Source organism: Nycticebus coucang, chromosome X, assembly GCF_027406575.1.
Source record: "Nycticebus coucang isolate mNycCou1 chromosome X, mNycCou1.pri, whole genome shotgun sequence".
In the NCBI taxonomy this organism is placed as follows: domain Eukaryota; kingdom Metazoa; phylum Chordata; class Mammalia; order Primates; family Lorisidae; genus Nycticebus; species Nycticebus coucang.
Genome location: NC_069804.1, coordinates 152115592 through 152187680, shown reverse-complemented (window position 1 = coordinate 152187680; position 72089 = coordinate 152115592). Strand labels below are relative to the sequence as shown.

At 36.6% G+C, this 72089-nt stretch overlaps 2 pseudogenes; both read left to right on the top strand.

The window, feature by feature from the left end:
* Positions 1-18828: 18828 nt before the first annotated feature.
* Positions 18829-20128, top strand: LOC128578404 (suppressor of cytokine signaling 4-like; annotated as a pseudogene).
* Positions 20129-24052: 3924 nt separating this feature from the next.
* On the top strand, positions 24053-51036 carry LOC128577044 (CDAN1-interacting nuclease 1-like; annotated as a pseudogene).
* Positions 51037-72089: the final 21053 nt, after the last annotated feature.

Sequence of the window (72089 nt, the reverse complement as noted above, 5' to 3'; positions counted from 1 at the left end):
CAATTTCATTTAATTCTGCTCTAATTTTGGTTATTTCTTTTCTTCTGCTGGGTTTGGGGTTAGAATGTTCTTCCTTTTCCAGTTGTCTGAGATGACCCATTAAGTTGTTGACGTCTTCTCTTTCTATTCTCTTGAGAAAGTCTAGCTACACTATAAAATTCCATCTTAGTATACAACTTTTGCAGTATCGCACTGGTTTTGATCATTCATGTCTTCATTGTCACTTTGTTTCAAAAATTTGGTGATTTCCATCTTAATCTCATCTTTGATCCAAGTGTCATTCAGCATAAGGTTTTATAGTTTCCATTACTTTATTTTGTGTATGAAGTTCCTGTTACTGTTGAGTTCAACTTTTATTATGTGGTGGTATGAGAAAATACACAGAATAATTTCTATTCTTGTCAATTTGCAGAGGTTAGGCTTGTGACCTAAGATGTGATCAATTTTGGAGGATATTCCATGGGCTGATGAGAAGAATGTGTATTGAGTTTTATTAGGATGAAATGATCTGTAGATGTCAGTTACATCCATATTTGTAAGGTCAAGATTAAGTTCAGTATTTCTTTGTTTATTTTTTTCTTAGAGGATCTATCCAACATTGTGAAAGGGGTATTAAAATCTCCAACTTTTATAGTGCAGGAAGATATCAAATTGTTCATATCTGTTAGGGTTTCCTATGTAAATTGAGGAGTATTCTGATAGGGCACATAAATGTTAATAATTGAAATCTCTTCATATTGCATGTTTCCCTTGATAAATATAAAGTAACCATCTTTATCTTTCCTTACTTTTATTGGTTTAAAGCCTATTGTATCTATAAATAAAATTGCAAACCCTGTTTTTTTCTGACTTCCATTTGCCTGAATTATAAATACCAATCCCTTCACCCTCCTTCTATTTTTATTCTTTAAGGTAAGATGAGATTCCTGTATTCAACAGGTATCTGGCCTGAGTTTTTCTATCCAATCAGCCAACCTGTGCCACTTTAGAGAACAGTTTAAGCCATTCACATTAATTGAGAGTATTGATAAGCATTGAAGTGTTTTAGTTGTCATGTATTTCAAGTGACCAGTGGATGTTCTTAATCCTTTCACCGTGTGGATGTTAGGTCTTGTTCAAGGCTTCCAGGTGAGTTTACTTTGGTGGTAGGCTTTTAAGCTAATCTTTATGGTGGTAGGCTTTTAAGCTAATCTTTATGGGGCGGCGCCTGTGGCTCAAGGAGTAGGGCTCTGGTCCCATATGCCAGAGGTGGTGGGTTCAAACCTAGCCCCAGCCAAAACACACACACACACAAAAAAAAAGAAAAAGCTAATCTTTATGGAGGATGAGTATGAGAATATCCTTGAAAAGTGGTTTAGTTATGGAAAATTTCATCAACATGTGTATGTTGGTAAGGTCGTTGATTTCTCCATCATAAATGAAACTCAGTTTAGCTGGATACAGGATCCTGGGCTGTAAGTTCTTTTGTTTTAGGAGATTGAAGACCAATAACCATCCTCTTGTGGCTTGAAAAGTTTCAGCTGAGGGCGGCGCCTGTGGCTCATTCGGTAAGGTGCCGGCCCCATATACTGAGGGTGACGGGTTCAAACCCGGCCCTGGCTGAACTGCAACCAAAAAATTGCTGGGCGTTGTGGTGGGCGCCTGTAATCCCAGCTGTTTGGGAGGCTGAGGCAAGAGAATCGCTTAAGCCCAGGAGTTGGAGGTTGCTGTGAGCTGTGTGATGCCACGGCACTCTACTGAGGATGATTAAAGTGAGACTCTGTCTCTACAAAAAAAAAAAAAAAAAGAAAGAAAAGTTTCAGCTGAGAAATCTGTGGTCATTCTAATATTCTTCCCCTTTTAGCTTATACTTTTCTTAGGTCTGGCTGCTTGCAGAATTTTCTCTTTCATATTAACTATGGCAAAGTTAATTACACAGGCCACACCACCATGGCACCATCCAACACCACATCTACAGTCCAGAACTCCACCATGGAATAGCTAGCAACTCGATGCTCCCCTCCCCAACCCATGTTAATCATTACACATAGACCTGGGTGGAAGGGATGCCCATAGCCATGACACTAATGGCACTGCTAGCAGCACTTGCTACAGCAATGGGGAGATCTTACAGAGTAATCCTCCCATAATACTTAACTCTGTGCAGAAGTATTCACCCAGCTTCCTGCTGAGCTTCCAATAGCAGCCTAGGAAAAAACACACCCCTCCCCCTGTACTGGCTTGCATTGTGACAAACCCAGGGGAATGAGACAACACAGAACAGCTGCATTAGAAGATCTTGGTGAATCTTCCCTTCCCCTTCCATATAACTCTTCTCGTGTAGGACACAAAAGTGCCATCTAGGGACTTCTCATTCTCCTTGTAAATATATTTCTCAGCAAAGAACACCAGGTGGACTAGCTTAACATTCCTGAAGGATCACACTATACTTACAGAAATGAGCTCCAAAAGGAGTATGTCAAAATGGCAGAAATAGAATTCAGAATATCAATAGCAAATAAGATGAATGTAATCGAAGAGAAAGTTGGAATCTAACATTTTGGATTTAATTTTAGGAGTTGAATGAAACAAATAAAACAGTCACTAAAGAGATAAGAAAACCTAAGAAAGTTATTACATAAAGAAATGAAATAGCCATTTAGAAAACTTTAAAATTTCTAGCAGAAAGTTCAACAACAGGCTAGACCAAACAAATGAAAGAATTTCAGAGCTTAAAGACAAAGGCTTTTGAATTAATCCAGCATGTCAAATATGCAAGAAAAAAAATGAATAAAGAAGAGTGAACTAAAAAATAATCACTGAAAGAAATATGAAACTTTGGAAAATGAGACAATGCATGAGTTTTTGGTATTGCTGAAGGAGGAAAAAAAAAAAGATGAACCTATTCAAGGGAATTATGAAGAAAAAATCTTTGATATTACCAGAGATTCAGATATCTAGATACAGGACTGTCATCAAACAGTCATTGACCTGGCCAAAGTCGAAGTGAGGGAAAAAGTTCTACAAGCTACAAGACAAAAGCAACAAAATTACAGAGAAAATTTATCAGACTAATAGCAGATTTCTCAGCTAATACCTTACAAGTTAGCCCTAATTTTAGTCACTTTAAACAGAACCCCTGCCAGTCAAGAATTTTCTATCCTGCCAAATTAAGTTCTAAATTAAGTTCATTAATAAATGATAGATAATTAAAGATTTTTCCAGACAAGCACACATTAAGGGAATTTTGTAATTATTAGAACTTTCCTAAAAGAAATGCTAAAAAGTGCAATGTACATGGGATAGTACAACAAATATATGTCAGCAGAAAAACAACTGAAAGTTCAAGCGCACAGTTGTTACAGAACAACATCACAAGAGGGATAAGAAAACAACAAAGTGTATTTCACCTGATAAGCAGAACAATATCCCACATATTTATGCTAACACTTCATATGGATAATGCTAACATTCTACTTAAAAGATATAGACTATCAATGAAAGAAAAATCAGTGCCCAAGTAGATGTTGTCTTCAAGAAACCCATCTAACTGGCAAAGATGAACATAGACTTAAGGTATAGAAATGGAAAAAAAAAAAATGTTCCTTGTGAATGGAAACTGAAAGTGGCCTGTATAGCCATTTTCATATCAGATAAAATTGACTATAATTCAACAATAATAGAAAAAGACATGCATGGCCATTATATAATGATAAAGGGGGCAATTTAGCAAGAAGAGAAAACAATCCCAAATATTCATGCACCTAACAAAGAAGCTCCCAGATTCATAAAGCAAATTCTACTAGAACTAATTAAAGAAATGAACAGTAGCATTGTGATTGTTGGGTGCTTCATGTGATTGCATGATACAAAACTGGGTGTATCATGCAAGCCAAAATTCAACAAATAAATGCTGAACAAAAATGAAACTCTAGAACTAATGGTACTAACAGACATTTGTAGAACACTCTGCCTGAAAATTACAGAATATACATTCTTCTCATCAGCACATGGGACATTTTGCAAGATTGATCATATCCTAGGCTACAACAATGATCTTTACAAATTCAAAAAATAAAAATTATACAATTTATCTTCTCATATCACAGTAAAATAAAATCAGAAATCAATTCCAAGAAGAACTCTAAAATTCACACAAAATCATGGAAATTAAAGAAAAAACTTGCTGCTGAATAATCCTTGGATCAATGATATAATTAAAATGGAAATTTTTTGAACTGAATGGCAAAGGGGAAACAAGCTTTCAAAATTCATGGAATAGAGCAAAGGAAGTGCTAATTGGAAAATTCATAGCCTTAAATGTTTATATCAAAAAAACTCAAAAATATCACAAATTATAAACCTAATGTCCTATCTCAAGGAACTGGAAAAAGAAGACAAAACCAAACACAAAGCAAACTGAAGAAAAGAAATAAAAAACTTCAGAGCAAACCTAAAGTGATTCTTTGAAAAGTTAAGCAAAACCAATAGACCACTAGCCAAATAAACTAGAAACAGAAAAGAAAGGGCTCAAATAAGCTCAATAAAAAGACAAAGACAACATTATGACTGATACCACAGAAATAAAAAATTTCATCTTTGAATACTACAAAAGCTTCTATGCACAAATACAATAACACTTAGAGGAAATGGATAAATTCCTGGACAAATATAACATTCCAAGCTTGAATCAGGAAAAAATAGAAATCCTGAACAGATGAATAATGAGCAGAAATTGAGGCAATTATAAACAGTATCCTAACATAAAAAAACCCACTGGATTAGATGGGTTATCAAGGAAATTTTACCAAACCTACGAAAAAGAACTGGCACTAATCCTACAGAAATTATTCCATAATATTGAGAAGGAGGGGATCCTTCCAAACTCATTTTATAAACCCTGTATTGTGTTGATATCAAAGTCGGGAAAGTACACCACAAAATAGAAAACTATAGACCAATATCCATTATGATTATTGATGCGAAAGTCCTTAACTAAATATTAGCAAAATAACTTAAAAAGAATATACAAAAGATAATTTACCATGATCAAATGGGTTTCTTCCCAGGGACAGAAGGATGGCTGAACATATGCAGACCAATAAATTTGATTCACCACATAAGCAGAAATAATAACATAGACCATGCAATTATATGAATAGGTGCAGAAAAAAATTGGATAAAATCTGGCAAACTTTCATGATAATAACCCTCAACAAACTACCTATAGAAGGAACATAACTCAAAATTAAAAATCCATATAATTAAATCTATGCCAAACCCATGGCTAAATTCATCCTGAACAGGAAAATTGAAATCATTTTTCTTAAGAACTGGAACAAGAAAATGGCAAATAATATCACCACTCCTATTAAACATAGTACTGGAAGTCCAAGCCAGAGCAATCAGGGAAGAGGAAGAAATGAAGGGCATCCACATTGGGAAAGGGGAGTACAAATGATCCTTGTTTCCTGATGATATGATTCTTTATCTAGATGTCTCTACCAAAAGACTCCTGGAATTGTTAAATAAAGTTATCAAAGTCTCAGGTTATAAAACCCATGTACACAATTCAGAAGCATTTATGTATACTAATTACAGGCAAACTGTGAGTCCACTCAAGAACTTAGTAGCATTTACAATAGGTATGAAGTAAAGAAAATACTTAGGAATATATTTCACCAAGGAGGTGAAAGACCTCTAAAGGAGAACTTCAAAGACGATGTAGATAACACAAAAGGAAAAATATTCCATGTCCATAGATTGGTTGAATCGACATCTTTAAGAAGTCCATTCTACCCAAATGGATTTAAATATTCAACACAATTCCCATCAAAATACCAACATCTTATTTCACAGATGTAGAAAAAAATACTTAATTTCTTTTAGAAGCAAAAATTTCATAAATAGACTAAGGTAATTTTAAATGAAAATTAAAAAAACTGAAGACTTCACATCACCTGACTTCAAATTATACTATACTAAAAGGCTATGGTAACCAAATCAGCTTGGTACTGGTATGAAAGTATAGACCTAGATCAATGGAACAGAATAAAGAACCCAGAAGTAAAACCATAGAGCTATGACTAACTGATCTCCAATAAAGTGGGCAAAAATATACATTAGGGAAAGATTTTATTCAATAAATGGGAAAATTGTATAGAAATATACAAAAGAATGAAACAGGAGCCTTATGTCTCATTATATACATTTTTTTTATTGTTTGGGATGCACTGAAGGTATAAAGAATTGGCTTACACTGATCGTGGTTGTTAGGTAAAGTTCCCCTTGCAATGGTGTCCTGCTCCCAAGAAGTGTGTCATATACCATGACACCCATCTCCCTTCCTCCTCATTTCTCCCCAATTCCTCATTACTCTACCTCAACCCTTGTATTAGATCATCTACTACCTTCTTTTTAGAACCGAGTACATGGGATTCTTTCTTCTCCATTCTTCTGATACTTTACTAAGAAGAATATGTTCCACCTCCATCCAGGTTAATACAAAAGATGTTAAATTAAAGTCTCCATCTTTTTTAGTGGCTGAAGATTAATCCATAGTATACATATACCACAGCTTGCTAATCCATTCCTGTGATTGTGGCCATTTGGGGCATTTAACTAGAAACAGAAAATAAAGGCTCAAATATGCTGAATAAAAAGACAAAGACATTACAACTGATAGCACAGAAGTACATTTACATTTTGGTGATTGTAAATTGAGCTGCCATAACAGTCTAGTCTAGTGCAAATGTCCTAATGATAAAATCATTTTTTTTCATTTGGGTAGATACCTAGTAATGGGATTGCAGGATCAAAGGGAAGGTCTAATTTGAATTCTTTAAGGATTCTCTATACTTCCTTCCAAAATGGTTGTATTAGTTTTCAGTCTCACCAGCAGTGTAAAAGTGTTATGTTCTCTCCATATCCACACCAGCATCTGCATCATATACAATAATTAACTTAAGGTGGATGAATGACTTAAATGTAAGGCATAAAACCATAAAAAAATCTAGAAAAAATGTAGGAAAAACTTTTGTAGACATAAGCCTAGTCAAAGAATTCATACATAAAACCTAAAAGACAAATACAGAAGCAATAAAAATAAATAACTGAGAATTAATTAAATTTTAAAGTTACTGTACATCAAAGGAAATAATCAACAGAGTAAACAGGCAACCTATAGAATGGGAGAAAATATTCACAAACCATATATCTGATAAAGGGCTGAGTTCCAGAATCTATAAAGAACTTAAACAATTAATAAAACCATATTTAAAAACCTCATCAAGGGGAGGAGACAAGATGGCTGACTGAAGCCAGCTTTCCACAGAGGCTCCGATCCAGTAGGAGAGTTAAAGAACAAAAATTCAGCAAGTAATCTGGTGGATTTGAGCTGCACTAAGAGAGAAGGTTGAAGAACGCATGTCAACCCAGCTGAGGTGAGCTGCGACCACAACGATACAAACAAAAGGTATAAAATCCATCACCAAGCGGACGGGAGTCCCCTCCCCCATGAGAACAGCTCAGAGTGCCCCACAAACAATCGGGCAGAGTTCAAAGGTCCTCCCACTACACTCCACGGGAGAGACCCTCTAAAAACTGGACCTATCTCCCCTACTAGGTTGCCACAGTGTCCTAGTACCAGGCATAAAACTGTATAAACTGTATATAGTCTCTACCTGGAATTCTGAGCTCCCACGCTCCCCTTTACTCACACTGAGGTCTGGAGGCCAGTCCCAGTCAGCAGAGAGAGGACCACACTGGAGTGGAGGTTCCCTGAGGCACAGTGTGACAGCCGTCTTTGGTGGCAATACGGCCAGGCATAAAACTGTCTAAAGCTGTGTGTGTTCTGTGCCCGCAACCCCAGGCTCCCAGCGCTCTCTGCACTCCCCTCTGCTCTCGCTCCAAGGTCTGGAGGCCTATCCCCGAGGGGTCCAGAATCTTGGGTGATTGCTCGAGAGGTGTAGACAGTGCTGGGCTGCAGCCAGTCGGTGCAGACTCTGGGGTACAGGAGCAGAGAGAGGATGGTTGGCCGGAGGGGAGCTACACCGGAGCAGCGGTTGCCTGAGCCATAAAACAGCAGCCCTCTTTTCCTAGCAATACGGCTCACTACTGAATATTCTGAAGCCACACCCCCTGTCTCCCTGGGCAACCAGAGACTCTGAGTAAAGGATATGAGGCTACTCCAACTTGCAAACTGGGGAAAATCCCAGGGCGGGGCTGACCCAGAGGTCCGCTTTACTAAACCTAAGACACACCTGGTCCTCAGGGGATGGTCAGCCTATAGACAATACAAGAGCAAAGACAAGCTGATTTGGAACTCAATTCAGCTTCTCTTCTGCAGGGGAACCGCAGAGTTGTTCTGTTCTGTTCTGTCAGTAACATTAATCAGGGGTGAGACTGGACCTGAGTGAAAACCCCCCAACCTTCATCAAGTGCCCGAGGTTGTCAGGCCTCACCTCCTCCTGCTAGAGAGAGGCAGAGCACAACAGCCTGGCAGACTTCCTTGTGATTCAGGCAGGTGCAAACTCCTGGAGTACCGATTCACTACAGGCAACTGGGTCAGCCAACTACAGGGCTATCAGTGACTGGGTGTGACAGTGATGCAAGGTGGGGAAGGAGGCATCAACCTTCCCAGACTGATCTACTGGCTGAGTGGCACCTCCTGACTCCACGCAGCACTGGAGCAAGCCACACCAGAGTAGTCACCAGACCCCTGTGATCCAGTTCCCAGAGACCTCTTAAACTCTCACCCAAGACAGGGGCAGATTGAGACAATTGATTTGGACTTTTTCAACTGAATGAATCGCCTGAGGAAAAATCAGGTGGTGCCCTGGGTGCACGGTGGTATGAAGGTTTGATTTTTCTTTTCCAATTGTTTGCCGGTGGGGGGTGGGGTGACTTAATTGCTGAGACTTCAATCCAGAGTATCTGTTTCACTAGGGTTGAACAGAAAACAGCTGAACACAAGACAGAACCACTTAGCCCCACCACATCAGACAGGGCCCCAGTTTCTCAGGCCACAACACTGTACAGGCCCTCAACAAACCCCCAGGGAAAAAATCAGAGGGAGTAAAACAACGATGGGGCAGAATCAGCAGAAAAACTCTGGTAACATGAATAACCAGAATAGATCAACCCCCCCAAGTAAAGATATGGCAGATGCAATTGAAGATCCCATTCATAAACAACTGGCTGAGATGTCAGAAATCGAATTCAGAATTTGGATTGCAGACAAGATTAACAAAGTGGAATAAGGAATTCCAGGAGAAACTCAAAAGTTGTCTCAAGAATTTAACGAATTTAAAGACAAAAGCACCAAAGACTTAGACACACTGAAGCAAGAATTTGCAGCCCTCAAAGATATGAAAAATACAGTAGAATCCCTCAGCAACAGAATGGAGCAAGCAGAAGAAAGGATTTCTGACATTTAAGATAAAGCCTTTGAACACTCCCAAACTCTCAAAGAGGAAGAGAAATGGAGAGCAAAAACAGATCATTCTCTTAGAGAGCTCTGGGATAATTTGAAGAAGGCGAATATCCGAATCATAGGAGTTCCAGAAACAGATGAAGTGGCCTCACTGGGCACAGAGACCCTTCTGCATAAAATTATGAAAGAGAATTTTCCAGACATGCCTAGCGATTCTGAAATTCAGATAGCGGACAGCTTCAGAACCCCAGTACGACTCAACCCAAGTAAGACATCCCCCAGGCATATCATAATTAACTTCACTAAAGTTAATATGAAGGACAAAATCCTCAAAGCTGCCAGGAGAAAGAAAACCATTACCTTCAAAGGGAAGAATATTAGAATGACTGCTGATCTCTCTGCTGAAACTTTTCAAGCCAGAAGAGGGTGGTCACCGACTTTTAATCTCCTAAAGCAAAATAACTTTCAACCCCGGATCTTGTATCCAGCTAAACTGAGTTTCATTTATGATGGAGAAATTAAATACTTTAATGACATTTATATGTTGAAGAAATTTGCCATAACCAAACCAGCTCTTCAGGATATTCTCAGACCTATCCTCCATAATGACCAATCCAATCCTATACCACAAAAGAAAACTCACTCAGAAACTTCAGATCAAACTCCAATTTCCACACTGGCAAAAGGATTGAAAATGCCCACTGGACTTTTGAAAAACTCGATAGCCAAAACTTCACCAAACTTATCAATATTCTCCATTAATGTAAACAGCTTAAACTGTCCTCTAAAGAGGCATAGGTTAGCTGACTGGATACAAAAGCTCAGGCCAGATATGTGTTGCATACAAGAGTCACATCTTAACTTAAAAGACAAATACAAACTCAGGGTGAAAGGATGGCCATCCACATTTCAGGCAAATGGTAATCAGAAAAAAGCAGGTGTTGCAATTTTATTTGCAGATACAATAGGCTTTAAACCAACAAAAGTAAGGAAGGACAATAATGGTCACTTCATATTTGTTAAGGGTAATACTCACTATGATGAGATTTCAATTATTAATATCTATGCACCCAACCAGAATGCACCTCAATTTATAAGAGAAACTCTAACAGACATGAGCAACTTGATTTCCTCCAGCTCCAAAATAGTAGGAGATTTCAACACTCCTTTGGCAGTGTTGAAATGATCCTCCAACAAGAAGCTGAGCAAAGAAATCTTAGATTTAAACCTAGCCATCCAACATTTGGATTTAGCAGACATCTACAGAACATTTCATCCCAATAAAACTGAATACACATACTCATCAGCCCATGGAACTTACTCCAAAATCGATCACATCTTAGGTCACAAGTCTAACCTCAGTAAATTTAAAGGAATAGAAATTATTCCATGCATCTCCTCAGACCACCATGGAATAAAACTTGAGCTGAGTAACAACAGGAATCTGCATGCTCATACAAAAACATGGAAGTTAAATAACCTTATGCTGAATGATAGCTGGGTCGGAGATGAGATTAAGAAAGAAATCGCCAACTTTTTGGAACAAAACGACAATGAAGACACAAACTATCAGAACCTCTGGTACACCGCAAAGGCAGTTCTAAGAGGGAAATTTATAGCACTGCAAGCCTTCCTCAAGAGAACAGAAAGAGAGGAAGTTAACAACTTAATGGGACATCTCAAGCAACTGGAAAAGGAAGAACATTCCAACCCCAAACTCAGTAGAAGAAAAGAAATAACCAAAATTAGAGCAGAATTAAATGAAATTGAAAACAAAAGAATAATACAACAGATCAATAAATCAAAAACCTGGTTTTTTGAAAAGGTCAATAAAATAGATAAACCTTTGGCCAACATAATCAGAAAAAAAAGAGTATAATCTCCAATATCATCAATCAGAAACAACAAACACGAAATAACAACAGACTCATCAGAAATCCAAAAAATCCTTAATGAATATTACAAGAAACTTTATTCTCAGAAATATGAAAATCTGAAGGAAATTGACCGATACGTGGAAGCACGTCACCTTCCAAGACTTAGCCAGAATCAAGTGGAAATGTTGAACAGGCCCATATCAAGTTCGGAAATAGCATCAACCATACAAAACCTCCCTAAAAAGAAAAGCCCGGGACCAGACCGTTTCACGTCAGAATTCTACCAAACTTTTAAAGAGGAATTAGTACCTATATTACTCAACCTGTTCCAAAAGGTAGAAAAAGAAGGAAGACTACCTAACACGTTCTATGAAGCAAACATCACTCTGATCCCCAAACCAGGAAAAGACCCAACAAGAAAAGAAAATTATAGACCAATATCACTAATGAATATAGATGCAAAAATATTCAACAAGATCCTAACAAACAGAATCCAGCAACACATCAAACAAATTATACATCATGACCAAGTTGGTTTTATCCCAGGGTCTCAAGGCTGTTTCAATATACATGAATCTATAAATGTAATCCAGCACATAAACAAATTAAAAAACAAAGACCTTATGATTCTCTCAATCGATGCAGAAAAAGCTTTTGATAATATCCAGCATCCCTTCAGGATCAGAACACTTAAGAAAATCGGTATAGAAGGGACATTTCTTAAACTGATAGAGACCATCTACAGCAAACCCACAGCCAATATCATATTGAATGGAGTTAAATTGGACTCATTTCCACTCAGATCAGGAACCAGACAAGGCTGCCCATTGTCTCCATTGCTGTTTAACATTGTAATGGAAGTTTTAGCCACCACAATTAGGGAAGAAAAGGCGATCAAGGGTATCCATATAGAGTCAGAAGAGATCAAACTTTTGCTCTTCGCAGATGATATGATTGTATATCTGGAAAACACTAGGGACTCTACTACAAAACTCTTAGAAGTGATCAAGGAATACAGCAGCATCTCAGGTTACAAAATCAACATTCATAAATCGGTAGCCTTTATATATACCAACAATAGCCAAGTTGAAAAAACAGTTAAGGACTCTATCCCCTTCACAGTAGTGCCACAGAAGATGAAATATTTGGGAATTAATCTAACAAAGGACGTGAAAGATCTCTATAAAGAGAACTATGAAACTCTAAGAAAAGAAACAGCTGAAAATATTAACAAATGGAAAAACATACCATGCTCATGGCTGGGAAGAATCAACATTGTTAAAATGTCCATACTACCCAAAGCAATATATAATTTCAATGCAATCCTTATTAAAGCTCCACTGTCATACTTTAAAGATCTTGAAAAAACAATACTTCATTTTATATGGAATCAGAAAAAACCTCGAATAGCCAAGACATTACTCAGAAATAAAAACAAAGCAGGAGGAATTACGCTACCAGACCTCAGACTATACTACACATCGATAGTGATCAAAACAGCATGGTATTGGCACAAAAACAGAGAAGTAGATGTCTGGAAGAGAATAGAGAACCAAGAGATGAACCCAGCTACTTACCGTTATTTAATCTTTGACAAGCCCATTAAAAACATTCAATGGGGAAAAGATTCCCTGTTTAACAAATGGTGCTGGGTGAACTGGCTGGCAACATGTAGAAGACTGAAACTGGACCCACACCTTTCACCATTAACTAAGATAGACTCTCACTGGATCAAAGATTTGAACTTAAGACATGAAACTATAAAGATATTAGAGGAGAGTGTAGGGAAAACCCTTGAAGAAATCGGTCTGGGCGAGTATTTTATGAGGAGGACCCACCCGGGCAATTGAAGCAGCTTCAAAAATACACTACTGGGACTTGATCAAACTAAAAAGCTTCTGCACAGCCAAGAACACAGTAAGGAAAGCAAGCAAACAGCCCTCAGAATGGGAGAAGTTATTTGCAGGTTATGTCTCCGACAAAGGTTTAGTAACCAGAATCCACAGAGAACTCAAACGCATTAGCAAGAATAGAACAAGGGATCCCATCACAGGCTGGGCAAGGGATTTGAAGAGAAACTTCTCTGAAGAAGACAGGCACGTGGCCTTCAGACATATGAAAAAATGCTCATCATCTTTAATCACCAGAGAAATGCAAATCAAAACTACTTTGAGATACCATCTAACTCCAGTGAGACTAGCCTATATCACAAAATCCCAAGACCAGAGATGTTGGCGTGGATGTGGAGAAAAGGGAACACTTTTGCAGTGCTGGTGGGAATGCAAATTAATACATTCCTTTTGGAAAGAGATATGGAGAACACTTAGAGATCTAAAAATAGATCTGCCATTCAATCCTGTAATCCCTCTATTTGGCATATACCCAGAAGACCAAAAATCACATCATTACAAAGATATTTGTACCAGAATGTTTACTGCAGCCCAATTCATAATTGCTAAGTCATGGAAGAAGCCCAATTGCCCATCGATCCACGAATGGATTAATAAATTGTGGTATATGTACACCATGGAATATTATGCAGGCTTAAAGAAAGATGGAGACTTTACCTCTTACACGTTTACATGGATGGAGCTGGAACATATTCTTCTTAGTAAAGTATCTCAAGAATGGAAGAAAAATTACCCAATGTACTCAGCACTACTATGAAACTAATTTAGGGTTTTCACATGAAAGCTATAACCCAGTTACAACCTAAGAATAGGGGGGAGGGGGAAAGAGAGGGCAGGGATGGGGGAGGTGGGCAGAGGGAAGGGGATTGGTGGGATTACACCAGCGGTGCATCTTACAAGGGTATATGTGAAACTTGATAAACAGTCTGTGAAGCTAGTGAATGCTGCCCCATGAATATATCAATGTACACAGCTATGATTTAATAAAAAATAAATAAATAAAAACCTCATCAAAGTGGGAAAAACCATAAACAGAATCTTTTTAAAGAAAGTAGACAAACTAGACTTCCCATTTGATCCTGCAATACTATTACTAGGCATCTATCCAGAAGAAAAAAGTCATTTTATCATAAGGACATTTGGACTGAAGTGTTTATTGCTGCTCAACTTATAATTGACAAATTGTGGAAACAACCTAAATGCCCAGCAGTAGAGGAATGGATTAACAAGCTGTGGTATATGTATAACATAAAATACTATTCAGCCACTAAAAAACATGGTGACTTAACATCTTTTTACCTGAATGGAGTTGAACATGTTCTTAGGAAAGCATCACAATGGAAAAGCAAGAATCCAATGCACTCAATTCTGATATGAGGGAAATTGATGCTAGTACATGGCAGGGAGTGAGGAAAAGGGGTAGCAGAAAGAAGGAAGGAGGGAGGGCCCTGGGAGGGTCATGGTGTATAACACATCTCTTGGAGGCAGCACACAATTATAAGAGGAACTTTACCTAACAAATATAAGCTGTATAACCTGGTTCTTTGTACCATCAATGAATCTCCAACAACAATAATAAGAAAAAATATAGACAAATGGCAAAAATAAAAAGAGAGAGAGAGATAAAATGCTCAACATTACTAATCATCAGAGAAATGCAAATTAAAACCACACCGAGACATCACCTTAGCACTGTCAGAATGGCCATTACTAAAAAGTCAAAAAGAGAAAAAACAAAAACAGTCTGGCATAAACATAGAGAAAAACATACACTAATATGCTATTAGTAGGATTACAAACTGGCACAACCTCTGTGGAAAGCAGAATAAAGATTCTTCAAAGAACTGAAAGTAGGCCTAAGATTCAATCCTGCAATCCCACTTTTCGGTATCTTCCCAGAGAAAAATAAATTGTTTTTATCAGAAAGACAACTGCACTTTAACATTTATTGCATCGTAGTTCACAATTGTAAAGATATGGAATTAACCTAATTGACTCTCAATTCATGACTTGTAAAGTGATATATCTCACACCATGGAGTGATACTCAGTTATAAAAAGGAATAAAATAATGTCATTCACAGCAACTTGAATTGAATTGGAGACTATTATCTGAAATGTAGTATCTCAGCAATGTAACAACAAACACTATATGTTCTCATTAATAATTAGAAGCTAAATGATGGGTACACTTGGGCACAAAAGATATGTAAAGGACATTGGATACTAACCGAGGTTGTGAGGAAGGCACTGAGAGATATCAACTTTCCTTTTGGGTACAGTGGACACTAGCCTGGTGGTGGGCACACTGAAACCCTGACTTCTGCATTGTACAGTGTATTCATGTAACAAAAGCATTTGAATTCATCAGTATTTTGAAACACGAGTAATAACAAAAGATCAGTCAAGAGGTCAGTGAAAATAGTAAGGATGGAAGACATTTGTAAAAAGAAAAAAGTTATTTCAATTTTTGAACAGGAAGATTCATCTGCCAATCCTAAGCAAGGATTTCTATCCCATATGAGATGGAAAGAATCATAACAATGCTAGTCACCAGAAGTTGAAGGCTACAGTTCTCGGCCCACAGCAGTATTTACAGGTTCAGAGCCACCAAAGAAAACTCAACACTCAAGGCAATGGTCGGAATAAATCTTTACTTTCAGAAAGGAGAAGGAAGAAGCCAGTTTAGTGCCTGTATTTTACACCAGTCTCTAATAGCCAGCCAGTTCCTCCTGATAGGTGTTAGAGGTTATTGGACTCTCGTGCTGCAGTTAAAGATCCCATTTCCATCACAAGTTGTACAGATATACTTCTGGGGCTATGCAGGTGAAATATGAGGCTTAATTAAATTGAAAAGTTACTGTACATCAAAGTAAATGATCAACAGAGTAAACAGGCAACCTATAGAATGAAAGATAACACTAAGTATGATGGGCATACGTAAGTAATACAGGGAATTTCACTGAGTACCCAGAATAAGGGGATGGCTACTTCTAATAATGAAGGATCTGGGGCCAAATAACAGCTTGGTACCCAGATCCCACACAAGGGAATGTTCTAGGTTCAGGCAACTAACAGGGCAATCCTGGAGAGGGGTAGTAGGCTGCCCAGTGGCTGCTTCCAGAATAACTGCATTGTCAAATAAAAAATGCTCAGGCATGTGAATATAAGCTGCAGGTAAGAATCCAATGATGAAGTAGGAATTTACGGGTGCGAACCAAAGCAGGATAATTGATGGTAGGAAGTCCTGGGGAAAACTACTTAGAATGAGGTCAAGAACACAGGTTGAAGTGATTGTAAATTTTGCAGTGTGGTTATAGACTACTCTAAGAATATTTATAAGAGAAGGTTGACCTTCTGAAGTTTCTCACAGTATATAACCATAATGTATTTGGTATGCTTCAAATGTGTTCATTAATATTTTATGCAGCTGATTTTTTTATTATTAGGTTATCTTACCAAAATTATTTTAAGTATCTTCTTATTACCCCCAAATATTTATTCATGTAAACAGGTATGTGATTCTTAAGGTTTCTCCTTTAATTAATATTACTTTCTTATTTCCTGTTTATGTTATCAAGAATTAAATGTTAATAGATTATCTCTGATTTAATCTACGGAGATTACAAATGGTATTCTGGAGGAAACGAAACTGACTTCCATTTTACTTACTATACTTCTGTTGAATACCTCATTAGTGCTTTAATTCATGCAAAAGAAGTTAAAATGTGCTAAAAGTGAAAATTCCTAAATGGGAAAGTACTGTGCTTCCAGTTCACTTTGGCAACAAAGTACAATAATTAGTGTGGTGGGGGAAGGAATGTTGTAAGGAAGTTGGTAGATGAGTTGGTAGATCAGTTGAGTCACCATGTGGCCTTCTAATAGAGAGGAACATTAGAAGCAAAGAGACCCGGACATATATGATCTTATCCCTTCTTTGAGAAATAAATGAATTAAGATGGAGAGGGTATTACTATAATGCTCAGTTTCACAATCTGACATTGTACAGCTCTAAAATCACTTATTGAGCCACTAAAATGTAGTCTTGGCTTATAAATGCAACTATACTATCACTTCTTGTGATCCTATAACATCATGTGTGCTTATGAATGAAAGTTAAAATGAAGATTTACAATGATTACTGTTTTATCCCTGACATTATCTATTGTATTGTTAGCTGCCTTGGCAACAAAACCTCCTCTTAAAAGGATATCATAATGACTGATGACATGTAAATGACCCCATTTTTAAGTGTGAAAAACAAAACCCCTTCCTTTTACTGTCTTACTTCAGCATTTATAATATTAATTTTTCATGGCTATTAGGGATAAGGATTATGCACATAAAGATAGAAACTAGTGAATCTAATACCCCCAAATATTTAATTTCTCTTACAACAAAAGGAGAGTTTCAGGTTAATTTACTTGTAGATGTTCCATACACATAGGGTCATTATATTTTATTTTTAAATTTGTTAATCATTTACTCCTTATTTTAAACAAACCAGTTAAATTTCAGTGTTATAATGCAATGAATTTGATAGTATTCTATGCTTCATCACCACTTCAGAGTTTACAGCTAGGACTGGCTTCAGGGTTCACAGCTGTGACTAATGGGACTACTACCAGGGACATGGACAGGCATTTCTGGGTCCTTGGTGGCCAGAAAGGAGAGCAGGGCTAGAACCAGATCACAGAGCTGCTTCAGGATCCACAGTTGGTCATTTGACATTACCCAGTCAAAAGAGAAAAAAAAAATAAACAAAGGGAATAAAGAAAGCCTATGACATTTTTAGGACATAGTCAATATCACTAATTATATGCATTCTGAGAGTCCTAAAGGAGGAAAGGAGCAAAATGCTCATTTAAAGAATTATTGAATGGAAATTTCCCAAATCTTGAGAGAGATATGAACATCCAAGTATGTGGAGCTCAAAAATTTAGAAAGAGTTTAAAACCAAGGAAGAGTTTACTAAGATAATTTATAATCAATAATCAGAATCAATTCAGAAATCAATGAAAAAGATATTTTTTAAATACTTAACAATAATTTATCGAATATTTCAAAATAGCTAGAAAAGAGGATTTCAAATGTTCACAACACAAAGAAATTACATGTTTGAAGTGACATATAGGCCACTTATCCTTATTTCATTATTATACATAGCATCCATGTACCAGAGTATTACATGTACACTATAAATGCATAGGGTGCCAAAATAATGTATACACATTTTTAAGACGGGAAAATTGTATTATAATTGTAACACTCACTATATACTGACACTTGTTTTCTTTTACATTGTATCTTGTACCTCTTATAATTGCAGAAGTCAAATGTGACTTAGTATTACAATTTTAATACAGTTTTTTCCTTTCTTAAAATTTGTATACAAAGGGCAGGGTTGCAGTGAGGCCTCTGCCTTGGTTGGACCCGCACAAGGTGCTGGGATCTCGGGGCCTCCCTTCTCTACCTCCGCAAGCTCCCAAAGTGACTGCGATGTTGATGACTGTCCCAGGGAAGCTGCTCTCCGGGAGATAACATCCAGAAAGCGCCCTGAAGAAACTTCCTGCCGGAAAAACCGAAAAAGAAGTATTTATAACACTGGAATTTGTAAATAATTTGTCAAAATGGCAGAAAATAATGAAAATAATAGTGAAAATATAGATGTCAGGCGCAAAACCAGTAGAAGTGCTGACAGAAAGGACGGCTATCAGTGAAGTAGAAAGACAGTGTCTCTGTCAAAAAGAGAGAGAGCTAGTCAGGTCCGGAGATGGAGAGCGCTGTGGAGAAAAGGGAGGTTTTATTAAGGAGCCAAGAAAGGAAGCACAGCTGTTCGTCCACAGGGTTGGATTTAGATCATTCCTGTGGTGATAGATTTTTAGGCCCTCTTAAACAGAAACTGCAAGATTCTGCGGGGCAGTGTTTTCCAATTAAGAACTGTAGTGGCAGGCACTCTCTTCGGGGTTCCATCTAAGAGAAAAATTCCTATCAGGGAACTCTTGTTAGATGAGCATCCTTTCCCACCTGGATCAGATTTAGCCTGTAGGTGGCATTTTATTAAATGACACACTGCTACTATAAATCCCAAATCAGATGAATGGGTAAGCACAGACTTTGTCTCAGGGTGAACTGAGAGATGGGGAGCTAGAACCAAGGAGAAACGTGGAAGAGCATGCAGACTGTTTCTCACAGACCAGTGTTCATGCCTGTGTGGCAACCACCAACACTGCCTGGTGTGGAGGTCCCCTGCCTGGCTCAGTGATGAACCTGGTTCCAAATAACAGTGTAGAAGACAGTGATATGGATTCAGATGACGAAGTCATAACACTTTGCCCAAGTCCCAGGAAAGAAACAAACCCAAATGGAAACTAGGTGATGAAATCCTGTAGTTGGAAACACCTCCTAAGTACCATGCCCAGATTGAGTGCCTCCACTGTCTTGTACCAGACCTCCTTCAGATCAATAACAATCCCTGTTACTGGGGAGATCTGGGTAAATATACAGCTGAAGCTCTGCTAGAATGAAAACCAGAGGGTATCTTTTTCCTTCAAGACTTAGCACAGGAAGGCTATTTGTTCTTCATTAGTTTTAGATGCTATAATTGTTCTCTCCGTGCTACAATTGAATCACAACTTTAGCTTTGAACCTTTTGTCTTCCATTCTCCTGATATTAGTGGGCTCCCAGAACATTATAAGGACTGGAGCACCTTACGTTCTTTGAACAACATCTGTGCACCCCCTTAATTCATACTTTCCCCCTTTTCCTGCAGCCATATGTGCAGAACAGTTATCTGTAACTGTACAACTTACGATGGCATCGATGCTCTTCCAATTCCTTCTTTTATGAAATTAAAACTGAAGGAATATAATTATAAATAAAAAATTAGAGTACTCAGGATTGATACATCACCAGAACAGCAATGCTAGGATAAAGGAAGGAACATGACAATGATTGTATACATTTTTCATTTAGTATTTTTCTTATTATACCATTTTGAATTTTTCTACAAAGGAGTGGAGTCTAAAATAAACCTCTGCCCTAAATTTTACCTCAAGATCAGTTTTTCTTTTTTTTTGTTTAGACAGAGCCTTAAGCTGTCGCCCTGGGTAGAGGGCAGTGGCATCTCAGCTCACAGTAACCTCCAGCTCCTGGGCTCAAGCAATTCTCCTGCCTCCGCCCCCAAGTAGCTGGGGCTACAGGCACCTGCCACAACCCCTGGCTATTTTTTGGTTGCAGCTATCATTGTTGTTTGGCAGGCCCAGGCTGGATTCGAACAGCCAGCTCAGGTGTATGTGGCTGACGCCTTAGCTGCTTGAGCCACAGGTGCTGAACCCAAGATCAGTTTTTTAAAAGATACACAAATTGTCTAAAGTTACACCCTACAGGGTTTTTGTTGTTGTTAGTTTTTTTTTTTTCTTATTTTCTCTATACATATACATTTGTTTATTTGGTTCCCTATTTTTGCCTTCACAAAATTAAAAAGGCTTAAAATTTAATAACAATACCAATGTTTAATATAAGGACTAGAAACAAAAACCTTGTAAAGAACAAATGAAGATAAATACATTCAGAAAAGAAATCAGACGATTGCTGCAATGAAATATTGAGCAATAATAATAATAATGCAAAAAAAGTAACATTCACATTGTCAGATAAAAGTATGTCTGTCATAGAATGCTTTGACTCTGCGGTTCAGTATGGAGTCATCAGTTAACTTCTTCGCCTTTTTTTTTCCCAAAGTCTCAAAAAGTCTCTTCTTCTTCTTCTTTTTTTTTTCTTTTCTTTCTTTCTTTCTTTTTTTTTTTTTTGAGACTTTGGAAAAAGAGAATTTTAAAAGCAGCAAGAGAAAAGGAAATGATCATATAAAGGGAGCCCTTATGAGGCTATGGGCAAATTTATCAGCAGATAATCTTACAGGTCAGAAGACAGTAGGGTATTATATACAAATAAAAAAAAAAAACCTGCCAATCAAGAATACATTACCTGCCCAACTGACCTTTAGGTAAAAGGACAGTTATAGATACCCATACATAACAAATGCTGAGAAAGTTCACATTACTAGACCTTACTTACAAGAAATGCTGAAAGAAGTTCTTCAAGCTGAAATGAAAGGTACTACTTAGTAAAAAAATTATTTGAAATTACAAAACTTACTAAAAGGTAATAATGTAGTTGAATTTATAATATGATAAATGTTAATACAGTGCAGTACAGATCAAATGTACCTAATAAACATATATAGAACATTCAGTCTGACAGCAACAGAATGCATATTCTTCTAAAGCACACATTTCAACTTTTCAAAAGTATATGTTTGACCACAAAATAATTCTTGGGAAATTTTAGAAGATGGAAATTATATGAAGTATCAACTCCAGATGCAACATTATAAAACTGTAAACAGAAAGAAGACTACAAAATTCATTAGTATGTGGAAATCAAACAACTTTTTTGAACAACCAGTAGTGAAAGAATAAATCGAAAAGGGAAATCAAAAGTATTTTATAAGAAATTAAAATGCAAAATAACATTTTGTATTTCCATTTTAATTTCCTATAAATAAAAATGTTATTTTGCATTTCCACTTTAATTTCTTATAAAATAAGACAACAACAGCAGTCCTAAGGGTGAGGTTTATAGCAATAAACACGTATGCAGGGGAAAAAAAATCTCACATGAAATAGCTAATATTACACCTTAGAAAATAAAAAGTTACTAAATCCAAAATCAGTAGAACATAGCACACAACAAGATTAGACGACATGTAAATAGACACTAGAAAAAAATAGGAAAATAAATGAAAATAAGATTTTTTTATAAAGATAGACAAAATGCATAAACTGAGCTGAACTAAGAAAAAATGGGATTTATATAAAATGATAAATGAATGAGAAAATATTAAAACTAATATCACACAAACTTGAAGTATCAGGAGACATCATTATGAATGATTATGCCCAAATAAATTGGATACACTATAAGAAATGAATAAACTACAAACAAAGAATGAATCATGAATAAGTAGAAAATATTAATAAACATAATAAGTGAAAAGATTGAATCTGTTATCAAAATTCTCCCTAGAAAGAAAAGCTCAGGGCAAGATGGCTTCACTGGAATATTCTTCCAGAATTACTCATGTAGAAATTTCAAACAAGGACAATATCCCAAAAATATCACAAATCAATATTCCTGTGAACATAAATGCAAAATTTATCAACCAAATAATACCAAATTGAATTTAACAGCACAATGAAAAAATTATACAGCATGTTCAAGTGGGATTTTTTCCTAGGATGCAACAATAGTTCAACATACGCAAATCATTTAATATGAAAAACCACATTAAAAAATGAAAGAATGAATTATATCATCATCTCGACTGACACAGAAAAAGCATTTGACTAAAATGAACATCTGTTCATGAAACAAATTCTCAACAAATTCGATATAGAATGAATATACCACAACATAAAGAAGGCAATATATGACGAGCTCCCAACTAACATCGTACTCACTGTTGAAAAGCTGACAGCTCTTCCTCTACCATGATGAATAAGACAGAATGTTAACTTTCACCACTTTTTTTTTTTTTTTTTTGAGTCAGGTACAATGCTATCATGTCATAGCTCACAGCAACCTCAAACTTTTGGGCTCAAGCGATCCTCTTGTTTCAGCCTCCCAAGTAGCTGGGACTACAGGCACCCACCACAATGCCTGGATATTTTTAGAGATGGGATCTCACTCTTGCTCAGGCTGGTTTCAAACTTCTAAGCTTGAGGGATCCACTCACCTCAGCCTACCAGAGTGGTAGGATTACAGGCATAAGCCACTGCACCCAGCCACTTCTATTCTATATATCACTGGAAAGCCTAGAAGAAGAAATTAAGCAAGAAAAAGAAATAAAAGGTGTCCAACGTCAGAAAAGAAGATGTAAGATTGTTTGTGTTTACTGCTGATGTGATCTTGTACATAAAAAACACTAAAGGTGTTAATGGAAACATTTTTAAAACAATTAAGTGAATTCAGTAAAATTGCAGGATTCCAAATCAGCATACAAAAATCAGTTACATTTCTATATATTAACAATAAGATAAAATGAAAAGGAATTACAAAACAATCCCCTTCATAATACAAATGTCACTTTGAAAATTTTGAGACATACTGTGATATAGTTCACTATTTTACTTCCAAGAAATACAGTTCTTGGTTCACCTAGGCAAGTTTCAACTTGCTCCTCTTAGGCTTATTAAGTGTTGCTGGGAGGGCTTCATTGGTTTCTACCTGCATGGCACTCAGTTGGCATCAGCTATAGAGCTTGAAAGAGAGCACTTTCTCTTGGTGATGATTTCCTATGATTTTAAAAGTGGGTTAAATGAAACTCAAAGCCTTGAGGGTTTAGAATGAGCCTTCAGGAACCTTATCCTTCCAGCATAACAACTTTTCTGTGGTTTCAAAAATTCAGAAGAGACAGAACTTCCCTGAAAGAGAAGGAGAGGAGTTGTTTATCTAGAGTTTCATGAGGAGGGAGGAAGGATGGGGGAGGAGACAAGGGGTTTGGTAAGCACCTACCTAAGGGGCACAATATGGGAGAATATGACACACCTCCTGGGTGAAGGGCTCAACTACAATTTGAACTTTAACAAATGCACACAATGTAACCTAACCATGAGTACCCTTGTATTAATCTGAAAAACAAAGATAGGGAGAGGAGTGGTCATAGAGAAACCACAGGGATTGAGAAAAACATTGCTGCTGTGGAAAAATGGCTCAGAAAAACAATTTAGTAACATTTAAAGGCACTGTAGTGGCACTATAGATTAGATGGCTGGCAGTGTCCCAAATCCTACATGATTATCTTCGAGTCAGGAAACTTTCGTCACAATGGGTTCCTCACACTTTGGCAGATGAGCACAAGTGCATCCATGTTGAATGGTGTGAAAGAATATTGGTTAGATTCAAGGAAGGTAATTCTAGTTGTATTTCTGACATAACTCCTGATGATGAAACCTGGTTTTACCAGTTTGATCCAGGGAATAAGTGTCAGTTTACAGTGAGGATTTCTTTTTCTTTTCTTTTTTTATCTTTCTTTCTTTTTTTTTTTTTGCACAATGAAAATTCACCAACGAAAGTGAAGCACCCCCAAAGTGCAAAGTGTCAGAAAGAAAATTATGGTCACTTTCTCCTCCAGAAGTGGTCGTGTTGCACCTACTCTTCTGGAGTAAAGTAGTACAGGACAGTATGCCTACCAAAAGTATTTGGAAAGATTTCTTTTCTTTCTTTCTTTTTTTTTTTTTTTTTTTTTTTTTTGCAGTTTTTGCAGTTTTTGGCCAGGGCTGGGTTTGAACCAGCCACCTCCAGCATATGGGGCCGGTGCTCTACTCCATTGAGCCACAGGCACCACCTAACCAAAAGTATCTGGAAAGCTTCAAGAATGACAAAAAAGAACAGGACTGCAGGGACCACTTTGCAACGTGACAATTTGTCTGCCCACACAGCCAAGATTGTTTTATTTTACTTTATTTATTTATTTGCAGTTTTTTGGCCGGGGCTGGGTTTGAACCCGCCACCTCTGGCATATGGGGCCGGTGCCCTACCCCTTTGAGCCACAGGTGCCGCCAAGATTATTAACTATTCGGTTCCTGGAGTCCATAGAGACTAAACTTATAACTCATCCACCATACGGTCCTGATCTGGCTCCATGTGATTATTTTTTGTTCCCTACAGTGAAAGATCACATGCATGGAAGAAAATTCTCCAGCCCTAAAGAAGCAGTTCAAGCCTATGACAGTGAACTTAAAGAACTTGAAGAATATGAGTGGAAAGAGTGTTTTCAACAATGGTTTACAAGAATGAAAATGTGCATAGAATGTTGTGGTGATTATTTTGGAAAAATATAGTAATAAAAATGATTTTATGATTCTAAATTTTTGTGTATGTCAAATCTTTTGTAGTGCTCTCCATAATAATCAGAAATAATAAAATATCTTGTTACAAATCTAACCAAGGTTAGAATATTTCCATGCTGAAAAAATTGATGAATAAGAATGAAGGATGGAAAACTAAAATAAAAATATATACTTTGTACATATGTTGCAAGAATTAATATTGTAAAAATATCTATACAACTTGAAGGAATTACAGATTCAATGTTGTCCCTATCATAATTTTAATGGCATTTTGCATAGAAACAGAATAAAATTATAAATACCACATGAAATCACAAAATATGCCCATAGCCAAAGAAATCTTGAGCTTAAGAGGAGCAAATATGGAGGCATCCATATTTTCTATACATATAAAATTACATGACAAATCTATAATAATTACATACATATTATATTATAACAATTACATACATAATATTACATACATATAAAATTACATGACAAATCTATAATAATTAAAACAATATGGTACTGGCAAAAACCTAGACATATAGATCAATGGAACAGAATAGAGAGCCCAGAAATAAACCCACACATATATGGTAAACTAATCTGCAATAAAGAAGGTTAGATCATACAATGGAGAAATTATCGTCTCTTCAACAACTATTTTTTTTTTTTCTTTTTGGAAACTAGGATGTCTACAAGCAAAAGAATGAAATTGTGCCTTTGTCTATATTCTACACAACAATCAACTCAAAGTGGTTTAAAGCTATTAATTTAAGAGTCAAAATGTTAGAAGAAAACATAAAGTAAAAGCTCCTAGATCTTGATGTTCACAATTATTTTGGTAGGTGTAATACTAATTACAAGAAAAATAAAAATAGGTGGGATTACATCAAAGTAAAATAAATTCTACAGGGTAAGGGCAATAATCAACAAAATGAAAGGCAACCTGTGGAATGGGAATAAAATATTTGGAAATTATATACATGTATATAAAGAGTTAATATTCCAAATATATGCACTCTCACAATTTATGGACTCTTACAACTCAATAGTGAGAAACAAATAACAGAACTTAAAAATTGGCAAAGGCTATGAAAATATTTTTTTTCCAAGAAGATACATAAATGGCCAACAGATATATGAAAAGGTGCTTAACATCACTAATCATCAGAAAAATGCAAATCAATACCAAAATGAAATATCACCTCACACTATTTAGAAAAGCTATTATCAAAAGTGAGAAGATAACAAGTGCTGACAAGTATGTGATAAAGAAGGAACTCCTGATACTTTTTCTGGAAATTAAGTCTAGTTATTTTGGAAAACATTATTGAGGGTCCTATAAAAAATGAAAACAGAAGTACCATACTATCCAACAGTCCAATTTCCTGGTATCCATCAAAAAGAAATGAAGTAACTACCTCAAAGAAATCCCTACACCATTATGTTTATTGCACCTATGGAAACAACTTAAGTGTCTGTCCATGAATAATATGATAATGAAAATGTGACACACGTATATATAAACTGTACATATGTGTATGAGTATATATACATAGATGTGTGTATGTGTGTGCACAGGTTGTCCATAAAGTTAGTGTGCAATTTAAAATGGTTATTTAATTTATTATTTATTACTTTTTTATTAAATTACAGCTGTGTATATTAATGCAATCGTGGGGTACAATGTGCTGGTTTTATATACAATTTGAAATGTTTTCATCAAACTGGTTAACATAGCCTTCATGGCACTTCTTAGTTATTGTGTTAAGACACTTATATTCTACACGTAGTAAATTTCACATGTACCCTTGTAAGATGCACTGCAGGTGTGGTCCCACCAACTACTTTCCCTCTACCCATCCTTCCCTCTCCCCTCCCATCCCTCTCCTCTTTCCCCTTCTTAGGCTATAATTGGGTTATAGCTTTCATAAGGAAGCTATAAATTGGTTTCATAGTAAGACTGAGTACATTGGATACTTTTTCTTCCATTCTTCAGATACTTTGCTAAGAAAAATATGTCTCAGCTCCATCCATGTAAACATGTAAGAGGTAAAGTTTCCATCTTTCTTTAAGGCTGCATAATATTCCATGGTGTACATATACCACAATTTATTGATCCATTCATGGGTAGATGGGCACTTGGTCTTCTTCCATGACTTAGCAATTATGAACTGGGCTGAAATAAAATTCTGGTACAAATATCTTTGTTATGATGTGATTTTTGGTCTTCTGGGTATATACCTAGTAGAGGAATTATAGGATTGAATGGCAGATCTCTAAGTGTTCTCCAAACATCTTTCCAAAAGGAATATATTAATTTGCATTCCCAACAGCAGTGTAGAAGTGTTCCCTTTTCTCCACATCCACGCCAACATCTGTGTGGTCTTGGGATTTTGTGATATGGGTTAATATTCCTGGAGTTAGATGATATCTCAAAGTAGTTTTGATTTGCATTTCTCTGATGATTAAAGATGATGAGCATTTTTTTATATGTCTGTAGACCGTGCACCTGTCTTCTTCAGAGAAGTTTCTCTTCAAGTCCCTTGCCCAGCCTGAGATTGGATCACTTGTTATTTTCTTGCTAATACATTTGAGTTCTCTGTGGATTCTGGTTATTAAACTTTTGTCAGAGACATAACCTGCAAATATCTTCTCACATTCCGAGGGCTGTCTGCTTGCTTTACTTACTGTGTTCTGTGCAGAAGCTTTTAAGTTTGATCAGGTCCCAGTAGTGTATTTTTGATGTTGCTTCAATTGCCCGAGGTGTCCTCCTCATAAAATATTATCTCAGGTTGATTTCTTCAAGAGTTTATGGTTGGCTATTTTAAATTGCACAGGAACTTTATGGACACCCCCTTGTGTGCATATATGTGTGTATATATATGTACACCCTGTATATATACACATATATATGTGTGTGTGTACATATATATAATTTATATATACTATAGAATCTCTATAGTTGATCACCTTCATATATTGATGATCTCCTGAAGTTGACTTAATTTTCATACACTGGAGATGCACCACATGTACAAATCAGTACAGTAAACCTAGTTCCTTATGTCGACCAGTTTGTTACTTTCCTTTGGTTGGTCAATTTACAGAAGTTCTACTGTGTGTGTGTTTAAAATAATGTATTAAATTATATATAATGTTTTTGCCCTTAAAAAAAGGAATATTCTGCTATTTTAGACAACATAGATGAATCAGGAGGACATTATACTTAGTGAAGTAAGCCAGACACAGACAAGCAAATAATTCATAACCTCACTTGTTTGACAAATCTAAAACTGTCAAATTCATGGAAACAGAGCAGAAACATGTTTATCAGGGGCTCAAAGCTTGGGAAGTAGAGATATTGGTCAAAGGGTATAAACTCTCCGTTTTAAGATGAAAAAAGATTGGATACGTAACATATACCATGACAACTATGGGTAATAATGTGTATTGTATAATTAAAATTTATTAAGTATGTAGTTTTTAAGTTTTTTCCCAACAAAATAAATGTAACTAAAAGTGCATACATTAGAGTGATATAGAATTTCATTGGCTTCATAAGAATTCACATCTATCTACTGATGCTGTAGGGATTTGGGCAGTAAAAATACAAAGCCAAATCAAAAACTAGAAAATAGAATATTTTTATAAGTTCACAATAGAGATGTCCATATCTAAATAAGAGAGCTGACATAATTAAATATAAATTCTTTGGTTCTAGAAACTTACTCTTAGGAATTTATCCCATGGATGTATTCCTTATTTGGGGAGCACCATTGAAGTAAGATTCTTTTTTTCTTTTCTATTTATTTATTTATTTATTTATTTTTTTTTTTTTTGGCCAGGCCATAAATGAACTAATAGTTAGTATTTACAAGGCAATGAGTAAGATATAAAAGCTAACTAAGTAGACATTAATCAGAAGGAGTTTTCCCAACCAAATTATTTTAATACATGCTCAGGGTAATAATAATCAGATATTGCCTTCAATATTTTTCATATCTTTGATGGTTGATGATTTCTTTCCCTGAAAATTTTCAAAAGTTCAGTCATAAATGTTATTATTGCATATTTACACTCTCACTATTTTTTTGAGGTGTAGACAAAAAGATATTTTCTTATTTTCAAGCAATGAATCATAAGTTGGTCAGTAGTTTCTGTTCTTTCCTTTTCCTGAAACACTTCTTTATATATGAGATGGTTGATTGAGATGCTATCCAATCAAAACTTTCTTTTACTGAGGTAGAAGTTCCTATGTTTACTAAGAAAAATATTATAATTTTTAATGATGCAAAATATTTAAAAATATAATGCTATCTTTTGCTTCTTTCATATGTTATTTCACTGGACTTATACATTTCTAAACTTTGCTATATAGTAAGCTTTACAAACAGTGTACAAAGTCAATATATTCACATATATAAAGAGCATTGTCCTTATATATGGCAAATAGCCAATGCTTTCGGTTACAGAGGCAGTATTGTCCATTTGTTCTCCTTGGAACTCATATAATTGTGCAAGGATTTCATACATACACACACAGAATTACAAACATTAATATTAATATCTTTGTATTCTTATTTTTCAGATGTTAAATCCAATCTTATTAAACACTGATTTCATTTCTCAATGAATTCATACAGTATATACATAAACAGACCACTCTAAACCTAAAAGGAAAATGCAAATCAATATGTACTGAAAGGAAGAGATAGCCACCATGAAATAAACATATTATATGTGTGTGTGTACAAAACTTGTATCTATATATTTATGGAAATATTTATAATAGGCTGTTAAAAGTAGTTATATTGAGATGGCTGACTGAAGCCAGCTTTCCACAGAGGCTCCTGTCCAGAAGGAGAGTTAAAGGACAGAAATTTATCAAGTAACCTGGTGGATTAGAGCTTCACCAAGAGAGAAGTTTGAAGAACGCACATCAACCCTGCTGAGGTGAGCTGCAACACCAAGGATACAAACAAAAGGTACAAAATCCATCACCAAGTGGATGGGAGTTCCCTCCCCCATGAGAACTGCTTGGAGTGCCCCACAAACAAACGAGCAGAGTTCAAAGGTCCTCCCACTACACTCCATGGGAGAGACCCTCTAAAAACTGGACCTACATCCCCTACTAGGGTGCCATGGCGTATTCCTGCCAGGCATAAAACTGTATAAAACTCTATATATTCTCTACCTGCAACTCTGAGCTCCCAGCACTCTCCTCCACTCTCACTCTGAGGTCTGGAGGCCTGTCCCCCAGGAGTCCAGATTCTGGGGTGATTTCTTGAGGGCTGGGGAAAGGGCCTAAACTGCAGCTGGTCAGTGCAGACTCTGGGGCACAGGAGTGTGGAGAGGATGGTTGGCTGAGAGGGAACCACACCAGAGTGGTGGTGTTCCGAGGCGCAGAGCAGCAGCCGTCTTTTGGCAACAATAGGGCTCACTCCCGGATATTCTGAAGCCACACCCCCTGTCTCCCTGGGCAATCAGAGGAGACCGGGTATGAACTCAGGTGGCAACCACCATGGAACAGATCAAACGCAGGCCCCATGAGTAAAGGGTTTGTCTGAGGTGGTACCAGCCTGGGTGGAGTGAGGGGACTAGAAATGCACTCTCAGAGCCAGGAAGTTCCCAGAGTGGGGCTGACACAGAGGAACGCTTTACTGAGCCTAAGACGCACCGGGCCCTCAGGGGATCGTCAGCCTATAGACAAGGAAAACTAGAGGCTAGAACTGACAGGTAATGATTACAAACCTGCAGGAGCAAAGACAGGGCCTGAGGTGCAGGCTCTGGGAACTCAAAAAAGCTTCTCTTCTGCAGGGGAATTTAGCAGGGAAAGAAACAAATTCCGGCCAAGTTATTCTGTTCTGCTCTGACAGTAACATCAATCAGGGGCGGGGCTGGAACTGAATAAACACCCCCCAGCCTCCATCAAGAACCGGAGATTGTCAGGCCCAACCTCCCCCTGCTAGATAGAGGCAGAGCGCAGCGGCCTGGCTGAGCAGAAATAGATTTCCTTGTGATTCAGGCAGGTGCAAACCCCTGTAGTATCTGTTCACTACAGGCAACAGGGTCAAAGCCCTGTGGGACTATCAGTGACTGGGTGTGACAGAGGTGCAAGGTGGGGAAGGAGGCATCAATCTTCCCAGACTGATCTATTTGCTGGGTGGGTCCTCCTGACTCCACAGAGCACTGGAACAAGCCATATCTGAGTAGTCACCAGACCCATGCAATAAAGTTGCCAGAGACCTTTTAAACTCTCCCACCTAAGACAGGTGCTGACTGAGACAAATTATTTGGACCTTTTGAACTGAGCCAGTTGCCCAAGGACTATTCAGGTGGTGCCCTGGGTGTGTGGTTGTAGGAAGGTTTGATTTTCCTTTTCCAATTGTTACCTGTGGGGGGCGGGGTAACTTAATTGCTGGTATTTCTCCACAGCTGAGACTTCAACCCAGAGTAACTGTTTCACTAGGGTCGAACAGAGACCAGCTCAAAACAAGACAGAACCACTCAGCTCCACCACACCAAACAGGGCCCCACTTTCTCAGGCCATAACACTGTATGGGTCCTCAACAAAGCTCCAGGGGAAAAATCAAATGGTGTAAAACAATCATGGGGTGGAATCAGTGGGAAAACTCTGGTAACATGAATAACCAGAATAGATCAACCCCCCCCCAAGGAAAGATATGGCAGATGTAACTGACTATCCCATTCATAAACAGCTAGCGGAGATGTCAGAAATCAAATTCAGAATTTAGATTGCAAACAAAATTAATAGAAGGGAGGAAAATTTGGAATTAGAAATTCAAGGAGCAATTCAAAAGTCAGAATTGGAAATTTGAGGAGAAATTCAAAAGTTGTCTCAAAAATTTGACGAATTTACTAAGAATATGTTCTAGCTCCATCAATGTAAACATGAACAAGGTAAAGTCTCCATCTTTCTTTAAGGCTGCATAATATTCCATGGTGTACATATACCACAGTTTATTAATAGATCCGTGGATAGATGGGCACTTGGGCTTTAGTAAATGTAGAATATAATTGTCTTAACACAATAACTAAGAAAATGCCAGGGAGGCTATAATAACCAGTGTGATGAAAATGTGTCAAACTGTTTATAAAAAAAAGTATGGTGCCCCATGATCACATTAATGTACACAGCCATAATTAAATATTAATTGAAAAAAAGAATTTAATGAGTTTAAAGACAAAAACACCAAAGATTTTGATGCACTGAAGCAAGAATTTGCAGCCCTCAAAAATCTGAAAAATACTGTAGAATCCCTCAGTAACAGAGTGGAGCAAGCAGAAGAAAGGATTTCTGACATTGAAGACAAAGACTTTCAACGCTCCCAAACTCTGAAAAAGGAAGAGAAATAAAGAGCAAAAACGGCTCATTCTCTCAGAGAGCTCTGGGTTAATTCAAAGAAGGCTAATATCTACCTCATTGGAATCCCTGAAAGTGATGAGGTGGCCTCACAAGGCACAGAGACCCTTCTCCATGAAATTATGAAAGAGAATTTTACAGACATGCCAAGAGATTCTGAAATTCAGATAGCAGACAGTTTCAGAACGCCAGCACAATTCAATCTGAATAAGACATAATGCCAGCACGATTCAATCTGAATAAGACATCCCCCAGGCATATCATAATTAACTTCACCAAAGTTAATATGAAGGAGAAAATTCTGAAAGCAGCCAGACGTAAGAAATCCATTACCTACAAAGGGAAGAATATTAGAATGACAGCAGATCTCTCTGCTGAAACTTTTCAAGCCAGAAGAGGGTGGTCATTGACTTTTAATCTCATAAAGCAAAATAACTTTCAACCCCGGATCCTGTATCCAGCTAAACTGAGTTTCATTTATGATGGAGAAATTAAGTACTTTAATGACATTCATCCATTGAAGAAATTTGCCATAACCAAACCAGCTCTTCAGGATATTGTCAGACCTATCCTCCACAATGACCAGCCCAATCCTCTACCACAAAAGTAAACTCACTCAGAAACTTTTGATCAAACTCCAACTTCCACAGCGGTGAAAGGATTAAAAATGTGCAGTGGACTTTTGAAATACTCGATACCCAATATTTTATCAGACTTATCAATATTCTCCACTAATGTGAATGGCATAAACTGTCCTCTAAAGAGGCACATGTTAGCTGACTGGAATAAAAACTCAGACCAGATATTTGCTGCATACAAGAGACACATCTTACCTTAAAAGACAAATACAGACTCAGGGTAAAAAGATGGTCATCCATATTTCAGGCAAATGGTAGTCAGGAAAAAGCAGGTGTTGCAATTCTATTTGCAGATACAATAGGCTTTAAACCAATAAAAGTAAGGAAGGTTAAAAATGGTCACTTCATATTTGTTAAGGGTAATGCTCAACATGATGAGATTTCAATTATTAATATCTATGCACCAAACAAGAAGGCACCTGAATTTATAAGAGAAACTCTAACAAACATGAGCAACTTGATTTCCTCCAGCTCCATAATAGTTGGAGATTTCAACAATCCTTTGGCAGTGTTGGATTGATCCTCCAATAAGAAGCTGAAAAAATAAATTTTAGATTTAAACCTAACCATCCAACATTTGGATTTAGCAGATATCTACAGAACATTTCATCCCAACAAAACTGAATACACATACTTCTCATCAGCCCACGGAACATACTTCCAAATGTATCACATCTTAGGTTACAAGTCTAACTTTAGTAAATTTAAAGAAATAGAAATTATTCCTTACATCTTCTCAGACCACCATGGACTAAATGTTGAACTCAGTTACAACAGGAATCTGCATACTCATACAAAAACATGGAAGTTAAATAACCTTATGCTGAATGATAGCTGGGTCAGAGATGAGATTAAGAAGGGAAATGCCAAATTTTTGAAACAAAATGACAATGAAGACACGAATCATCAGAACCTGTGGGATACCGCAAAGGCAGTCCTAAGAGGCAAATTTATAGCACTGCAAGCCTTCTCAAGAGAACAGAAAGAGAGGACATTAACAACTTAATGGGACATATCAAGCAACTGGAAAAGGAAGAAATTTCCAACCCCAAAGCCAGTAAGAGAAAAGAAATAACCAAAATTAGAGCAGAATTAAATGAAACTGGAAACAAAAGAATTATGCAACAGATCAATAAATCAAAAAGTTGTTTTCTTCAAAAGGTCAATAAAATAGATAAACCTTTGGCTAACCTAACCAGAAAAAAAAATGAGTAAAATCTCTATCTCTTCAATCAGAAACGACAAAGACAAAATAACAACAGACTCCTCAGAAATTCAAAAAATCCTTAATGAATATTACAAGAAACTATCTTCTCAGAAATATGAAAATCTGAAGGAAATTGACCAATACTTGGAAGCATGTCACCTTCCAGGAATTAGCCAGAATCAAGTGGAAATGTTGAACAGGCCAATATCAAGTTCTGAAATAGCAGCAACCATACAAAATCTCCCTAAAAAGAATACCCCGGGACCAGATGGCTTCACGTCAGAATCCTGCCAAACCTTTAAAGATGAATTAGTACCTATATTACTCAACCTGTTTCAAAATGTAGAAAAAGAAGGAAGACTACCCAACACGTTCTATGAAGCAAACATCACCCTGATCCCCAAACAAGGAAAAGACCCAACAAGAAAACAACATCATAGACCAATATCACTAATGAATATAGATGCAAAAATATTCAACAAGATCCTAACAAACAGAATCCAGCAACACATGAAATACATCATGACCAATTTGGTTTTATCCCAGGATCTCAAGGCTGGTTCAATATATGTAAATCTATAAGTATAATTCAGTACATAAACAAATTAAAAACTAAACACCATATAATTCTCTCAATTGATGCAAAAAAGCTTTTGATAATATCCAGCATCCCTTCATGATCAGAACACTTAAGAAAATTGGTATACAAGGGACATTTCTTAAACTGATAGAGGCCATCTACAGCAAACCCACAGCCAATATCATATTGAATGGAGTTAAGTTGAAATCAATTCCACTCAGATCAGACACCAGACAAAGCTGTCGATTGTCTCCACTGCTCTTTAACATTGTAATAGAAGTTTTAGCCACCGCAATTAGGGAAGAAAAGGCGATCAAGGGTATCCATATAGGGTCAGAAGAGATCAAACTTTCGCTCTTCACAGATGATATGATTGTGTACCTGGAAAAAACCAGGGATTCTACTACAAAACTCTTAGACATGACCAAGAAATACAGCAGCGTCTCAGGTTCCAAAATCAACATTCATAAATCAGTAGCCTTTATATATACCAACAATAGTCAAGCTGAAAAAACAGTTAGGGACTCTATTCCATTCACAATAGTGCCAAAGAAGATGAAATATTTGGGAGTTTATCTAACAAAGGACGTGAAAGATCTATATAAAGAGAACTATGAAACTCTAAGAGAAGAGATAGCTGAGAATGTTAACAAATGGAAAAATATACCATGCTCATGGTTGGGAAGAATCAACATTGTTAAAATGTCCATACTACCCAAAGAAATATTCAATTTTAATGCAATCCCTATTAAAGCTCCACTATCATACTTTAAAGATCTTGAAAAAATAATACTTTGTTTTATATGGAATCAGAATAAACCCTGAATAGCCAAGACATTACTCAGAAATAAAAACAAAGCAAGAGGAATCACGCTACCAGACCTCAGACTATACTATAAATCGATAGTGATCAAAACAGCATGGTACTGGCACGAAAACAGAGATGTAGATGTCTGGAACAGAATAGAGTACCAATAGATGAATCCAGCTCCTTACCATTATTTGATCTTTAACAAGCCAACAAAAAAACATTCAGTGGGGGAAAAGATTCCATATTTAGCAAATAGTGCTGGGTGAACTGACTGGCAACCTGTAGAAGACTGAAACTATACCCACACCTTTCACCATTAACCAAGATAGACTCTCACTGGATTAAAGGTTTAAACTTAAGTATGAAACTATGAAAATACTAGAAGAGAGTGCAGGGATAACCCTTGAAGAAATCAGTCTGGGCGAGTATTTTATGAGGAAGACCCCCCCAGGCAATTGAAGCAGCTTCAAAAATACACTACTGGGACCTGATCTAACGAAATAGCTTCTGCACAGCCAAGAACACATTAAATAAAGCAAGCAAACAGCCCTCAGAATGGGAGAAGATATTTGCAGGTTATGTCTCTGACAAAGGTTTAATAACCAGAATCCACAGAGAACTCAAACATATAAGCAAGAGAAGAACAAGTGATCCCATCTCAGGCTGGGCAAGGGACTTGAAGAGAAACTTGTCTGAAGAAGACTGGCACACGGCCTACAGACATATAAAAAAATGCTCATCATCTTTAATCATGAGAGAAGTGCAAATCAAAACTACTTTGGGATATCTTCTAACTCCAGTAAGATTAGGCCATATCACAAAATACCAAGACCACACAGATGTTGGCGTGGATGTGGAGAAAAGGGAACACTTCTACACTGCTGTTGGGAATGCAAATTAATATATTCCTTTTGGAAAGATGTTTGGAGAACACTTAGAGATCTAAAAATAGATCTTCCATTCAATCCTATAATTCCTCTACTAGGTATATACCCAGAAGACCAAAAATCACATCATAACAAAATTTGTACCAGAATGTTTATTTCAGCCCAATTCATAATTGCTAAGTCATGGATAAAGCCCAGGTGTCCATCGATCCACGAATGGATTAATAAATTGTGGTACATGTACACCATGGAATATTACATAGCCTTAAAGAAAGATGGAGACTTTACCTCTTTCATGTTTACATGGATGGAGCTGGAACATATTCTTCTTAGTAAAGTATCTCAAGAATGGAGGAAAAAATATCCAATGTACTCAGCCCTAATATGAAACTAATTTGTGGCTTTCACATGAAAGCTATAACCCAGTTATAACCTAAGAATATGGGGGAAGGGGAAAGGAAGGGGAGGGAGAGGGGAGGGGGGCAGAAGGAGGGTGATGGTGGGATTACACCTGCGTTGCATCTTACAAGGGTATATGTGAAACTTAGTAAATGTAGAATGTAAATGTCTTAACACAATTACTAAGAAAATGACAGGAAGGATATGTTAACCAGTGTGGTGAAAATGTGTCAAACAGTCTATAAACCCAGTGTGTGGTGCCCCATTATCGCATTAATATACACAGCTATGTTTTAATAAAAAACAAAAATTAAAAAAAAGTAGTTACATTAAGGGCAGCACCTGTGGCTCAATGGAGTAGGGCACTGGCCCTATATGCCGGATGTGGTGGGTTCAAACCCAACCCCAGCTAAAAATTGCAAAAAAAAATTAGTTACATTAAGATTAAATAAATTCAAAATTCATGTAACATATTTCTCATTAGTACCTTCATAAGACACATGTATTACTTAATACAATTAAATGTATAAAACAAAATGAAAAAATTGAACTATGCATGGTATAATTTTGCCTGTAAAGAATATGTACATATGTGTTTACATGTGAATTAAAACACTAGGAGATTATATACCTAATATTGCTTTTCTTTTTGAAACAGAGTCTCACTTTGTTGCCCTCGGTACAGTGCCTTGGCATCATAGCTCACAGCAACCTCAATCTCTTGGGCTCAAGTGATTCTTTTGCCTCACCCTCCAGAATAGCAGGCACTACAGGAGCCCACCACAACCCCAGGCTATTTTTAGAGATGGGATCTTCCTCCTGCTCAGGCTGGTCTCGAACCTGTGACCTCAGGCAATCCACCTGCCTGGGTCTTGCAGAGTGCTAGGATTATAGGCAAGATCCACTGTGCCCGGCCCATATACCTAATTTTTAAGAGTGATTTTCTAGAATGGCAGTGTTATGGTAGAAATTTCACTTTCTTTATTCTGTTTGAATGTTTTGTAGACATTATGTATTACATAGTGATCTTACTACATGTATTTAGTCACAGTTATTAAATATTAGCATTCTCTAGGCAATGACATCTCTTTCTCCAGAGTTTATACAGATCAATTTATAATCTTGGGAGAATATGAGCAAGTATTTTAAGAACTTGGAGAAACTTCTAAGAGTAATACAATTATTTAAATGTATTACCATTTCAGAAGTAATAGTAAAAGCTTAAAATTTGCTTTGGAGCATAGAATTTCCCCTCTAATATTTGAAACACTCATAATTGTAGATTACTTTTCTCAAAAACTAATCCTAAGGGAATTATTAACATGTTTCCATTAATAATTAAGAGGACTTTGGATGAATCTGACATAATTTAATGGGAATAATTTTGATACCTAAAACCTTGATTCATACATTAAAAATACATTGAATAAAATACTAAACAATTTTTAGTATCTTACTTTTACTTACTTTATTATTTACTCTTAAAATTAACTATTTTAACTTACAGCTAATATTCTTCTTGTTGTTTCAGATTAATTTAAGGTACTAATAATTAGGTTACACTGTTTGCATTAGTTAGGTAAAGTCCCTCTTAGAATTGTTTTTTTACCCCCAAGGGTTGAGCCTTACACTGTAATGTTGTGCCCCTTAAGTGGGAACACCCCAATACCCCTTCCTCATTCCTTTTCCCCTCTCCTTCATTCCCCACCCCCCCACCTTGGATTACTTTGAGTTTTTCTCTTATGTGGGTATGTATTAGATGGTATATTAGCTTCATAATAGAATTGAGTACATTGGATTCTTGCTTTTCCATTCTAGTGATACTTTCCTAAGAAGAATGTATTTCAACTTTATCTGGGTTAATTCAAAAGATGTAAAATCTCCATATTTTTAAAGGCTGTATAGTATTCCATGGCACACATATATCACAGTTTGTTAATCCATTTCTGGGTTAGTGGGTATTTAGGTTGTTTCCACATTTTGGCAATTGTAAAGTGAGCTGCAATAAATAATCTAATGCAAAGGTCCTTCTAATAGAATGGTATTTTTTCTTCTGGACAGATGCCTAGTAATGGGATTGCAGTATCAAATGGGATGTCTAATTTGATTTCTTTGAGGACTCTCCTTACTTCCTCCCAAAGAGATTGTATTAGTTTGCAGTTCCCCCAACAGCATAAAAATGTTCCCTTCTCTCCACATCAACACAAGCATCTGCAGCTTTGAGACTTTGTGATGTGGGCTATTCTCACTAGATTTAGGTGGATTTCAAGGAGGTTTTGATTTTCAGGGATTATGTACATTTTTTTCAAATGTTTATTAACCATTTGCCTTTGTTCATCAAAGAAGGATCTATTCATATCTCTTGCCCAGTGGTATATGGGATTCTTTGCTCTTTTTTGTTGATTAATTTGAGTTCTCTGTAGATTCTAGCTATCAACTTTGTCAGATTCAAGCCCTGCAAATATTTTTCCCCATTCTGAAGATTGTATTTTTGTTTTATTTGTAGTGTCCTTAGCTGTTAGGAAGCTTTTCAGCTTAATTAAGTTACATTTGTTGATTTCTGTTGTTGCTATGGCCACTGAAGTTTTGTCATAAAATCTTTCCCTAGTCCAACGCCCTCAAGAGTTTTCAGCACAGTTTCTTCTAAGATATTTATCACTTTGTGTCTTATATTTAAATATTTTATCCGTCTTTGGTCAATTTTTGTAAGTGGTGAAGGGTGTGGGTCTAGTTTAAAATTTTTGCATGTGGTTATCCGGTTCTCCCAGCACCATTTTTTGAATAGGGATTATTTTCCTCACTGTATACTTTTGTTTGGTTTATCAAAGGTCACATGACAAGTAGATACTGGTTTCATCTCTTGGTTTTCTATTCTATTCCCCATGTCTATGCCTTTATTTTTGTGCTAATACCATACTGTTTTGATTACTGTGGACTTGTAGTATAGCCTAAAGTCTGGTAGGCTGATGCCTTCAGCTTTGTTTTTATTACTAAGAATACCTTTTGCTATATGGTGTTGTTTCTCGTTCCATACAAAACAAAGCACTATTTTTTTCCACTTCAAAGAATTATGTTGGTATTTTAGTGGGAATTGCACTGTACCTGTAGATTGCTTCAGGTGGACTAGACCTTCTAACGATATTGATTCTTCCCAGCCAAGAGCATGGTGTTTTCTTGCATTTGTTAATGTCTTCTGCTATTTCCTTTATTAGGACTCATAATTCTTGTGGTAAAGATGATTCACCTCTTTTATTAGGTATATTGCTAAGTATTTCATGTTCTTTGAAGCTACTTAGAAGGAAATTTTGTCCTTGCTTTGCTTCTCAACTTAGCTATTAAAGGAGTACACAAAGGCTACTGATTTGTAGACATTGATTTTATACCCTGAGACATTACTGTATTTCCTGATCACTTCCAGGACTCTTATGGTTCAGTCTTTGGGGTTCTCTAACTATAAGATCATATATCATCAGCAAAGAGGGAGTTTGACATCCTCTGCTCCTATTTGGATGCCCTTTATTTCCTTCTCTTACCTGATTGCTTTGGCTAGAACTTGCAACACTATGTTGAATAATAGTGGCAATAGTGTCCATCCTCATCCGGTTCCAGTTCTAAGTGGAAAAGCTTTCAGTTTTACTCCATTCAGGATTATATTAGTTGTGAGTTTGTCATAGATGGCTTCAACCAGCTTAAGAAATGTGCCACTTATGCCTATTTTCTTGAGTGTTCTTGTTAGAAAAAATGGTGAAAATTATCAAATGCTTTTTCTGTATCTATTGAGAGGATCATACGGTTTTTGTTTTTGCTTGTATTGATATGGTGTATTATATTATGGATTTGCATATGTTAAGCCAGCCTTGCATCACTTGGTTGAAGCCTACTTGATAGAGAAATAAAATTTTTATAATGTGTAGCTGTAATCTATAAATTATGATTTTGTTGGGTATTTTTTTTATCAATATTCATTAGTGAAATTAGTCTATAGTTCCCTTTTTTAGTTGGGTTCTTTCCCTGTTTTGGAATCAAGGTCATGTTTAATTCAGAGAACATGTTGGGAATGGTTCCTTTCTCCCCAATGTTTTTGATTAGGTTCTACACTGTAGGCACAAGCTCATCTTTGAAGATTGATAGAATTCTGATGTGAAGCCATCTAGTCCTGGGCTTTTATTATTATTATTATTATTTTTGCAGTTTTGGGCTGGGGCTGGGTTTGAACCTGCCACCTCCAGCATATGGGGCCAGCACCCTACTCTTTTGAGCCACAGGTGCCACTCTGGTCCTGGGCTATTTTGTCATAAGTTTTTTATTGTTTCTGCATTTTCAGTGCTTGATATTGGTCTATTCAAGAAGTCTGTTTCTTCCTGATTAAGTCTCAGAAGATGGCGTGATTCCAGGTATTGGTCCATTTCCTTCACATTGACATATTTCTGGGCATAGTTTTTTGTAGTCAGATATAATCTCTTATATCTCTGTGATGTCTGAAGTTACTTCCTCCTTTCTGTTTCTGATTGAAGTTATTAAAAATTTTATGTTTCTTTTGATGGTTAATCTGGCCAATAATTATCAATTTTGTTAACTCTTTGATGAACCAATTTTTTGTTTCATTAATTTGCTACATGACTCTTTTTTAAAATTTCGTTTGCTTCTGGTTATTTATTTTCTTCTACTAGGTTTGGGACTGGATTTCTCTTCCTTTTCCATTTAAGGTCATTCATTATATTGTTGTTGGGCTCTCTTGTATAGGATGCCAAGAGCCAGCTGACCTCTGAGCAAGTTGATTTGCAGCTAGAGAATGGACCCTCGGGTGATTCATCTGCAGGTACTCCTTGCAGAGAAAGAGCCCGAGCCCATGGTGATCCTTAGGCACACAGTCATTGTATGACACTCCCCTCACCTGTCTTGTGCTGTCTCAATAAAAGGCTACTGTGGAGGTTGCTCGGGGCTATCCTGAAAATAAGGTTACCCCGCCTCCAACAAGCTTGTACTTCTAATCCGCGTCACGTCTGGTTCCTTTCTGTGGCGATCGAGTCAAGGGCCATAGGGGCAACTAGGGGCTGCAAAACTCTCTTTCTGTTTTTTCAGATGTAGGCAGCTAATGAGATAAATTTCCCTCTTAGGACTGCTTTTGCAGTGTCCCACAGGTTCTGTCTTCATTTTTGTTATACTTACAGAAGTTAATGATTTCTTCTTTTATCTCCTCCTTTATCCAACTGTCATTCAGCAGAAGGTTGTTTAATTTCCATACTGCTGTGCATGGATGAAAGTTTTTGTTAAAGTTGAGTTCCACCTTTCCTTATGGTTTGAGAAGATACAAGGTATAATTAAGTTTTTGTTTTTGTTTTGTTGAGGTATGATTTGTGCACTAGGATATGATCTATTTTGGAGAATGTTCCATGGTCTAATGAGAAGAAGTATATTCCTTAGCTTGTGATGGTGTTTTCTGTATATGTCAAGTAAGCACCATTGTTCCAGGGTCATGTTTAAGTCCTTTGTGTCTTAGTTTAATTTCTGTTTAGAGGATCTGTCCAACTCTGTAAGTGGAGTGTTAAAGTCCCCTACTATTATGGTGGTATTGGATATCATATTGTTCAGATTAATTACATTCTGTTCCATAAATCTAGATCAGTTAATTTGGGTGCATAAATATTTGTAATTGAAATGTCATCTTGTTGCATTTTTAGCTTGACCAGTATGAAGCACTAATCTTTGTCTTTTTTGACTTTAATTGCTTTAAGTCCACTTGTATCTGCAAATATGATTGCAACCCCTCCTTTTTCCTGTTTTCCTTTAGCTTGAAATATTGTTTTATGTCCCTAGTATTGAGTCTTGCTTTTTCCTTCAAGTCTAGATGTGTTTCCTGCAGATAACATATGGATAGGTTGTGTTTTTTTTATCCAATCAGTCATCCTGTGCCTCCTCAGTGGGTTATTTGAGCCATTAACATTTATCAATAGAACTGATAAGTGTGGTGGCATTCTATTTATCTTATTTTGTGAAAGTCCATTGCTTAGTTTTGTCTTTTGTGTCATTGTGGAAGCTCAGTTTTGTTATTTAGTTTCTGGGTGCTTAGTTTGCTGGCGGTTCATTGTGATGGTCAGTGTGTAGAATATGTCTAAGTATTTCCTGTAGAGCTGGTCTTGTTGATGCAAACTTCCTCAATGTTTGCATATCAGTAAAGTGTCAATTCCTCCATCAATTTTAAAGCTTAGTTTAGCTGTATATAGTATTTTTGGCTGAAAGTTGTTTTATTTTAAAAGTTTGAAGGTAGCTGACTATTCTCTTCTGACTGGAAAGCTTTGTTTGATAAATTTGATGTTGATGTCACCCTGAAGGATGTGACTCTGTAGATCAATTGGTGCTTTCTTCTGACTGTTGCAGAATTGTCTCTGTTGTCTTGACTTTGGACAAGTTCATGACAATGTGTTTTGGAGAAGCTCTGTTTAAGTTGAGACAACCTGGGGTTTAATATACTTCTGAGAGGAGTATGTCAGAATCTTTGGCGATACTTGGGAAATTTTCATTCATGACATACTCTAGTAGGGCTTCCATTCCTCTGGGACATTCTTCTTCCCCTCTAGGATGCCTACAATTTATATGTTTCAATGTTTCGTGAAGTGCAATAATTCTCTCAGGGTACGTTCTGCTTGCTCTCTCTTTTATTCTGCCCCTTGAACTGCCTGAGTTAGCTCTAGAGGTTTATCTTCTACTTCTGTGATTCTTTCTTCTCCTTGGTCTAATCTATTATTAATACTTTTCACTGCATCTTTAAGTGTCTTGATTGACTGCTTCAATTTCTAAAGCTCCACAAAATGCTTTCTGTATTTTTTGTATCTTTCATCCCTTATTTGATTCTGTGTTTGGATTTCCTTTTTGTTATTTTCCACTTCCTCAGAAATTTCCTTCATCTTTTTCTATACATATTTTAATCCCCTTTCTGTCATTTCTATAATTTCTTTATCAGTGGAATCCTTGGCAGTAGCAGCATCATGATCCCTTGGGGTGGTTGCACTGTTCTGGTTTTCATGTTGCCAGAATTTTTCTGTTGTTTCTTCCTCATGATTGTTTTATTTTTGTCTGATTCCTTACCCCACTTTCTCCTTTCAATTCCTCGTCCTCCTTAAGTTACCTTGTCTCAGTCCTTAGATGTTGACATTTCCTTTGGTCCAGGACCAAAAGGAAGAGAAGAGTGAGGAATAGCAATGGAGAAAAGATTAAAAAAAGAGAAAAGGAAAGAGGGGGCACAAGGCAAGATTGACAAAAAGAGAGTAAAAGAAAGAGAGAGACAGGAGAAATAGTGTTATTCACAGGGGTGCTTTTACTTGCACCAAAAATTCCCAGTCTCTGAGGGGCTGGGTTGATTGTGTCCTTAGAGGTCAGGAGCACACTGTCATCTTGAGTAGATAGAAGACCCTACCTCCAGCAAATAGAGAAGAAAAACAAAAATACTATAAAGCAAAGCTAAAAATTTTGGGAAAAAAAGAACAAAAAAGTAGAAAAACTAGCAAAATAATCCTTACTAATGAAGAATGAAACAATGAAAAAATACAATTACGGGGGAAAAAAGAAAAAGAAAAATCTAGGGAGAAAAGTTGAAGAAGAATTTTTTTTTAAATGAAAAAAATATACATTTGTATTTTGCCTGTTGGTCCTCTGGGGTAGGAAATGCTAGTTACGATGCTTATACAGCTTTATAAGATGGAGGCTAGAAATCTATGTCTTGCCAAGGAGACCTGGTCCCATTCTTTCCCCTGATTTCTTTGTACTCAGTCCCCACAGATTGGGAGCCTGAAACTCTCATTAGCCTGCTTAATAATCATGCCTCAGTCATTCCAAACTATTTCCATTGGCCATGCAGTAGTTTTCCCAAGAAAAGAGTGTAGCACACAAATCTCCCCATGGGTGGTTGTCCAGTTTATCAGGCACAAGAACTAGCTTCCCACTAGAGCCCTGAGAGCTTATCCTGAAAGGAAGCTTTCCCACAATGGATGTACCCTATCTGGCTTGAAGTGTCTTGGCAAAGCCCACCAGCCCGAGGTGGCTATAGTCCTTTCTCCCTGATATCACTACATGTGGTTTCACAAAAGCTGTTTATAGTCTGCCATCTTCCTCCACCTCCAAGGGCAAATTAAAAAAAAATAACTGAAAAAGCGAAGCTAATGCCATAAATAAAAAGACCACTTTAAACCCTTTTTAGAAACAGTTATAGCATATTCCACGTGTACTTACAAGTAAAACAAAATGAGTCCTTATCCTTTTAATGATAAGTAAAACTAATTAAACCTTTTCTGTTTTACTTTTCTTGTTCTGTGAACCTTTCTGATATTACTAAAGAAGATATAGTCCATTAAATATATCTGAGACTACCTTTCTCTGAGAAACAATATGACAATAGAACAATAAAATGTAATGGAAACATGGGAATAATTAAAGGATATTTTTGATTGACAAAATGTATATTATTATTTAAACTTTATCACACATGAATTAATATCAGCACAGTACTAAATTAATGAAACCAGGTTCATGGTTTAGACGATTAACTGAAGAGAAAAGTATATATCACATTATTTTGTGCAGTAATGAAATATGCACTCTGTATAAATAACATAAAAGATATTCTTTAAGTAAATTTAATTACTGTCCATGTATCTGGAAAATAAGTGCATTTTACTCTCATTAGATTTTTAAGTGAAAAGGGAACTGGAAATCACATGACTTCATCATTAAATATAATTAAACTATCATAATGTGTTTTAAAAATCACATCTTAGAAATAAATATTTGAACATAGCCATACTTGGCAAATAGAGTCTATGAGGTTCAAAAATTAAGTTCAAAAACTCATCCTAGAAAACATGCTACATATAGTATTGCTGAATATCACTGTGATAATTGAGGTATTCAATTTTTATTTTGCTAGTCATAGGACCATATCTTCTATTAATATTTCACAGTATTATATTCACTGTGTGTTAAAATTTCTTCTAAAAAAAATTGTAAATTTTTTCTGATGCACACCTGATTTTAATGAAGTGGATTCACATCTCACAAAAATTTGTGGGGATCCTACTCAAAGTTTTTGATAAGAATGTCAATATTTCCTTGAATCTTCAGCGTTCTTCTAAAAATGCACATGAACAGCTTAGAGAGTTGAGCAAGATAATGAATTACAAGTTTCCAATGATTGGACCCCCTCCTGGAAACATCAATTTGAACAAAAAAATCTAGAAATACCCTGTGAAAACCAAATTAGAGATCAAAGTACCTCACTATAGCATAATGATAAGAAAGATGCATTAATATGTTTGTTAATCATTTGTCTGTCTTCTTTAAAGAAGGTTATATTTATTTCACTTGCCCACTGATATAAGGGATTGTTGGCTCTTTTGTTGTTGCTTAATCTGAGTTCTTTGTAGATTCCAGTTATCAAGCTTTTGTTTGATTTATCATATGCAAATACCTTTTCCCATTCTGATGGTTCTCTTTTCGCTTTGGTTGTTGTCTCCTTAGCTGTACAGAAGCTATTCAGTTTAATTAAGTCTCATTTGCTTATTTTTGTTTTTATGATTTCCACTGTAGTCTTCTTCATAAAGTCTTTCTCTAGGCCAATACCTTCATGTGTTTTCTCACACTTTCTTCATGGATTTTTATCATTTCATGCCTTAGATTTAGATCTTTTATCGATCTTGAATAAATTTTAGAGTGGAGAAAGGTGCAGGTCCATTTTCAGTCTTTTACATGTGGTTAAACAGTTCTCCCAACACCAGATGAATGGCTAACAAACATACGAAAAAATATTCATCATCCCTAATCATCAGAGAAATGCAAATCAAAACCACCCCAAGATAAAACCTAGCCCCACTGAGAATGGCCCACATCACAACATCTCAAAGCTGCAGATGCTGGTGTGGATGTGGAGAGAAGGGAAGAGTTTTAAACTCCTGGTGGGAATGCAAACTAATACAACCTTTTTAGTAGGAAGTACACAGAATCCTCAAAGAACTCAATGTAGACCTCCCATTGAATCCTATAATCCCATTACCAGACATCTACCCAGAAGAAAAAAAATAATTTTATCATAAGGACATTTTCACCAGAATGTTTATTGAAGCTCAATTTACAATTGCCAAATTGTGGAAACAACCTAAATGCCCACCAATACAGGAATGGATAAACAAGTGGTGGTATATGTATAACATGGAATACTATTAAGCCACTGAAAAACATGGTGACTTTACATCTTTGTATTAACCTGGATGGAGAAGAAACACATTCTTCTTAGTAAAGCATCACAAGAATGGAGAAGCAAGAATCCAGTGTACTCAATTCTTATATGACGACAATTGAGGCTATAGGCTATCAGCATACTCTCAAGCTGTGCTAGTCTCACTGTTCATGAGTTTCAAGTGCACTCCAGTGCTATGCCACGCCTAGAAGCCACAGGATTCTAGCCCAGTTCTTAACCTACATTAGCTCTCCTGGGTTTAGAACACCCTGCCCCCAGCACTATAGGAACTGCAGTGGTTACTTACTTAGGAATCATTTTAGATGACCCTGTCCAGAATCTCTTGGCAAGCTGACTGTGGTAGGGCATTCTTCAACAAATCAAGAATCTAAAGATCAGAATAAGCATCCACCTCTTCAATATACAGAAATTGACACATGACCATGATGATCAAAAGCAATTGTGGATACATGAAATCACCAAATGAACAAAATAAAGTGCTAATGATCAACCAAAAAAGATGAAGATATATAAACTTCTGGAGAAAATATTCTAAATAACAAATTTTAAAAACCCAGAGAAACAGCCCCCAACATGAATAAAATAATAAGTGACCAGAATGTGAAATTTACAAGAATGTTTGAAATAAGTTAGAAAATCAAAGCAAAATCTTGCAGGTAAAATCTGCAAGGAAAAAAATATGCAATAGAGAGCAGCAATAGCAGAATTGATCAAGAAGAAAAAAGACATATGAATTCAAAGATAGATTACTTGAAAATAAAGAGAGGAGAAAAAATGGGAAAAAAAGAATGAAAAGGAATAAAGCTAATAGGATTTATTTGACTTTATTAAAAGAACAAATTTTCAAGTCATTTGAGTTTAAGATACAATAGATAAATGCAAACAGGTAGAAAGCTTAACTTAAAAATATTAGTAGAAAACTTTCCAACCATGGAGAAAGATACAAATATTCAGATACATGAAGGTCAAAAGTCAAAAATCAGATTCAAGCCAAAGAAGACTACTCCAAAACATCTTATTATCAAATTCTCAAATATTAGTGACAGAAAATCTTCAAAGTAGTGATAGAAAAGAAGCAATTAGCATATAATATGGTTTTTATATGCCTAAACTTAGACTTCTAAACATAAACCCTACAGACGAGAAAGGAGTGGAATAATATATTTAAAGTGCTGAAGGGAAAAAATTAATGAATAATATTGTATTCAACAAAGCTGTCTTTCAGAAATGAAAGAGACATAAAGACTTTCCCAGATAAATGAAAGCTTAGGGAGTTCATCACTACAGTAGTTTAAGAAAGTCTAAAGGGTTTTCTTTAAGATGAAAGGAAATAATGCTAACGAGCAATACAAAAACATCTGAAAGTATAAAACTCACTGGTGAGTATAAGTACATGGTCAAATTTAGGAGACTTTAATACTGTAATGATGGTGTATAAATACCTTATATTTTTAGTATGAAGGTTAAAATATTAATAGGTTTAATATTTTAAAACTATTAAAAATAATAATAACCTTAAGAAATTGTTAAAGGATTTACAATATAAAAAGCTGTAATTTGTGAAATCCAAAATTCAAAACATGTTGGGGCAAAGTAAAAGTTTAAAGTTTTTTGTGTTAATCCATTCGTGGATCAATGGGCACTTGGGCTTTTTCCATGACTTAGCAATTATGAATAGGGCTGCAATAAATATTCTGATACAAATATCTTTGTTATGGTGTGATTTTTAGTCTTCTGGATATTGCGGTATATGTACACCATGGAATATTATGCGGCCTTAAAGAAAGATGGAGACTTTACCTCTTTCATGTTTACATGGATGGAGCTGGAACATATTCTTCTTAGTAAAGTGTCTCAAGAATGGAAGAAAAAGTACCCAATGTACTCACCCTTATTATGAAACTAATGTAGGGCCTTCACATGAAAGCTATAACCCAGTTACAACCTAAGAATAGGGAGAAAGGGGAAAGGGAAGGGAGGGAGAGGGGAGGGAGAGGGAAGGAGGGAGATTAATGGGATTACACCTGCGGTGCATCTTACAAGGGTGTATGTGAATCCTAGTAAATGTGGAATGTAAAGAAAGGTCTTAGCAAAATAACTAAGAAAATGCTACAAAAGCTATGTTAACTAATGTGATGAAAATGTGTCAAATGATCTATGAACCAAGTGTATGGTGCCCCACGATCATACTAATGTACACAGCTATGGTTTAATAAAAATAAATAAATAAAATAAATAAATAAATAAAGTTTTTTGTGTTATTTTTATATCTAATTTATCAGCTTAAAATAATCTGCTACAACTATGTGAAGTTTTTTAAGTTTCATAATAACTTAAAAGCAAAAACATTATAGATACAATAAAAACACCAATAGCATGGAATCAAAATATACTACTAGAGAAAACACTTAATCACAAAGACAGAAAAATAAATTAAGAAAGAATATAAAAAAGACATAAAACAATAAAATATTAGTAGCAATTTCTTGCATATCAATAGTTATCTAGAATCTAAATGGAATGGAATAAATTCTCAAATCAAAAGCTATCGAATGATCGAATGGATAAAAATACAAGATCCAACTATTTGCCTACAATAGACTTACTTCACCTGTAAAGACACACATAGACGAAAAGTGTAGGGATTGAAAAAGATATTCCATGTAAATGGAAACCAGAGAAGAGCAGAAATAGTTATGCTTATATCAGATAATATATAGACTTTCATTCAGGTGAAGCCTGGGACTCTGTGAGTCTTCATCCCTCCTTTTCAGCTCAGGGTGTTAGTCAGAGGGCATTAGGGCATTGATTCCAAGGAAGACCAGGATCCAGGGCTGTGCCGCTGTGTTGTCCACCCTCTCATTTCCCTGCCCCAAGTCTCTTGAGCCCCAGGGCTATTTTTTTCCTTGTCCCTGCCACCTCCTGGTCCCTGGCCCAACAAGATACTGACCAAAGTCCAGTGACAAGATAGTCCAGTGCCTAGTGTCCGTGCCACCCACCAGGCAGAGCCTGAGGAAACTGAAGCAGAGGTTCCCCAGTCAATCTCAGGCCACTCTGCTGAACTTCTTCTCCCAGGAGTACCAGAAGCATATTAAAAGAACACATGCCAAACATCATACTTTGGAAGCAATTGAAAGTTATTACCAGAGGTACCTGAATGAAGTGGTGAAAAATGGAGCCGCCCCAGTGCTCCTGGAACTGGCCAATAAGGTGGACTATGCATCCTCATTAATGGCTCAGCTTCCTCTAGAGAGGTTTCTACAGAAACACAAGGAAACTCCACCCTCCAAGTCTGTTATAAATAGTATGTTACGGGACCCTCCTCAGATTCCGGATGGAGTTCTAGAAAATCAGGTCTGTCAGTGCATTATGAATGATTGCCATTATGGACCACTGGTGAACTGCATCAAGCATGCCATTTGTTATGAGCATGAGGTCCTACTGAAAGACTTGCTTCTAGAGAAAAAACTTGTCCTTCCAGGATAAAGATCAGCTCCGTGCAAAAGATTATGACAAAACGCCAGACTTTATCATACAAGTTCCATTTGCTGTAGAAGGGCAAATAATTCACTGTATTGAAAGCAAAGTCTCATTAGGTGATGAATAGCCACCAGGCCTACCTGAATGACCACTTCTGGAGCTACTGGAATAGATTTGGGCCTGGATTAGTCATCTACTGGTATTGATTTATCCAGGAACTGGACTGTAACAAGGAGAGGGGCATCCTGTTCAAAGCCTGTTTCCCCACAGACACTGTCATCTTAGGCCACAGTGTAGTTTGACCCTGAAGATCCTGGAAAAGGAGCTGGGAGGAAAAGGTGAATCCAGAAGCAATTTTACTTTCCTACAGCATAAACTCCTGGCAACATCTGCCCTGAACTTCTACTGAACTTTTGTGGTCTCACCACTATCTATTTAGACAATCATATTGTGATGGGTGCCTGTAGTCCCAGCTAATTGGGAGGCTGAGGCAAGAGAATCGCTTAAGCTCAAGAGTTTGAGGTTGCTGTGAGCTGTGACACCACAGCACCCTACCAAGGGTGACATAGTGAGATGCTGTCTCCAAAAAAATCAAACAACAACAAAAAAACCCAGGGCTTCAGGCGAGGCTTGAGCTCACAACCTTGGCATCACCATGACACTGTCATATTAGCGCCACACGCTAACTGACTGCACCACTGGAGCCCTGAATATATTGTTGCTCAGCAGAGAATTTCAGCTATTCATAGCCACATAACCTCACTGGACAGCTCTCCCTTGTGTTCCATATGCAAATAGAAAGAATATTGCCGGGAGTTGTGACTGGCACCTGTAGTCCCAGCTACGTAGGAGACAGAACCAAGAGAATTTCTTAAGCCCAAGTGTTAGAGGTTGCTGTGAGCTGTGACGCCAAGGCACTCTACCCAGGGCAACATAGTGAGACCCTGTCTCAAAAAGAAAAAAAAAAAAAAGAGTTTCTGTTTCTTTCATCCCTTGCTGATGTGAACAGCCAAGAACTACAGATACAACTCACTCATTATCAGCATTTCTGGCCCTGTCAAACAGTTAGCTTATACATAGTCATAATCTTTCTTTCTTTCAGATGGTTTCTCTATGTATGTCGAACAAAAGAAAAAATATGAAGCCTGAAAGGTGTGATTTTTCAATTTTCCTCCCAATTACCAAATCACCCTCTTATTTTTTTTCTTTTTTTCAAAGTCCCTATTCATTTCCTCTCACTATCCCTTTCTCTTCGTGTGCATTCACAAAGAGCCAGTGTCGCATTGCCATCAGGGAATAATCTAGCACAAACCTAGGAAAGTGAAGGCACAAAATCTGGAACTAAATTTTCGCACCCACCCCACAGCCTGTGCTATGTGTATGTTTTGTCCAGTATCTATGGTTTCCTGACTTCTGTGACCTTTGGTCAAGCTGCAGAAATATACCTGGTGATAATTTCCTCTTTTTATAATGCTTATTTGAATGCCGAACCTTTTACACTTATCTAACTTAAAAATATTAATCACCTTGTGCTTGGAAACCATACTCATGGATGCTGGACTGACAGGAGAGGACTCGAACTCATTTCTAGTACTGAGAAGAGTTTATCTTTAAACAGGGCTGGTTTGGGGAAGGTATGTGAGCCAGTACTTTTAGGAGTAAAACTTTTTAAAGACACATTTCGTACACCACTTTGTATGTGCATTTTTGTACCACATAATTATATAACACTCAAGTAATTTAGGCAGTCTCAAGAAAAAAAAAAAAAAGAAATGTTCAGCTTTGAACGAGCTAAGTGCACTAGAAATCAACCTAGAGCAATTTTTAAATAAGCAAAATAAATGAGATTTTTGTATTTGTTTACTTTAATATATTTGTTTTATGTATTATAAACCATATTTCAGTCTAAAGCAAAACATCCCTAAAGTAATGATAAACCTATTATCTAAGAAGTTAAAATTTGATCTGTACCAAAAATGTATTTAGTCGGTTATTTTCTCCTGTGCTCAGAAAATACAACTTTTATAATGTTGAATAGGTGATTTTGGAAATATTACTAACAATCTAACTTCTGCAAATAATTTTAAGTTATATACATTGCTTGGTTCTTTCAAAGATTAAATAAATAATTTGTACTTTGTTCATTTTGTACCTAAGTAGGTTTGAAAAACATTCACCTGCTACTTTTTTTTTTTTAAAGAATACATGTCAGATCCAAACATGTAGATTTTAACTCTGTAGTTAGCTTCATCAAATCAAAAGAGAAGAAGAAGATGATGAAGTTATCAGGAAATACCAGGCAAACTTCTATTTTAGCATTAAATTCATCATGCAGATTTTATGAGTGAGATTCAATGATTTGAAACCATTACTGTGTTGCCTTGGTACACACACTTTAAACAAAAATGGCATTATAACTGGGTTTCATGGCATGCTCTAAACTGCTTTTTCTTCTTAAGGAATAAATTACATTTATCTGCACAGATGTTGAAAATCTTGTTAAACCCTTGTCAAGGATTTGTTTGTTTTACATTAAACAAATTTATGATGAGTATGCACAAATAAATTAAAAATTTTTTATAAAGGGCAGTGACTGTGGCTCAATGGAGTATGCACCGGCCCCATATACTAGAGGTGGTAGGTTCAAACCCAGCCTTGGCCAAAAAAAAAAAAAAAAAGCAAAAAAATAGACTTTAATTCAAAAAGTATAAAAAGAGACAGAGAAGTTCATGACATAATGACAAAAGAGTTAATTTAGGAAGAGGATACAATAATTATATATGCACCAACATTGAAGCCCCTAATATATAAAGCAAATGTGAATAGACATATGGGGAGAAATAGACTGCAATGAAAGTATAGCATTGGACTTTAATACCTTACTTTTAGAAGCAGACAGAGCAGACAGATAGAAAATCAACAAGGAAACATCAGACACAATCTCCACTCTAGAACAAAAGAATCTGTAGATGTTTACAGAACATTCCATCTAATAATAGTAGAATACACAATTCCCTCAAATGCATATGGAATATTCTCCATTATAGATCATATATTAGGCTACAAAATAAGTTTTGACACATTTAAGAAAGTTGAAAGCATATCAAGTATGTATTTATCACAATGGTAAAAGCCTGAAAATAAATAACATAAGGAATTTAGGAAAAATCACAAATAAATGGAAGTTAAACAACATGGTTTTGATCAGCCAAAGGGTCAATAAAAAAAAAAAATGAAAGTGAAATGTAAAAATTTTCTTAAAAAAATGAAAAGGGAAACACAATATACCAAAACCTTTTAAATAAAGCAATAAATGTTCTGGGAGGAAATTTTATAACAATAAATGCCTATATCAAAAAAGATAAAATATTTCAAACAAAAAAAACTAATATTTTACCTCAAGAATCTAGAAAAACAATAACTAAGCCACAAATTAGTAGAATGAATGAATTATAATAATAAAGATCAGAGCAAAAATAAATAAAAAGAAGTCTAGACAAATAATATAAATTATAAAATTAATGAAGAGTTGGCCTATTGAAAAGATGAACAAAACCAACAACTCTGTAACTAGACTACTGGAAAAAACATACTCAAAACACACTTCTTGGGGGCGGGACACAATTACAAGAGGGACTTTACCTATCAACGACAATCAGTGTAACCTAATTCTTTGCACCTTCAATGAATCCCAAACAATAATTAAAAAAAAAAAGAGGTAACAAATGGGACATTACTACTGCTACCATATAAATACAAAGAATCATAAGAGATTATTATGAAAAATTAGATGCCGACAAACTTGATAACCTAGAATATATGTATAAATTCCTGGACATTAAAAACTACTGAGATAAAATCATGAATCAGTAGACAATCAGAACAGAATACTAATGGGTAAGGATATGGGATCTATTAAAAAAAAAAGTCTCCTATCAAGGAAAACCACAAGATCTGATGGTTTTACTGCTAATTGTTATCAAAATCTGAAGAACTAATAGTAATTATTTTCAAACTCTTTTTAAAAAATGAAGAAAAGGAAATACTTCATAACTCAAATTATAAGGCCAATATTACCCAGATATCAAAACTAGACAAATTCAAGAAAAAAGAAAATGACAGGCCAACATCCATGATTAAAATACAAGGTCAGACAATTAAGTTTGCAAACTTGTCCTAGAAAAAGTGCTATGTAGCTCACTGTTGAATATCATTATGATCACCTGCAAAGTACTTCCCTTGGGAATCTATGCACCTGACATAAGTGCCTAGTCCACCCTTCAAAGCAAAGTCATTTGTATGAAGTCAGACAACTGAGTACATGAACTTATTCGAGAAAAATGTGCTACATACCTCATTGCTAAATATCACCACAGTCATCTTCAAAGTACTCCTCTTGGGAAACACTGCACCAATGCCAGCACCAAGTCTACCCTTCAAAGCACATTTTCTAGGATTAGTTTGCAGACTTTATTGTTTGACCTCATACAATGATAGTTTTGATGGCCATTCCAAAAAAAAAGTTCCAAAAGGGCTTGGAAGTATGGACTAGACACTGTATCAATGAGCTACAAGGTCAAGAAGTGGTTAATTCCTTCACTATCCTGAGTCCAATTTGTCCTAACTTATTCTGCTAACTACATGCTGTTTTAGATCAGAGCAGTTGGAAGCTTTATTTTATTACTATTTTTTAAATTTTATTTTATTTTTTTAATTATTATTAAATCATAGCTGTGTACATTAATGCGATCATGGGGCACCATACACTGGTTTTATAAACAGTTTGACACATTTTCATCACACTGGTTAACATAGCCTTCCTGGCATTTTCTTAGTTATTGTGTTAAGACAATTATATTCTACATTTACTAAGTTTCAGATGTACCCTTATAAGATGCACCGCAGCTGGAAGCTTTTGACTCTGTTAAACGGTGCCTTCTGGTTCCCTATCTCAAAACCACACACACACAAACACAAACAACAACAAAAAAAAAACCCACTTTGAATAGCTAAATCAATCTTGAGCAAAAAGAACAAACCTGGGAGCATAATAATATCTGCTTTAAACTATATTGCAATGCTACAAAGTTATTTCAATCAAAACAGCATGATACTGGCAAAAAAACAAACACATAGACTAAAGGAACAGAAAAGATATCCAAGAAATACATCTGCATTTGCAGCTAGTTGATTTTCAACAAAACACATTGAACAAACATAGAAGAAATGACAGTGTCTTAGATAAATGGTGTATGTAAAACTGGCTATCCATATGGAGAAGAATAAAATCAGACACTTATCTTTTACTATATACAAAAATGATCTAAAATCAATTAAATACTTAAATATAAGACATGAAAATATGAAAGTATGAAAAGTAAACAAAGAGTAGAAACTTTATGAAATTGGTCTGGAGAATAAATTTCTAGAAATAACCTCAAAATCATGGGCAACAAAATAAAAAGTAGATGAATGCAAATACATCTAACTAAACATCTCCTGAACAACAAAGGAAACACTCAACAGATTGAAGACACAACCTACAAAATGGGGGATAATATTTGCAAACCATATATCTGATAGAGATTTAGTATCCAAATGAAAAACTCAACTCAATAGCAAGAAAATAACTCAATTAATAAATTGTCTAGAGACCTGAATCAACATTTCTCAAAAAAAAAAAGATATAAACACAGCCAATGGGTATAATGAAAATAAAATTTTCTCAGCATCACTAATCATCAAGGAAATTCAAATTAAAACCACACTGATTATCACCTCACTCCTATTAGAATGACTATTATCAAAAAGACAATAGATAACAAGTGTTGACCAGGATGCAGAGAAATGAGAACCCTCGCACATTGGTGGTGGAAATGTAAATTAACACAGCTATTATTGAAAACAGTATGGAATATGGGTGAATGAAGTCATGCTACCACAGCTCTTGAATTTTGAATGCCAGCAGAATTATCACCACATGGACACCACCAGGGTTTATGGTCTATATCTTTCAAAGTGGCAGGTCAAACTGTACCTAAATCTACTTGAGCCACAACTAGGGTGATGGAAGAGTACTGTGTTGAAATTCAGGGAACAGAGTCTCAAGACAGCCTTGGGAAGTACCTTGTGCCTGTCCCCTGAAACCATTTACCCCTCCTAGACCTCTAGGTCTGTGATGAAAAAGGGAGCCTGAAGTTCTACAAAGTACCTTCAGAGTTATTCTCCCATTGTGTTGGTGAGTTGTATCTGTCTTCTTTCTATCCACACTAAATCCTTTTACAAAGGGACATTTGGCCACAACCTGGATATTCTCTTTTAAACAAGCTTTTTAATTCTGTAATGGTCAGGTTGGGGATATCTCAGAGTTTTAAGTTCTGCATTCCTATAAATTAAAAACTCCACAGTTAAGTCATTTCTGTCCTCTTGCATCTTACCTAATGAAATTAAAAGAAGCACAGCAGCTTCTTCAATATTTTGTTTAGAAATTTCTTCTCCCAGATATATTGACTCATTTCTCTTAAACTCCAATTTTCCTAAAGCCCTCAGACATGGACATAATTCAGCCAAGTTTTTTGCCACTTTATAACAAGGATGGCTGAGACTGCAGTTTCCAGTAAGATATTGCTCATATTTTTCCTGAAACTTCATCAGAATATCCATCTTTCTACCAACAACATGGTGACACTTAGATAAATAATTTCTAAGAAGTTTCATATTTTTTGTACAGCTCTCTTCTGAGCCATTCAAAGAATTGCCCATAGCATTTTGTTCATGAAAACACAACCTCACTCTTCGCTGGTCCTCCAAATTATTTCAGCCTCCAGGGGTCCTCAAACAATGGCCCGTAGGCCACATGAGGCGGTGTGATTGTACTTGTTCCCATTTTTTTTTTTTACTTCAAAATAAGATATGTGCAGGGTGCATGGGAATTTGTTCATTTTTTTTTTAAACTATAGTCCGGCCCTCCAATAGTCTGAGGGACGGTGAACTGGCCCCCTGTTTAAAAAGTTTGAGGACCCCTGCTCTACACAGTACTCAGTTAAAAAATGGCTTCCCCATTTTCAGTTATGTTATAAAAACACCCAGTCTCTTATATTGGTTTTCTGTCTTAGTATATTTGTGCTGCTATAATATTAAAAGTATACCTGAGAATGGGTAAATTAGAATAAATAGAAATTTATGTTCTCACAGTTCTGGAAACTGGGAATTGCAAAACCAAGGGGCCACCATCTGAAAAAGCATTCATCCCTCATCATCCAATGGTACAAGTTGCAAGGGGAAAGATGAGCAAAAGAGAGAAATGCAAATGGGGGCCGAACTTATTCTTTATAAGGAACTCTCTCCCAAGGTAACAAACTCACTCCCATGCTAACAGCATTAATCCACTTATTCTTCCCTCATGGCCTAATTTTCTCTAAGCCCCATCTCTTAACACTGTTGTATTATGGATCAAATTTCTAACACATGTTTTTTTGAAGACATATTCACAAGAATGTCTCACTAAATGGAGAATCTCAGTAAACTCATAGGAAGTATATAAAAATAAGTAAAATTATTAATGAAAAGTATAAAGACTAAAATGAAAAATTTCCTGGGGGGGGGCTTGAAAGAAGATATGAGAAACCAAAAAAACAAATCAATGAACTAGAGATAGGTCAAATGAAATTATTTGACCTGAGGAACAGAAAGATAATGGAAAGAATACAAATGAACAGAAGCTAAGAGATCTGTCAGATACCATCAAGCATACCAACTCACTCATAATGAGAGTTACAGATGGAGAGGGGACTAAAGGAAGAGGAACATAGAATATTAGAATAAATAATGATGTAAAATTACCAAATTTGATACAAAATTACTTGAAAAACCTCTATGCTCATCAAGTCTAAAATGTGGAGGACATGGACAATTCCTTGGAAACACACAACCTCCTGAAGCTCAATGAGGAAGAAATATAACTCTTTAATAGATCAATATCAAATGTCAAAATGTAAACAGCAATAAAAAAACTTGCAACTAAAAAAAATTCCTAGACTAGATAGTTTAACACCTGAATTTTGTCAAACCTACAAAAAGTAACTTTTACCTATACTGCAGAAATTATTTGATAACATTGAGATGAAAAGAATCCTTCTGAACATGTTCTATGAAGCCAATATTATCTTGACACCAATATCAAGAAAACACACAACTAAAAAAGAAAACTACATACCAATATCCCTTATGAATGTAGATGCAAAAGTTCTTCATAAAATTTTATCAAACCAAATTCATCAGCACATCAAAAAAAAATGTACCCTGACCAATTTGGCTTCATCCTATGGATGTAAGGATGGTTCACCATGTGCAAATCTATAAATGTAATTTATCACATAAATTTATGCAAAAACAAAGACAATGTATTCCTTTCAATCAATACAGAGAAAGCATTTGACAAAATTCAGCCTCCTTTCATGATAACAAAACTCAACAAAATGAGTTTAGATGACACTATTCTCAAAATTTTAAAGGCCATGCCCAACAAGGCCCAAGCAACATCATATTGTATGAGGAGAAATTGAAAGCATTCCTTCTTAAAATGGGAAGTAGACAAGTTTCCTCACTTTCACCACCTTTATTCACCATAGTGCTAAAAGTTCTCACCAGAGCAATTAAGCAAAAATAGGAAAGCAAATGTATCCCAAAGAGGAAAGAATTGATCAAACTATTGCTCTTTGTTGCTGATATGATCTTATATCCAGAAAACCTGAAAGATTCAACTTAGAGACTCTGGGAGTTGATAGATAAATTCAGCAAAGCCTCAAGTTATTAAATCAATGTACACAATCAGTGGCTTTCATATATGCCAACAACAGTCAAGCTGAGAATCAAATCAAAGATACTATATATCTTTTGCAGTAGTAATGAAGAAAATAAAATACTTGAATTTTATTTAACAAAGGGGGTGAGATACCTCTGTAGGGAAAATTATGATACACTTTGGAAAGAAATTACAGAGGATATAGACAGATGGAAAAATATACCACGTTCATGGAGTGGCAAAAACAGCATTGTTAAAATGGCTATAATACCAAAAATGATTTACAGATTTAATGTAATCCCTGGTAAAATACCAATGCCAGTTTTTGCAGAAGTAGAAAAGTGTTTCTACACTTCATATGGAACAAAAAAATAAGACCCCAAATAGCCAGTGCAACCCTACGTAATAATAACAATTCAGACGGCATACTTTACCAGACTTTAAGCAGCTTTAGTAACCAAAACAGCATGATACTAGCACAAAAACAGAGATTGATCAGAAGAGAGAACCTAGAGATGAAATCATCCTTATATTCTCATCTGATTTTTGACAAAACAGCTAAAAATATACACGGGGAAAATGCTTCCTGTTCAATAAATGGTGTTTGGAAAACTAAATAGATACATGTAAAGGATGAAACAGGATCTGCATTTTACCACTCACAAAAATTAACTAACAATGGATAAAAGACTTAAACACAAGGCAGGAAACTATAAAAATCCTAGAAGAAAATTTTGGAAAAGCTCTTATTGATATTGCCTTAGGCAAAGAATTAATGAAGAAGACTCCAAGAGCAATCACAGCAACAGCAAAAATAAATAAATGGGACATGATCAAATAAAAATGCTTCTGTACAGCCAAGGGCAAAATCAAAAGAGCAAATAGACAACTCACATAATGGGAGAACAAACTTACATGCTGTACATTTGATAAGGGACTTATAATCATAATCTAAACAGAACTCAAGCCAATCATCAAGAAACAATGAAACAACCCCATTTAAACCTGGCCAGAAGAAATGAATGGAAATTTTTCAAATGAAGATATACTAATGGCCAATAAACTCAGGAAAAATGCTCTAATCATTAAGGAAATGCAAATTATAAACACAATGAGAAATCACCTAACTCTAATGAGAATGGCACATATTAAAAAATCCCAAAACTACAGATGCTGGCATGGATGTGGAGAGATATACACCATTGGTGGGACTGCAAACAAGTACAACATCTATGGAAAATTATATGGAGATACCTCAAAGTAAACCTACCATTTATTTAGATCCAGCAATCCCACTTCTGGGCATACACTGAAAGGAAAAGACATCATTTTATACAGAGGACACCACACACAAATGTTTATAGCTGCACAATTCACAGTTTCAAGGACATGGAAACAACCCAAATGGCCACCAATACATGAGTGGATGAAAAATGTGTGGTATATGCATAACATGGAGTACTACTCAGCCGTGAAAATTATGGTGATCTAGTATCTTTGTGATAACCTGGATGGAACTGAAAACCATTCTTCTAAGTGGACCAACACAAGAATAGAGAAATAAATATACACACTCAGTAATAACTTGTAACTAATTAATTGACATTTAAATGTATATGTGGACGTAAATATCACTGAAAATCAAACTGAAGGGAGAGGATAGGAGGGGATTGGTAAATTCATACCTATTGGGTACAATGCACACTCTGGGATGAGGGCTTGCAACTTTGACTCAATATGTATAAAAAACAACATATATAAAAAAATTCGTACTCACTAATATTCTGAAAATAAAAATATATTGATTGACATACCTACTAATCTTGGTTAACTCCAACTAGAATAAAATTGAAGATATGCACACCTGAATGTGCCATAAGAAAACTACCAACAGGCAAAGAGAATTTGTAAATCAAGAGAAAACAACTCATCATGTGAAAGGAATATTAAATAAAATTGATAGCAGATTTTCTCAAAAATAATGGAGGCCAGAAGTCAGTGAAATGATGTATTAAAAGTGCTGAAAGAAACACTGTCATCTACATATTCTATATTCAGAAAGTTAGCCACTGATTTGAAAGAAATTAACACATTCCCCAGTAAACTGAGGGATTTTTTCTGCTCACACACCTGCCCTACCAGAAATACTAGAAGCAATCCTTTAGAACACCATGAAAGATTCTAGACAGAAAAAGACTCAAGCCTACAAAAAATAAAGAACAATAAAAAGGAAACTACATCTTTTTTAAAGATATATATAAAAGATATTATAAACACATTTTTGTTGTAACTATTCAAAATAATTTTTTTTATTAAGTCATATATACATATATCATGAATACATTTATGCATTTGTGGGATTCTATGTGTTGATTATTTGTACAAATTGGAGTGCTTACATCCTACTAATTAACATAGGTTTCACCTCATTTACCTAATCACAGTGTTAAGCCATTTGTGTTCAATACTTGATAGATTTGACTTATACCCTTGCAATATTCTCCACACGTGTGGTCCCACCATTAACCATCCTTTGCAATCCCCCCTCCCCTTCCCTCATTCATCCTGGGCTATAGTTGTGATTCATCTCTCATATGAAAGTGTGAGTGATTATAAATTGGTTTTATAGTAGTACTGAGTACATTGGATATTTTTTTTCCATTCCTGAGATACTTTACTAAGAAGAATATTTTCCAGTTCCATCCATGTAAACACTGAAACTCTGAAAAAAGAAATAGTTGAAGATGTTAACAAATGGAAAAATAGACCATGCTCATGGCTGGGAAGAATCAACATTGTTAAAATGTCTATACTTCCCAAAGCAATCTACAGATTTAATGTAATCCCTATCATAAATCTTTAAAAGACAAATGTATAAAGCAATATTTGTAAGTCTGTGGCAAAGGATTTAAAATTTACAAAGATATGATTTGTATGATAATTACATCAGAAAGAAAGGGTGAAATGACTCTATATTTTAGAAAATATTTTATACTACTGAAATTAAATTGTTTTTAATCCAAACTAGATTGGTTTAATTTTTTAGTTGTAACCACGGTGTAACCATGAAGAAAGAAACCGCACAAAATACAACAGAAGATGAAGTAGAATAATTAAACTATCATGCCCAATAATATATATTTAACACAGATGAAGTTAGTAGCTAGGCACGGTGTCTCACACCTCTAATCTTAGCACTCTGGGAGGTGATGATGAGAGGGTCACTTGAACTCAGGAGTCCAAGACCAGCCTGAGTAAGAATGGGATCCCATTTATACTAAAAATAGAAAAATTAGAGGAGGGAGACAAGATGGCGGACTGAAGCCAGCTTTCAACAGAGGCTCCCGTCCAGAAGGAGAGTTAAGGGACAGGAATTTAGTAAGTATCCTGGTGGACTTGAGCCACACCAAGAGAGAAGGTTGAAGAACGCACATCAACACCGCTGAGGCAAGCTGTGATCACAAGGATGCAAACAAAAGGTACAAAATCCACCACCAAGCGGATGGGGGTCCCCATCCCCCATGAGACCGGCTCAAGAGCCCCACAATTAAACAAACGGGCAGAAATTAAAGGCCCTCCCACTACACTCCACGGGAGAGACCTTATAAAAACTGGACCTACCTCCCCTACTGGGGTGCCGTGGCATTCTCCTGCCGGGCATAAAACTGAATAAAACTTTAAAAATCCTTTGTCGGCAACCCTGAATCCCCAACACTCCCCTCCCGCCCACTGAAGTCTGGAGGCCTATCCCCCAGGAGTTCGGATTCTTGAGTGATTTCTCAAGGGGAGTGGACAGTCCCCGAGTTGCGACTGGTCAGCATTGACTCTGAGGCATGCGAGTGAGGAGAGGGCACCGGGCTGAGGGGGAGTCACGCCTCGGCGGCACTTCACTGTGGTGCGGTGCAGCAGCCCTCCCCGTGCATCAATACGGCCAGGCATAAAACTGAATGAAACTCTAGCTTCCCCCCACTCTCACTCGGGGTCTGGGGGCCTGTCCCCCAGGAGTTCGGATCCTTGGGTGATTTCTCGAGGGGAGCACACAGTGCCCACGCCGCGACTGGTCAGCGCTGACTCTGAGATACGTGAGCGAGGAGAGGGCACCGGGCTGAGGGGGAGTCACACCTCGGCGGCACTTCCCTGCGGTGCGGTGCAGCAGCCCTCCCCGGGCAACATTACGGCCGGGCACAAAACTGAATAAAATTCTAGCTTCCCCGCTGAGCACCCCTACTCTCACTTGGGGTCTGGAGGCCTATCCCCCAGGAGTTCAGATCCTTGGGTGATTTCTTGAGGGGAGTGCACAGTGCCCGAGCTGCGTCAGGTCAGCGCTGACTCTGAGACACATGAGCGAGGAGAGGGCACTCTGCTGAGGGGAAATCAAGCCTTCGTGGCACTTCCCTGCGGTGCGGTGCAGCAGCCCTCCCCGGGCGGACAACAATACGGCCGGGCATAAAACTGAATGAAACTCTAGCTTCCACCCCACTCCCACTCGAGGTCTGGGGGACTGTCCCCCAAGAGTTTGGATTCTTGGGGGATCTCTCGAGGGGTGTGGACCCAGCATAAACTGCGGTTGCTCAGTGCTGACTCTGGGGCACGAGACAGAGGAGAAAAGGGTCGGCTGAGTGCCCACACCAGAGCGGCAGTTCCCTAGAGGCAGAGCAACAGCCGTTTTTTCTTTAACGGCAGAATGGCTCACTTCTGGATATTCTGAGGCCACACCCCCTGTCTCCCTGGGCAACCAGAGGAGGCCACCGGTGAGCAGGGGATTTCCTGACACTGCTCACAATCCCGGGAAGCTTTCAGGGCGGGGCCCACCCAGAGAGGTGATCAGACGCAAACCTCCAGCAGCAAAGACGTTTGAACTCAGAACAGCCCGTCTTCTGTAGGCGATTTCGGCAGGAACAGAGACAGAACCCTGCAAAGTTGTCTGTTCTGTTCTGCTCTGTTAACAGCATCCATCAGAGACGGGGCTAAGCCTGAGTGAACACCTCCTTCCCATCACCTGCATCAAGCACTCAAAGATGTCAGGCCCCATCTCCTCCTGCTAAATAGCGGCAGTCTGCGGGGGCCTGGCAGACTTCCTTGCAATTCAGGCAGGTGCAAACCCCTGGAGTGTCTGTTCACTGCAGGCAACTGGGTTAGCAATCTGCAGAGATACCAGTGACTGGGTCCGACGGAGGGGCAAAGTGGGGAAGGAGACGTCAACCTTCCCAGACTGCTCTGTTTGCTGGGTGGCTCCTCCTGACTCCGCGCTGCACTGGGGTGAGCCATGTCATAGGAGTCACCAGGCCCCTGTGATCCAGTTCCCAGAGACCTCTTGAACTCTCCCACTCGAGACAGGTGCGATTGAGACAGTTGATTTGGACCTTTTCAACTGGGCTAATAGACTGAGGACTCTTCAGGCGGTGCCCTGGATGTGCGGTTGTAGGAAGGTTTGATTCTCCTTTTCCTATTGGGGCCAGAGGGGGGCAGGCGGGGTGACTTAATTGCTGATTTTTCCACACAGCTGAGACCTCAAGCCAGAGTAGAAGTTGCAATAGGATCAGACAGAAACCAGCTGAAAACAAGACAGAACCACTTAGCTCCACCACACAAGACAGGGCCCCAGTTTTTCAGGCCACAACACTGTACGGGCCCTTGATAAAGCCACAGGGGAAAAATCAAAGGGAATAAAATAACCATGGGGCGGAATCAGCGGAAAAACTCTGGTAACATGAATAACCAGAATAGATCAACCCCCCCAAGAAAAGATACGGCAGATGTGATTGAAGATCCCATTCATAAACAACCGGCTGAGATGTCAGAAATCGAATTCACAATTTGGATTGCAGACAAGATTAATAAAATGGAATTAGGAATTCGAGGAGAAATTCAAAAGTTGTCTCAAGAATTTAATGAATTTAAAGACAAAACCACCAAAGACTTAGACACACTGAAGCAAGAATTTATAGCCCTCAAAGATATGAAAAATACAGTAGAATCCCTCAGCAACAGAATGGAACAAGCAGAAGAAAGGATTTCTGACATAGAAGATAAAATCTTCAAACGCTCCCAATCTCTCAAAGAGGAAGAGAAATGGAGAGCAAAAACGGATCACTCACTCAGAGAGCTCTCAGATAATTCGAAAAAAAGCAATATACGAATTATTGGGATTTCTGAGAATGATGAAGTGGCCTCGAAGGGCACAGAAGCGTTTCTTCATGAAATTATGAAAGAAAATTTTACAGACATGCCTAGATAATCTGAAATTCAGATAGCAGACAGCTTCAGAAACCCAGCATGATTCAACCCCAATAAGTCATCCCCCAGACATATCATAATTAGCTTCACTAAAGTTAACATGAAAGAGAAGATTCTCAAAGCAGTCCGGCGAAAGAAAACTATAACGTACAAAGGTAAGAATATTAGAATAACTGCAGATCTCTCTGCTGAAACTTTTCAAGCCAGAAGAGAGGGGTCATCAACTTTTAATCTCCTAAAGCAAAATAACTTTCAACCCAGGATCTTGTATCCAGCTAAACTGATTTTCATCTATGATGGAGAAATTAAATACTTCAATGACATTCATATGTTGAAAAAATTTGCCATAAGTAAACCAGCTCTTCAGGATATTCTCAGACCTATCCTCCACAATGGCCAACCCAATCCTATACCACAGAAGTAAACTCACTCAGAAACTTCGGATCAAACTCCAACTTCCACACTGGCAAAAGGATTAAAAATGTCCACTGGACATTTGAAAAACTCGATACCCAAAATTCCACCAGACTTATCAATACTCTCCATCAATGTGAATGGCTTAAACTGTCCTCTAAAGAGGCATAGGTTAGCTGACTGGATACAAAAACTCAAGCCAGATATTTGTTGCATACAAGAGTCACATCTTAACTTAAAAGACAAATACAGACTCAGGGTGAAAGGATGGTCATCCATATTTCAGGCAAATGGTAATCAGAAAAAAGCAGGTGTTGCAATTTTATTTGCAGATACAGTAGGCTTTAAACCATCAAAAGTAAGGAAGAACAAGAATGGTCACTTCATATTTGTTAAGGGTAATACTCAACATGATGAGATCTCAATTATTAATATCTATGAACCCAACCAGAATGCACCTCAATTTATAAGAGAAACTCCAACAGACATGAGTAACTTGATTTCCTCCAGCTCCATAATTGTCAGAGATTTCAACACTCCTTTGGCAGTGTTAGATCGATCCTCCAGCAAGTAGATGAGCAAAGAAATCTTAGATTTAAACCTAATCATCCAATATTTAGATTTAGCAGACATCTACAGAACATTTCATCCCAACAAAACTGAATACACATACTTCTCATCAGCCCATGGAACTTACTCCAAAATTGACCACATTTTAGGTCACAAGTCTAACCTTAGTAAATTTAAAGGAATAGAAATTATTCCATGCATCTTCTCGGACCTTCATGGAATAAAACTTGAATTGAGTAACAACAGGAATCTGCATACTCATACAAAAACATGGAAGTTAAATAACCTTATGCTGAATGATAGCTGGGTCAGAGATGAGATTAAGAAAGAAATCACCAATTTTTTGGAACAAAATGACAATGAAGACACAAACTATCAGAACCTCTGGGACACCGCAAAGGCAGTTCTAAGAGGGAAATTTATAGCACTGCAAGCCTTCCTCAAGAGAACGGAAAGAGAGGAAGTTAACAACTTAATGGGACATCTCAAGCAACTGGAAAAGGAAGAACACTCCAACCCCAAACCCAGTAGAAGAAAAGAAATAACCAAAATTAGAGCAGAATTAAATGAAATTGAAAACAAAAGAATAATACAACAGATCAATAAATCAAAAAGCTGTTTTTTTTAAAAGGTCAATAAAATAGATAAACCTCTGGCCAACCTAATCAGAAAAAAAAGAGTAAAATCTCTAATATCATCAATCAGAAACAACAAAGATGAAATAACAAAAGACTCATCAGAAATCAAAAAAATCCTTAATGAATATTACAAGAAACTTTATTCTCAGAAATATGAAAATCTGAAGGAAATTGACCGATACTTGGAAGCACGCCACCATCCAAGACTTAACCAGAATCAAGTGGAAATGTTGAACAGACCCATATCAAGTTCAGAAATAGCATCAACTATACAAAACCTCCCTAAAAAGAAAAGCCCGGGACCAGATGGTTTCACGTCAGAATTCTACCAAACTTTTAAAGAGGAATAAGTACCTATATTACTAAACCTGTTCCAAAATGTAGAAAAAGAAGGAAGACTACCCAACACGTTCTATGAAGCAAACATCACCCTGATCCCCAAAACAGCAAAAGACCCAACAAGAAAAGAAAACTATAGACCAATATCACTAATGAATATAGATGCAAAAATATTCAACAAGATCCTAACAAACAGAATCCAGCAACACATCAAACAAATTATACATCATGACCAAGTTGGTTTTATCCCAGGGTGTCAAGGCTGGTTCAATATACGTAAATCTATAAATGTAATTCAGCACATAAACAAATTAAAAAACAAAGACCATATGATTCTCTCAATTGATGCAGAAAAAACTTTTGATAATATTCAGCATCCCTTCATGGTCAGAACACTCAAGAAAATTGGTCTAGAAGTTACTTTTCTTAAACTGATAGAGGCCATCTACAGCAAACCCACAGCCAATATCATATTGAATGGAGTTAAATTGGAATCATTTCCACTCAGATCAGGAACCAGACAAGGCTGCCCATTGTCTCCATTGCTTTTCAACATTGTAATGGAAGATTTAGCCACTGCAATTAGGGAAGAAAAGGCGATCAAGGGTATCCATACAGGGTCAGAAGAGATCAAACTTTCTCTCTTCGGAGATGATATGATTGTGTATCTGGAAAACACTAGGGACTCTACTACAAAACTCCTAGAAGTGATCAAGGAATACAGCAGTGTCTCAGGTTACAAAATCAACATCCATAAATCGGTAGCGTTTATATACACCAACAACAGTCAAGTTGAAAAAGCACGTGAGGACTCTATCCCATTCACAGTAGTGCCAAAGAAGATGAAATATTTGGGAATTTACCTAACAAAAGATGTTAAAGATCTCTATAAAGAGAACTATGAAACTCTAAGAAAAGAAATAGCTGAAAATGTTAACAAATGGAAAAACATACCATGCTCATGGCTGGGAAGAATCAACATTATCAAAATGTCCATACTACCCAAAGCAATATATAATTTCAACGCACTCCCTATTAAAGTTCCATTGTCATATTTTAACGATCTTGATAAAACAATACTTCGTTTTATATGGAATCAGAAAAAACCTCGAATAGCCAAGACATTACTCAAAAATAAAAACAAAGCAGGAGGAATCACACTACCAGACCTCAGACTTTACTACAAATTGATAGTGATCAAAACAGCATGGTATTGGCACAAAAACAGAGAAGTAGATATCTGGAACAGAATAGAGAACCAAGAGATGAATCCAGCTACTTACCGCTATTTGATTTTTGACAAGCCAATTAAAAACATTCAGTGGGGAAAAGATTCCCTATTTAACAAATGGTGCTGGGTGAACTGGCTGGCAACCTGCAGAAGACTGAAATTGGACCCACACCTTTCATCATTAACTAAGATAGACTCTCATTGGATTAAAGATTTAAACTTAAGACAAGAAACTATAAAAATACTAGAGGAGAATGCAGGGAAAACCCTTGAAGAAATTGGTCTGGGTGAGTATTTCATGAGGAGAACCCCCTGGGCAATTGAAGCAGCTTCAAAAATATACTACTGGGACTTGATCAAACTAAAAAGCTTCTGCACAGCTAAGAACACTGTAAGTAAAGCAAACAAACAGCCCTCAGGATGGGAGTAGATATTTGCAGGGTATATCTCTGACAAAGGTTTAATAACCAGAATCCACAGAGAACTCAAACGCATCAGCAAGAAAAAAACAAGGGATCCCATCGCAGGCTGGGCAAGGGATTTGAAGAGAAACTTCTCTGAAGAAGACAGGCGCACGGCCTTCAGACATATGAAAAAATGCTCATCATCTTTAATCATCAGAGAAATGCAAATCAAAACTACTTTGAGATATCATCTAACTCCAGTGAGACTAGCCTATATCACAAAATCTCAAGACCAGAGATTTTGGCGTGGATGCGGAGAAAAGGAAACACTTCTGCACTGCTGGTAGGAATGCAAATTAATACATTCCTTTTGGAAAGATATATGGAGAACACTCAGAGATCTAAAAATAGATCTGCCATTCAATCCTGTAATCCCTCTGCTCGGCATATACCCAGAAGACCAAAAATCACAACATAACAAAGATATTTGTACCAGAATGTTTATTGCAGCCCAATTCATAATTGCTAAGTCATGGAAAAAGCCCAAGTGCCCATCGATCCACGAATGGATTAATAAATTGTGGTATATGTACACCATGGAATACTGTGCAGCCTTAAAGAAAGATGGAGACTTTACCTCTTTCATGTTTACATGGATGGAGCTGGAACATATTCTTCTTAGTAAAGTATCTCAAGAATGGAAGAAAAAGTACCCAATGTACTCAGCCCTACTATGAAACTAATTTGGGGCTCTCACATGAAAGCTATAACCCAGTTACAACCTAAGAATAGGGGGAAATGGGTAAGGGGGGGTGGGTCGAGGGAGGGGGATCGGTGGGATCACACCTGTGGTGCATCTTACAGGGGTATTTGCGAAACTTGTTAAATGTAGAATGTAAATGTTTTGGCACAGTAACTGAGATAACGCTGGAAAGGCTATGTTAACCATTGTGATAAAAATGTGTCAAATGGTCTATGAAGTGAGTGTATGATGCCACATGATCATATCAATGTATACAGTTATTATTTAATAAAAAAATAGAAAAATTATCTGAACATTGTGGTGGGCACCTTGAAATCAGGAGTTTGAGACTTCTATGAGCTAGGCTGAAGTCATGGCATTTTAGCCAGGGGCAACAGAGTGAGACTCTGTCTCAAAAACAAAAACAAACAAACAAACAACAACAACAAAAAAAAAAAAAACTCTGCAATAATGAAGAAGCAAAAGTTTCTAACATACATAGAAAATAAAAAAAAATGGTGGAAACAAATTCCTATCAGTAATTACATTAAGAGCAAATGACCTGTATTGACCATTTTTTTAGGTCATAAAATAAGCCCCAATAAATTTAAAAGGATAAGAGCATGCAAACTATAGTCTTTGTAGTATGATCTGAATATTTGTGTGCTCCCAAAAGTCATATGTTTAAATACTAACCTTCAAGGTGGTGGTATAAAGTGTTGAGTCTTTGGGAGTTGATTAGATTATGAGATGAGAACCCTCATGATTGGGACTAATACTCTCGTTAAAGGAGACTGGATGGAGCGAATAAGATAAGCAAATATTGAGAAGGCACAACCTATAAGAAAGCAAGCCCTCACCAGACAACAAATTTGCTAGTACCTCGCTCTTGAACTTCCCACACTCCAGAACTGTGAGAAATAAATTTCTGTTGTTTATAAGCTACTAGTCAAAATATTTTCTTATAGCATTCCCAGCACACTAAGACATTCTAAATACATGGAATGAAATTAGAAATTAATAACAAGGAAATGTGATCATTCACAAATAAGTGAAAATTAAACAATACATTTCTAAATGACCAATGCATCCAAGAGAAAATTACAAGACAAATGGAAAATATTTTGAGATGACAGAAAATGAAATACAACACACCAAAATTATGAGACATCAAAAATGGAATGTATAGAAGTAAATTTTTAGCTGCAAACATTAATGTTAGGAAAGATAAAAAAATATCAATTTATAGCTTGGTGTTGTGGTGGGCACCTGTAGTCTCAGGTATGTGCAAGGCTGAGGCAAGAGAATCGCTTAATCCCATAGAGTTTGAGGTTGCCATGAGCTGTGATGCCACAGCAATCTACTGAGGATGACATAGTGAGCCTCTGTCTCAAAAAAAAAAAAAGAAAAGAAAAAAGCAATTTAATAACTTAATTTTCATGTTAAGAAACAAAAAACTAAAGAACAAATAAGGCCAAGGAAGAGGAAAGAATAAAATAATAAGGATTATATCAGAAAATTAATAAAATAGAAAACAGATAATTAACAGAAATTTGTCAATGAAAGCAAATTTAGGTCTTTGAAGAGAGCAAAAATATTGATAATCATTTTGCAACAATGATGAATAAAGAAAGAGGAATAAAGAAAGAGAAATTTCAGATTACTTAAATGAATCATGAAAGATGGAGACCTTACCACTGGAGACCTAAAAAATAAAATATTATTTTAAAGAAATATTATGAATAATTTGATGCCAAATTATTAGAACCTCCTGATGAAATGAACGTGTTTCTAGAAAGATATCTTTCTAATACTGACTCAAGGAGAAATAGAAAATAGGACTAGACCTACAATTAATAAGGAAATAGAATTAGCAATTTAGAAAAACCAAAAAAGCAAAGTTAAATTATAGCAGTTTTCCTGAACCCATTCCAAGACTATATGAGTTCAGAGGTAAATTTTGCAAAATAGTTATTG